Source organism: Lycorma delicatula, chromosome 6, assembly GCF_047948215.1.
Source record: "Lycorma delicatula isolate Av1 chromosome 6, ASM4794821v1, whole genome shotgun sequence".
NCBI classification, from domain to species: domain Eukaryota; kingdom Metazoa; phylum Arthropoda; class Insecta; order Hemiptera; family Fulgoridae; genus Lycorma; species Lycorma delicatula.
This window is the reverse complement of record NC_134460.1, coordinates 161791282-161863370: the sequence shown is the minus strand read 5'-3', so window position 1 is coordinate 161863370 and position 72089 is coordinate 161791282. Positions and strand designations below refer to the sequence as shown.

At 32.3% G+C, this 72089-nt stretch overlaps 3 protein-coding genes across 3 annotated transcripts; 1 reads left to right on the top strand and 2 right to left on the bottom strand.

Moving 5' to 3' along the window:
• Positions 1–13281: 13281 nt before the first annotated feature.
• Positions 13282–21109, bottom strand: LOC142327057 (serine protease inhibitor dipetalogastin-like). The gene is made up of 4 exons (XM_075369832.1): positions 20959–21109; positions 19082–19257; positions 17125–17163; positions 13282–13480 (listed from the first exon to the last, which is right to left on the bottom strand). Exons 1-3 carry the CDS (start codon positions 21051–21053, stop codon positions 17132–17134), a joined length of 303 nt encoding a protein of 100 aa, XP_075225947.1. The 5' UTR covers positions 21054–21109; the 3' UTR covers positions 13282–13480; positions 17125–17131.
• Positions 21110–34053: 12944 nt separating this feature from the next.
• On the top strand, positions 34054–43142 carry LOC142326430 (serine protease inhibitor Kazal-type 1-like). Its single transcript, XM_075368924.1, has 4 exons — positions 34054–34212; positions 36872–37062; positions 41041–41093; positions 42635–43142. The coding sequence occupies exons 2-4, from the start codon at positions 36879–36881 to the stop codon at positions 42644–42646; spliced, it is 249 nt and encodes an 82-aa protein (XP_075225039.1). The 5' UTR covers positions 34054–34212; positions 36872–36878; the 3' UTR covers positions 42647–43142.
• Positions 43143–50947: 7805 nt separating this feature from the next.
• LOC142326429 (turripeptide Pal9.2-like) lies at positions 50948–56314 on the bottom strand. Its single transcript, XM_075368922.1, has 4 exons — positions 56229–56314; positions 53628–53818; positions 52994–53046; positions 50948–51454 (listed from the first exon to the last, which is right to left on the bottom strand). The coding sequence occupies exons 1-3, from the start codon at positions 56297–56299 to the stop codon at positions 53006–53008; spliced, it is 303 nt and encodes a 100-aa protein (XP_075225037.1). The 5' UTR covers positions 56300–56314; the 3' UTR covers positions 50948–51454; positions 52994–53005.
• Positions 56315–72089: the final 15775 nt, after the last annotated feature.

The following is a 72089-nucleotide window of genomic DNA, read 5'->3' as shown; positions in this document are numbered from 1 at the left end:
GATTTGGTACATGATTTGTTCGAGCACCTGCCTCATTGCGGCAAAAAGAGCGGCAACGACTCTTGGTCGCAAGTCCTTGTTACGAGTCCTGCTCATGCTCAACTTTACCTTTAGTCCTGCTCATGCTCTCTTAGAGTGGGCAAAAAAAAAAAAAAATGTAACTGTGTGTTGATCTTTGATTTCACACATTTGATCCAGCAGTGACGAAGAGGTGCAAAGAATGACAGGAGAATACAGAAGGTCTCCAGCTGCCCATGGCTCACTGCGGGTAGTCGCCACGCTTATGGGCTTGAGCCCAATATCTAAATAGAAGGAATACAGTGAGTATTTTGTTCGTATACTGTTAAGGTCAGGGCATCTCTGACCATGACAGATGTTAGTGAGGTAGGTAAGAAGTTAGGCGGAGGAGGGAGCCGGAGCTTTATCCTTTGACCTCCTTGAACACTGTTCCTGACAATGATAGTTCAGAAGTAGATATAAGGGTGACCACCTGGGAGGGTATGAAACAACTTATTGAAGAGTCTTTGCAAGCCATGGGCAGGCCTGGCAACTCTGCTCCTTTGGCCCGCGATGTTTTGGCAAAATTGGGTGACTTGTCTTCCTATTTAGCAAATCCCAAGTGTACTATTGCTGCTACCAAGAAGAGATTATTGCCTCGACTCGAATTCTTCCAAGCGGCTTCCACAGCTCTCGTCGAGGGTTTCGAAAATGTTGCTTCACGTCCTAAAGAAATAATTGTATCTCAGAAACCGCCCCGGCCCCGATGCAACCGCGTAGGTATGCTGTCAGGGACATGGAACCAGCCAGTCTTCTAAGAAACCTGAGGTTGCGTTTGTTAATAGGGCGGAGGGCTCGACTGTGTCCAGCAGTTAGCTGAAGAAAGATCTCCAGGTTACCCTTCGGGGTGATCGGAAAGGTTTTAAAATAAGGAACATTAAAGTGACCGGCAAGGGATTAGTTGTGGTAGCGGATGATACGGAGACCATTCAGGTAATTAGAGATTCCATGGCGGTTAAGCGATTGAATGTGAAAATAGATCCGAAGAGAACGCGTAGGCCCCGTAATATAGTCTATGGTATTGACCATAACCTGAGTGATGAAGATGTCTTTTCCCTCATTAGGGAACAGAACACCGATTTGGTTGAAGCCGCCTTCAACTGCAGGTTGGTCTTTAAAATGGGTAGGCGTGATACCCAGAAATATCACGGAGTCTTTGGGGTGAGTTTTGGTCTCTCAAAAATTTACGTCTGCAGGCAGACTGTTTATAGATTTAGTGTCCTGCCGAGTATAAGAGTATGTTGATGTCCAAAGATGTTTCAAATGCTGCAGATATGGTCGCAGGGCTAAATTTTGTAAGTTTGCCTTGATGTGTGCCCATTATGGCGAGAAGGGCCACAGGCATGACGATTCTTCGCATAGGTTCGAGGCTCCGTCCTATGCTAACTGTAAGAGGTTGCAGAAGAAACATGAGCACCAGTTGTTAGGAGGGAGTGTGGCTGTTACGTAAGGGCCGTTGCGCTGTACTTTAATTCCTTAGATGGTTAGGTTCGGTGAACTAAATGCCCACGGTGCTTATGTAGTCCAGGTTGAGTTAGGTGAAGTTTTACAGAAACTGAGCTCGATGTTTTCCCTCTGCAGCACCCATATGTAATTAGGGGTGATCTGCCAGGCTTTCAGAGCTGGAAAATTTTTGTGTAGGGCATGTCTGCCTTTCTATGCAGGAAGTCGCTTGATAGTGTCTTAAACGGCAGGTTTCTGACACGCATCATGTTGTGGTCAGACTTGCCATTCGCGAACAGAACCTTACAGTTGTTAGTTCATATTTCCAATACAGGAATCCCACTGAGGAACACCTAGCGAGATGGGATAGGATCCTTCGTATTGTGGGTAATGGTCCAATCCTTATTGGTGCCGATATCAATGCGAAGTCGCTTTTTTGGCACAGTGGGATCACTGATCATGACGTTGGCTTAATTGACAGTTTCATCGCGCAGCACAATTTTGAGGTCTTTAATGTTGCAGACTAGTTGGCCACTTAGTCGGTACGGTTAACGGACGAAGGGCCTTTTCAGGTACAAATATTGACATCACTATTGGTAGGGTCGTTCCTGGTAGGGTCCTTGACTGGTCTATGGTCGACGACTGTTCTAGCGATCATCGGTTGATACTTTTTGAAATAGCGAATGAGTTGCGCGATAGTCGTGAAGGACACTTTCCTGTTTGCTGGGGGCGCTTCCTATGTAGGAGGGGCGGACTGGCCGAAATTCTCCTCTTTGTTGGAGTCCAGACTGGAGATTTTTTCTCGAGACCTTGACGGCCTGCCATTAGATGTTCTGGCAGAAAACTTTACTTCTGCGGTGGCAGCAGCTGAGGCCGCCATTCCTAGAGGCACTGGCCGGGAACGTATATCTGGTTGGTGTTCTCGGAATCTGACAGCTACGAAGCAGTCTATGAACCGACTCAGAAGGGCTGCGCAATGAGAGGGTGATCCCAATCGGCGTGGGGCCCTAACTGCAGAGTACCGCAGAGCTAGGGCTAGGTACTTTCATAGCATTAGGTCCTCCAAGTGTAATTCCGGGCGGTCCTTCGTTCAGGAGCAAGGGAATAGAGACTTTTGGGGCGTTGTGAACAGAGCCCTTGGACATAAGCGCAGGAAAAATGTCCTCTTGCCAAACTTGTAAACCCACGAGGATGTGGTAATTGATAAGGAACGTGTCCTTAATATTTTGCTGAATGATTTGTTCCCGGATGACACTATGGTGGGTGAGGTTTCATACCACCGGCGTGTCAGGCGGGAAGTCGCAATTTACGAGACCGACTTACAATCTTCTGAGATCACTGAGGCGGAGTTGCGCCAGGTAATCTATAGTATGGCACGGCACAAGGCCCCCGGATATGATTGTATCACAGTGGAGCTTCTCGTCTGTGAACCTCTAACTAGAATATATAATAGGTTGCTCTTCGCTGGCCACTTTCCGGCGTGTTGGAAGCGTGGAGACTTGGTGTTGTTATTCAAAGGTGGCGCTTTGAATAACAACACCAAAGATCCCACTTCTTACCGTCCACTAACGCTCTTCCCCCTGATTGGCAAGGTTTTTGAGAAGGTCCTATATATGCGTATTAATGTTAGACTGGCCACTGATCATTTGCTAATGGGCAACCAGTATGGTTTCCGTCCGGGCAAGAGCACTGAAGCTGCCATACCAATGCTGTGGATATAGCTTCCTCTAATCCATGTAAATGTGTATTAGGGATTTTTCTGGGCATATCCGGAGCATTTAACAACTTATTGTGGCCCTCTGCCCTGTTTCAGATGCAGAAGAGTAAGTGTACACGAAATGAATTAGAAGTGCTCTCAAGTTATTTCAGACATCGGACCGTTTCTCTGCGTGACGGCGGCTTGGAAGTTCGTAACATCTTAACTAAAGGATGCTCTCAGGGCAGTGATCTGAATCCCTTCTTTGGATCATAGAATTCGATTCGATGTTACGTTTAAGGTTGCCATGTGGTTGTCGTGTCGTCGCTTATGCTGACGACGCGCTACTACTGATTGAAGGGGATTTGCGTAGAGTTTCGAGCTGCTCATGCTTGTGAGGCACTCCGACTGTAAAGTCTCCAACTTAAGATGATTTTCAGCTCAGAGAAAACCACAATGATGTTGCTTAAGGGCCGATTGGCTGCTACCCGATGAATCCGGGTCCCGATTCCTGGTCTCCCCATTCGGTACGTCACGACTCAAAAATACCTGGGTGTTATCCTTGATGAGAATTTTCGGTTCAAGGAACAACTACAGTATGTAGCAAAAAAGGCCGCTGATGCTTTTTATGGAATCTATAGTCATTCATCTTGATTGGGGGTTGAATTATTGTACCATTCGAATCCTTTACAACGGTGTCAACAAAACAATTATGCTGTATGCTGCGCCTGTCTGGGCTTACCACATGGCTTTTAGGTATTGTGCGGACATTTTGCTGCGGGCCTAGCGACTCCTCTTGCTGGCTGTTATAGGCGGTTATAGAACAGTCTCGCGGGAGGCAGTCTGTGTTATAGCCGCAGTCAAAACAATAGATATCTTGGCTAATGAGCGTAAGGAACGCTACATTTCAAAGGTAAATAACCTATAGACGTCAGAACGAAAGCAGGAGATTGAAGAACGGGGCCTTGTGTCTTGGCAGGTCAGGTGGGACGAATCTCCCGCAGGTCGCATGGTATATTATCTATACTGTCTGATTTCGGTGCGATTGGATGGGTCTCCCCCAATCGGTATATCACACAGTTTCTCTCCGGGCATGGTGTCTTTCGGGCGAGTTTGGCTAGGTTTCGTTTGGTGGATTCGAGTCAATTCCCGGATTGTGGGACTGATGATACAGTGGACCACGTCCTCTACGTCTGTCCCCGATTCGTAGTCGAACGTTCACGAGCTGTTAGGGAACCTGAGAAAATAATTTCCTTTCAGGATCTCCGTACTAACTGGATGATCCGCGAGGAGTGGTCTATAGTGGCTAGTTTTCTTCGTGCCCTTGCGGTGTGTAGGTCTGCAGAGGGAGTTTAATCGAGGTACTCGATCGTGATTGGATCCCGGGTTGCTAGGATTCCGGCTTTGGCATTGGATTGGTTGGGGGGTAGGCGCATTGGCATTGTGCCACGGTTATATTTGTAATGTTTGTGATTCGCTTTGGGGCTCCCACTGGTGGGAGTGGCCGCGCCGCAGGGTTATGTTAATCCGTGCGACCGGGGGCGTGGCTTCCGTCCGCCGGTGGCGGTCGTTATCGTAACTTGGTGATTCCACTCGAGACATCGTGATGGGATCGGGTGGAGTGCGGGGTTTGTCCCCGGCTCCTGCACGGACCGGAATGCGTTTGTATTCCCCTTGTTAGGTGACCTAAATTGGTCGACTGATTTGGGTGTAGGTCTGAATTTCGATGTTGCGTAAAACATAATTTTGATTGGTATGAGTGTAGCACTGATTTAACTTTAAACTCGTTCGTTCTCTGAGCCATTCACAGTCACGAACGGTGTTGTCAAATCTTTACTAGGAGCGGGTTTCTGCTTCCGCGGTTTCGGTCAGTTAGTTTGAGGGAATCATGTTAGGTTGGATGTAAAGATGTCCGTTTGAGGCCTACGTGAAGGTGAAATTTGATTTGTATTTTACTGATGCAAATGTCTGCCGAGGCATTTACGTAGGTGGCATCCCGACCGAGGTCTGGCTGATGACTGTGAGATATAATTAGTTAGAGTGTCTACAGACGACCTCCGGTAAAGCCCCTCAGGGCTTGGAACAGAGGGGGTGGTGTGGCGATCGGTAACATCACAAGGTGGGTGTCTTCCCCCTACGGGATTGGGATGTCATTGTACAATCTTGTCTTTTTACCAATTGATTCACTGGATGTAGATGGCTCACTTCGTTTTTTCATAAATTTAACCGTTTTGCATAAGAATCTAATTGAAAAAAAAAACATACAGCATTTGACTGCACTCTAAAAAATCGAAACCTCAATTATTATTAGTTTCCATGAAATGAAACTACGCTTTAAAAATTTAAATGCATCAGACACATGCTTTGCATTTGATACTAAACTGATGTTCAGCAGTCCTTTTCGCCTATTTGAGACTACAAACATATTGTATGCATGTTCAAACATGACGGTCTTACAGTAAATATTATGCAGGCAGATCAAATTACAAAACCCACCGGGTTGGTCTAGTGGTTAACGCGTCTTCCCAAATCAGCTGATTTGGAAGTCGAGAGTTACAGCGTTCAAGTCCTCGTAAAGCCAGTTATTTTTACACGGATTTGAATACTAGATCGTGGATACCGGTGTTCTTTGGTGGTTGGGTTTCAATTAATCACACATCTCAGGAATGGTCGAACTGAGAATGTACAAGACTACACTTCATTTACACTCATACATATCATCCTCATTCATCCTCTGAAGAATTATCTAAACGGTAGTTACCGGAGGCTAAACAGGAAAAAGAAAAAAAAGATCAAATTACAAGGAGCACATATTCAAGTTAGAACCTGTAAATTGCTCATGTTTGTATACTTCATTCATGCATTTTCAGATCCGTTGCTAATAACGCAGCTGAATAGTTTTAATTAGGTTTCGTTGGGTTGAGGTTGGGAGTTGCAAAATATTCATTATATATATTTTTTTACTTTTTGAGAGTTGTGGAGCTAAAAAGATTGAGAATCACTGGTTTATTTGAGCACTCATTTATTCGGCGACACTGCATACATATATACAGATGTAAAAAAATATGGCAACACTCTTATAACTTTTCAACTTTAAATTTAGAAAAATGAGATTTAGTAAATGTTACTATCTTGAAACAATTTATTTTTTTTTGGTGTAAGACCACCACATCTCAAGCACCCAGAGAACCCCCATGAGGGGCAACTCAAATTTTTTAAATGGAAATGACGTGGTTGTGACATTTTAAAAGGCATTGAAAAACAAAACTTTTGACAGAAAAAACATTAGGCTACAACAACCCTAACCAAAATTACCATCGTTGAATATTTTTCATAGCTAATTTCAAACATGATTGTTTCTCTTAAACAGTTCGACATTGAAATCTCCAAACGATTTACGAGAGACTAACTTCCGATTCGTTATTAAAAAATACAGTGATAAAAACAGTTTATTATATGCGTCTTATAGCTACAGCTTTTAGCTACTTTTCTACATAACTACCATCCAGATTACTTGACATATCTGTAAACAAGTTTTTGATTACCCTCGTCATAAACCACAGTCATTGGATTATTGAGACCTTGCCTAATATCCAGCAGGTCTTGATGGCCGGTGGTCAAGTGTTCCTGGGTTGGACCTCATGTAGGGTGGTCGACTATGTGGAAGTCTTCCGATGCTTTAAATTACAGGGGTTTGGACATTCCTCCCTCCGCTGCAGAGCGCAGTTGGAGATGTGTGGCCACTGCGCCCTTGTTCGGCATAGGGCAACTAACTGCCCCAACAAAACTGCGCCTGCAGTTCGTAGAAGCTAGAAACCTCGACTTGATTAACGAATCAGAACAACTGTCGACTTTCTTTTCCGAACTGGGGGAAAGTTACGTCGACGTCACCTTGGTGATGGGCGATTTGCTTAGAAGTACAAGTAGTTGGACTGTCTGGCCCGAGGTCAGTGTGTTATAACCTATGAAATTGCTTACGGAGGCTGTCTAAGAGCTACAGATTCGGGTCGCTATAACCTAAGGGGCCTGGATCAGGCTGCGGCACGAGTGCGCAGCTGGACTGCAGGGGTTGGAATGGCGCATGGAGCGCAGTGAGGAGGTGGAATTGCTGGCTGAACGATTTGGCTGCGCCATCAAGACTGGTTGCGACAGAGTCCTACGGCGGCCTAGCCCAATGGATGGAGCCCTATGCGGTAGCCAGTCCGCTGATCTAAGCGTTTCCGGAGACGTCACGACCTCTACTTTTGAGGGACCGTCTGTTAACCGTAGCGAAAACTTGGGAAAAAGTGGTGATCCTCTGACCTTAGCTGCGTACAAGGGTACATGTGCTAGGAAACGGTACCAGCGCTGTAGTAACATTGGTGATGTGGATGGAATATCTCCAGATGTACCGATGCGTTTGTGGAAAATACGTTCATGTCATCAAGGAAGCCAAATTCAAACGTTGGCAGGACATGATGCGCGGGATACAAGGCAGCCCCTGGCAGCTCGAAAAATCATGTTATTGGCCAAAGCCATTGCACGTCCTGATCAGTGTTCGATGCGAGGCGATCCTGGACACTTTTGTTTCCAGATACTTCGGAGGGTGAAGCAGAAGTCGGCGTTCCGGTGGTGTAATACTCTTCCGTGGCGTGTGGGCTGTGGATCCCGTTGATACTGAAAGGCACCGAGGATTGACCAGCTAGACCAGCATATTTTTCACCATCTGTTGCCTGTCATAAGAGAGTCACTTGGCAGGCTTTTCTCGGGGTACCTTAGCTGGGGCTGCTTTTCGACTTGTTAGAAGGAAGGTAGCTTTGGGGAGGGTGCTCTTAAAACCTGGAAGGGATCTGAGTGAGGTCAGCAGTTGTTGACTCGGTTCTCGGTTCTGTCAGTAAGTTTATTGACATAAAGGCAGCATTTCCTTCCTTGTATTGGAGTTCTGTCCGCTATGAGTTAGAACGCCACAATGCTCCCGAAGCCCTACAGGCTGTGGTGGAGACTATTTGTCTAACCGTACGGCTCTGTTCAAAGACGCGCGCCTGGTTGTGAAAAAGTCCGTAACCAGGGGAAGCCCGCAAAGTTCCGTTCTCGGTCTTCTGCTGTGGAACCTGGTTTTTGACAGATTTCTGGAATTGACATTCTCAAAGGGGATCACGGCCAGGCTTTCGCCGATGACTGTCTCCTTTTAGTATGTGGTAATTCACGACCACAGCTGGAAGAAAGAGCACAGGCAGCCTTGACAGCTTCATAAGGCTTGATGGACAATCAGAAATTAAGGATTTCTGTGCCCAAGACAAAGTATATGCTTCTGAAGGGCGCAGCCAAATTATAGTATAGCCGATACCCCCACAATAAATATAAAGGCTGAGCAATCAGCCGAGTTAGAGTTCAGAAGTACCTAGGCATTTTGTTTGATGAGAAGTTGTTGTTTAGCAACCATATTAAAACAAGTAGCGGCACAGACGCCGTCTCTGTGATGCACAAGCTTAGGAAGATTGCTCGGAAGGACTATGGGCTGTAGGGCCGTCAGTTGTACATGGTGTACCGAGGTGTCTTTGAAAGTATGAGAAGTTACGCGGCGCCCGTGTGGGCGCATAGGTTAGATGGAAATCTTTATTTCTATTCTTATTCTAAATCTAAGGAGTGCCCAGCGCAGAGCCTTGATTGTATGCACTAGTGTTTTTAAAACAACCTCCTATCCACTGTACTGGAAAAGGCCCACTGGAAAAGGTTACCACTGTATTGGGAAAGGCTCTCCCAATCGAATTAGTGGTGAAAGTTTGGGCAGCCATATGGAGTTTGCGAGAGGTATGGAGGTACTGAAGAGGTTTGGGATGAGGTTTCGGGCCGGTCCAGAAATGGAGCGGAATGGTGATCACAATGCACTGGTTCTAAATTTCAAACAGTTGCCCATCTCCCGCCTGCGGAGGAGGCTTCAGATCTTCGCGATGGAAGCATGACAGCAAGAATGAAACACCACAACCAAGGGATGATCCTTGTATAAATTTATACAGGACTTGCGGGTATGGTATGCCTCAAGTTCATTTTGAAGGGCAACAGGGTCCAGGTGCTCACCAACCATGTCAATTTGAAACATTATCTGTTTAGGTTCCACCTGGAAACTGATGAGCTGTGTCTGCAGGGAGGTCCAGTCGAATGAACACATGATGTTCAACTGCCACGCTCCTGAGGGGGCCAGTACTTGGGCCACCCTGGAACTTAGAGGTCAAGGGAAAAACTGGCCATTCACAAGCGGCCAATCAGTGTGGTGTGAGCCACACTGTTGGACCGTGTGGGAGTTTCTTGATGCAGTTATGTTGTTCAACTGGCATCAGTAGTTTACCTAAGGAAATGACTCTTACTGCATTGCTGTGGGCAACTAACATTGAAATATGGTTGACCAATAGCTCCAAGCAGCTATAAATGGTGGACAGGCACTTGCTGGCTTTCAGCGACCTAGGCATGGCAGCAAATTGCTGTCTTTAGAATTAAGTTGACAAAATATATTCTATTCTAGTAGATGGGGTGCACCTACCCAATTTAATTTAATATAAGACAAATGAACATCTGGACACAAAGCAAATGATGTATTGTACAATGCTTATACCGTTCACACTATTAGGTTAGCTCCAGAAGCTAGTTAGGAGACTGGTCGCATAAACTGTTGCAAGGCATAGTAGCTCTTTGTGGCATAGACATTCAATGTTATGCTTTAGGGCAACCAAAAGATGTGGGGAGTAATGCCAATAAATTAATACTATTTACCCTTGCCATAAAACTTTGTGAATTACACCAGGTAGTAACACTGTCTTTCAACTTCAATTTCAAAATGCTGTCATTTTTCAAACCGTTTCTTCATTTTAGGGAAAGGATGATAATCACTGGGCTATGGCCCAAACATGGCCAAATAAGGGCTGTATGGACAGTTAAACAACTTCCATTTTTCTTCAGACAATGCTCATCTACATTTGACAACGTTTGAGTGTTGTCTGAAGAAAACGTACCTGAACTCAGCATGCTGGGTCATTTGTTTTGTATGGCACTTCTTAATCTTTTCAACATCTTGCAGTAAATTTCAGCATTATTTCAGTTCAGGGCTATTTAGAGATTAACTTCTGGTCTTCAGTATTGCGAGGAGTTGAAAAACTGTATTACTATCTGGCTTAATTCACAGGTGGCAGAGTTTTGTGACGAGGGTATTCAAAAACTTGTTTTCAGGTATGACAAGTATCTTAATTTGAATGGCAGTATGTAGAAAAGTAGTTCTAAGATTTGTGTAATTAACTTTTTTTTTTTATCAGAAATTACTTTCTGAATAGCCCTTATATTTTTTGGTATAATACCACTACTTGGGATGTACTGTATGCCACTTTAAAACTAGTCGTGAAAAATATTAAATGGCTGCTACTTGGAATAAAGTTGTCATAGTCTGAAGTTTTTTTTATATGAAAATTGTTGATTTTCAATGCCTTTAAAATTAAATTACAATCCCACACTTTCCATTTAAAATTTTTGAGTGGCCCTCCACAGGAACTTGGAGGTATGGTGGTCTAATATTAAAAAATAGGTATTTTTGAGGTAGGACCATTTTCTAAATTCTAGTTTATTTATTTTTATGGTTGAGCAGTTATTTAAGAGGTACTGATGGCAAATATTTTAAAGTAGCTTTGAAAATCATTTAATGGTTATCATTTTGGTTGACAAAATCATCCTAGCCTGATAGTTTTTATATCAAATTTTTTTTGTTTAATGCCCTTTAAAATGGTGTGTTACAATTCTACCCTTTTCATTAAATGTTTAGAGTTTTCTTTCCATAGGAGCTTGTTGTGGTGGGGTCTCGTACCTAAAAAAACAACCATTTCATGGTACAAACATTTGCTAAATTCCATTATTCTTGGTTTAATTGAAAATTTATTTAAGGTTCATGTATTTTAATAACACTGTATGCTGTTTCATATATAATTTCAGTTTACAGATCTTGCTTTTATTAAAAGCTTGCTTCCAAAAATTAGTGAAATATTTTTATGTCTTTAAAATTCCAATCTATTTTTCTTTCCCAAAAGTTGCAAATGAGTATGTATCTATGAAATCTTAAAGATATTTTTCAAACAACTCTATAAATTAATCTTTTTTTTTTATTACTTTTTGGAATAGTTAAAATACATTATATGTATTTTAACAACTCAAATACATTATACAGAGTGTTTCTATGGGCTGACTATACTTTTTCAGATGCTACTTGTAAAACTAAACAAAAAATATCCTTTGGAAAAATGGCAATTTCTCCTTCATTCTCCCCCTAACTACCATTTTGTTATTTTTATATAAAAATGTATATCTCAAGTTCGGGTAGAGGAATAACATTAATATTTTGTAAGCGTCTTGGTAATAAATTTTCAAAATTAGCAAAAAATCAGGACTTAAATACCTTTGCAAATTACAAAATGGTGGCCATGTTTATTTTTCAATCCATTATATCTCCATAAATATAAGTTTTATCAAAATTTATGTTATTGCTAAAACATTATACCTTTTATTTTCAACAAAATGACTATTTCTTTTTTAAAATCGGTCAACAAATAGCTGACTTATAGCAGAAAATTGATGTAATTTTATGTCTGGTATTATTCGTCAGGTATTTCACCCAACAACTTTGTTGTGAAAATGAGTGGTTTAATCGTGAAAAGGAAATAATTAGATTTTTTAGTGGTAGTTAGACATCATGTATTTGATAAACTATACTTAAGTATAATTTTTGTGTCATTTACACCTTGGAAGTCATGTACACATGACTTCCTTGTATGCTATTAAATTACATATTCACATTTTTTTCTGCACTTCTTTTAAACTTATTTCATTTGAAAGTGAGATATGATCATCCAATTCTTTAATAAAGTGGACAGTTACACAATGTATTGTAGTGAACACTACATGGCAAACATTTTTTGTGGAGTCCGTATCATCATTTTATGTTAGTTTATACATTCATTTTGTATGACGTCACTCAAGTAGTTATGTGGTGTGAGAACGTATCGAATTCATAACCATGCACACAAACAAAATTGCAAAAATTTTTGAATTATAATGAAAAAGTACATAACATTTTACTTTTAATAACTTCTCATTTTTTTCATTTTTTTTTTTTTTTTATTGTTATTATTGAATTATTATTTATTGTTAAACATTTTTTACACTCAGGGGTTAATAATTATTAATAAATTAATATATTTAAATTTAAAAAAAAGTTAAAGAAAGAATATATGTATATGAAATCGGATTCGAATCGATGTGCCTTCCCCTTTTAAGATTAAAATATTTCATTAACTAAACTTTTATTTCCCTATAACTCTGGAACCGATGAAAATAAGTACTACTTATGATATATGGTTGAAAAGCTCTCAACAAGGGCTTATTACTGCAGTTAAGAAAAAGTCCAAAATCAAAATTTATTTAATTAAAAACTGAGATTTTTCGCGATTACAGTACTTCCTTTACTTTGTATAAGGAAGTAAAAAGGCAAAGTTTTTTCCCTGATATGTTGAATATGCTATAACTATATTATTATATATTTTTTCTTGAAAGCTGTTTTAATAAAAATACTTCCAAACATGATTAAATATGTGCTTTAATTGCTCTCATTTAAAATGTAAGTTACAACTTAGAAGTAGGATATGTCACATTTAAAAAAACAATTGAATTTGCTGTTTTTAAAAGTGCATCTTAAAAACAGCAATTGAAATTATTATTTTTAACAGATTGTAAATTCACAAATTTTGGGGGGTGCTAGAAAACGTTTGATTCTTAATGTGGGTGGTGGGCGAAAAAGTTTGAGAATCAAAAATTTACACTGATGTTGTAGTCTGAGAAAAGTCCTGTATGAAAAAGACAGTACATATTGATGATATAGTGAAAAATATGTTGTGTTATCCATTATTTACATTTTATTTTACATGTTCCGTGTGTCATTTTCTATATACTAATCTGAAGCTTTTATTCAACTTACCGTAAGGTATAAAAATTTCAAAAAACTCCATTAAATTTAGTAATTAGATCGTTAATGATTTTTATTTAAGTATGCCATTGAAAAAAAAGAATTAAAAAGAAGTCTATAGAAATAAAACTTAAATTATTCGTTATTTTTTAAATTAATTTTATTTTAAAAATAAATTACCATTCTTTTGAATATCCTGTATTCATTTTTTTTTTAATTAAAAGGTATTTAAGGTGACAGTAATTTTCTGTTGCATTTACAAACAAAAGAATTATAAACAGAAATGGTCAGTTGCAGAACTATTCCCGAACCTATAAGCAAACAGAAAAAATTCAATTAATTGCTTCACTAATTAAAAAAATAAATAAAATAAAATGCTCATATTTGAAAATCATAAATATCTCTTTCTCAAAAAATTAACAATTTATGCAATATTCATAATTTTTTAGTGGATCCACATTTTGCAAAACAAATTAAAAAAAATCAGTTATTAAAAAAAATGAACGTTTATGATTTAAATTATCTTTAATACAATGTTTAAAACTTACATTTCAAGCAGATTAGATCACCACAAAAAGATAAAAATGTTGAAAATCAAATCTATTCACAAATCAATTAACACACATTTATTTATTTTATTTCTTTTCAAAATGAAAAAATTTAAGAGTTAGGTTGGAAGATATACTGGCTGTATTATTTAGGCCTTGATATCCTATGAATGGAGTATCAAGCAGTGTCATATTTACACTAGAAGTGATAACTGGCAGGAGTGCGGTTGGACTGTCCAGCGGTGTAGATCAAGCGTATGTTTAGGTCCAGACATATCTAAACAATTTTTATTAATAACACAAGCCTGCGATGGTTGTGTTTTTTAGTTTTTGAGCTGTGTCTTTTAGCTTTTAGTTGTTATATTTAGTGCTGAATCTAAATATAACTTTCATTCTTTTCCACCATGTCAGGAGTTTTCGCAAATTTCAAGATATGTAAAAGTTGAAAAATTGCAAAAAGTGCTACAATAAAATAAATATAAAACTTTGTTTGTATTAAAATAATATAATATATTCTCTTTTTGGACTATGGATTCTTATACCTACACAGTTGAGTCATCTGAAGAGGAGGGTGGGAGGTCATTGATCCCTTAATTACTAGTGAAAATTGCCACAAAATAAGCCTAATTTCTATTATATTGTATTTTTAAATTAATTTATTTTTATGAGGTATGTTATGCTTTGGAAACCACTCTCTCTCTTCACCCACCTTTAATGACAAAATATGTAAAATACTTAGTTTTATTCCATGTGTCGAAGTTTCTCTGGATTGCTTATACTCTGCTTCATGTATTTTCTTCTATGTTCTTTATAGGGTTCATCTCGGTGTAACATCCAGCAATAGTCTGCCACCATCATAGTAGTTCTTTTTCCTTGATACCTCCTTTCCATTTCTTTCATGATCTGATGAAATCTCTCACCAATATCTTCACTAACAGCACCCAGATTTTCATGAAAATATTCCACATGTGAATGTAGGAAGTGATCCTTCAAGCTCATGGAACAGCCTAAATTCTGTTCTCAATGATTGATTTAAAGTTTGGATCCTTCTTACAGCCCAGAAACTTGGTAACTACGTCTTTAAAGGTTCTCCAACAGGATTCTTTTTCTGCAACTTCCATCTGTTTCTCAAAATTACCATCTTTGAGAAGTTTTCTAATGTCAGGACCAGTAAGATACTCTCTTTTAGTTTGGCGGTTCATAAGACTAGAGATTTTTCACAGATGTATTTAAAACATTTACCTTGTTTTTTGTAAGGCTTTGACAAACTACTTCATCAAGATTAACTTGATATGCAGAGACAGAAGAACTTTATTTGGATCTATGAGAGCTTTTCGGAGCACATTCTTGGTTCCAGGTTCAAATGAAGCTCTTTTTGGCCAATTTTTCTTTATCCAATGATTTTCTCTGTCTCTGCTACTCCTTTCACACAAAACACAATGAAACTTTGTGTATCCTCCTTGGTGTCCTAGAAGCATCGATATTATTTTGAGATTGCTGCATGTAATCCACTTATGATAAAAGGTATTTAATTTTATCGAGAATGAATTCCAAATTATTGTAATCCTCTTTTAAACGGACAGAATGTTCAATGGGTATTGATGGGTATGTAATCCCATTCTGAAAAAGAACAACTTTGAGGCTTCTTTTGGACGAAGCTATGAACTGTATCCAATAGGTACTTTCCAACGGAATGTTAAATCAGGTCAAAAGTTCATGTAAATCAGAGCAGAAGACTAATTCTTCTTCTGAAAAATATGGATGAAAATTCTTTTCTCTGTACCTGAACCAGGAAAATGAGGTGCCAGCTGCTAGCAGATTCTTCTCTTTAAGCCTCAAACCAAGAAATTCTGAATTTTCTTTGGTCAGATATAAGTTTCTAACCAAATCGTTTGATCATGGAGGACAAAAAAACTCGACCTATGCACGCTGATGGTTGAAACAGCACTGGTAAAAGTTGCATGGTGCATGAGTGGTGCGGATAGTTGCCAATAACAATGTTACATCTTGTTAAGTCTTGTCACCACAATTTGTTGGCCAAGCTCTCCCACCGTCACCATCATCGTCAACCCAAACACCCTACTCAACAACCTCTTCAGACCACTCAACTGTTTAGCTATATGAATGCATAGTGCAAACTAAAAAAGTAAATATAATATATTAATTTATTGTAAAAAAAAAAACATTTTATGTCTATTTTATAGTATCACATTTTCACAGTTTTTTACTTCTTACAAATTTTGAAATTTATGATTTGTAAAAAATCTTTAAGTGATGAAAAAATGAAGATTATTTTTGGACTCAGGGCTACAAAATATATAGGAATTAGTTATCAAAAGTTAAAAAACATTCCACAAATCAAATTTTGCAGGCTTGTGTAATGATAATATTAAATCACTTTATTGCATTAGTATTAGAAGAAAATATAAAACTAAGAATAGTGTGTACTTTTTCAAGAAAGTACATATTAATCTATGTAAATGCAATAAAAACACATTAATTTGTAGTAAATGAGGTAAACTCCTGCCAGATTAATGAAATAATATGTATTCTACTTTTTTTGTATGAAGAAATAAAAGATATGAAAATATAGAGCATAAATATTTAGACTATCTCTATTTTATCTTTTTGAATTTTTGCCTTTAAATTCTTTTTCTTAATACATCCACTGTTACAAAATCAGAAAAACATTTCCTTCAAAAGGGGATTAGTATATTCACAATCACTACTGGGGAGAAATTAAAGCAGCCTGATTACTAAGGCTAAATTAAGAATTGTAACTGCTATGAAGTTGTCCAGTTAACCAGTGATGTTCTTAACTTGAAAAAAGGAAATATATTTGTAAGAAACAGAAAGATAATTATAAAATTTTCAAGTTACTTATTCAAATAAGAAAAATGATATAAAAGTATAGTTATAAGACCGTAGAATACAACAGTACTTTCAAAGTCCTTTTAAATTAACTTCACACTTTCCTTTGTAGCTTTACGCTACCTTTTCCAATTTTTCTTATATTTATTAAACAAATGATGTACAGAAGGTACATCAAATCCTGTGATGAACAGTCAAGTTATTAATATTAGGGCTGAATCCTATAATTTCTAATGGGTTGCATGCTTGAGGAGTATTGATCTCGATGTTTGATTATAGTTAAAAGGTAAAACCACACCATCCACCCTTTCACTGACAAGCTTGGTATGTGAAATTTATTACTTTTGTCAATAAAAAAATAGCAGTTTTTGGGAGTATTTCTGTCTTGTTTGGTCACCAGAACATTTTTATGTTATGGCACATAATGGACTGTTCTGTTACATTAATTATTGTTTCAGTAACTAAATCATTCATTTTTTATCACTTATTTCTCATTACCACTTAATAGTATATGGTATTAAAAACATGTCACTTACATCATTATTAGCAGCTTCCTTCGTATTTTATTCGCAAACCTGTAAAACAAAAAATTAATGAACAAAAGTAACATAGTTTTTTTTTTTTGTATTAATAAACCCCTAAAATATAATGAGTAATATATAAAGAGTTATTCTTAAGTCTATGACAAATGTACAGTAACTGTATTAAAGAAATGGGATTATCAATTTTATCTCACTTAAATTAATATAAAATATCTCTTTTTTATACATATCTCAGTGATTTCAATGAAGGTAATATCTCTTCATTCTACTCAATCAAAGGATGATTTGGTTATTAAGTCTTGGCAATATGGTTTTGAAGTTCCTTGAAATCAGCAGCAAATGAGATAAAAAAAAACTATAAATTCTGGAGTCCCGATGAGGAAACATTGCAAGGGGCTAAGTACGATTAACTACTCGTAATTGTGATCTGGTAACCTACATCATCAGCATCTTTATACAGAAAAGTAGATGCACATCTTTATCATCAAAATTCCAAATGTGCAATATCACATTTGGAATTTTTGTTTGTCGGGTTTAATCTGATTCTCTTCCAAAAAATTAGCATGCTGTTAGTTATGAGGTGCTGAGTTGTAAGCTTATAATAACAATAGTCTGAAACTATAACTGATAACTGAGTACTAGATGTGCAGGCATGTCTAACGCAATTTAGTATCGTCCAAAGCATGTCAGCATTGTGCACGATTTGCTAAACATTAATTTTAAGTGTTTACCTTCATTCTAAATATAAATACCATAACCATCTTTATTTCGCCTCAAAAATTTGAAAGAATTCATATTGCAAAAATAGGAAACATCGGTGTTTTAGACAGCTTACATTATAATATTACAAGTAATTAATTATGGTAACAATAACGTCATGACAAGCCACAAACGTAATAATTAATAATCATAATTAATTAAATATAATTAATATAATTATAATTTTAATATAATTATACATAATTTAATATAATTAATTAATAATTAATTCTAATTTACAAGAAAAATAAAGAGAAAAATTCTTTTCAAGTTTGTAGTTGTTTAAAGCAAGAGCTTCTGAATTCCAATTAGATTACTAGTATCAACTAATATCCACGGTGAAATACTTCTATCTCAGAAATTGTTTACAGAAAACAAATGAAATTGTGCAGTTGTAAATCATAGTGTGTGTAAAAAGTATCATTTTTATAGTGTTGTTAATTGAATGCAAAAATTGATGCATACTAGTAGTAGTACCATTTAATTCTAATTAATTGTAGTTTTAACTGGATTTTAAATTGATTTCTAAACATCACAGACTATCTGGTTGTGCTATAAAAACTGAGATTATTAAAGATCCTCTGAACGCATATTAAATATATAATCATTATATTTCCAAACAAAATTTGACTATCCTCTTTTGTACATTGGCATGAGATTCAACTTTTATGCATCATGGTGTTTTTTCATTAGAAATGAAAGAGAGAGCTCATTTCTATTTGAATTGTCAAACATGAACCAAGAAAGAATCGGTCCAAAAAGAAAATGTTGGTACTAAGCACATTAATTTTGTTACTTGCTCTCAACTACATTCAAGACTGTTTATCCCACAGTGAAACCTCTTAACTTCCCAGTCTACACTTAGTTGATTTATTACAAAATATTTAAAAGATGCATTATACAGAAGGTACATCACATCTTCACAAGCAATGCAATATGCATTATTATAGTTAAAAACTGAGTTCTGCAACACTGAATTGGATTTACCATGATGAATGATGGCAATAATTCTGTGTTCAACTTATTTCAAGTAGATAGATATCCTTTATTTTGAATGGTAAATTTATTTTGTTTTCTTTCTTCTCAGTGTTATGAAATGAAAAAAAGGGATGTAAACTGATTTTAATTCTGCATAATATAAATTAATTAGTACATTATTTTATATATTAATTTTATAATGAAGAGGTATGACCTTTTTTATTATTCTTTTCACAGTTTAAGAAGCACTCGTTCGAATATGTCTTACCATCTGTACCACAGACTGGAGAGTAATTCAATGGACAGATGCATTGTTCTGAAGTGGTTTGAGTTATGATCAAAGCAGAGATAAAAAAGCATACTAACAGACTTTGTTTGTACATTTTTAATCTGAAAACAAAATTAAATTACATTTCATACAAAAAATGATTATTGATTTATGATTAAGTCTTTTAAGTTGTTACCTAAGTAAAGTCTTTTAAATTGTTAGTTGTAAATAAATTGATGCATAGAATAAAAATTAATTTAAAAAAATTAATAATGAAAATTCTGATTTTTGTTGTGTTACTATAAAACTGAAACAGAAAATAATAATATTCAGCATCAGAACTTTGGTTTACTAATCATCAAAACTGCTAACTTAGCTGTTGGAGTTGTCAAGTAAAAGAAAGTTAATTAAATGGCCTTTCCCAGATCAAATTTATTTTTATTAAAGGTGTGCATGGTTTCTCTTGTTTGTTTTTAAGTAGGAAACCAATTTTTGGACTGTTTACAAAATAATAATAATAAGTAACTATTAAGTTAATATTAGTTTATTCTACTTATTTCTAGTTAACTAACAATTCATAATAGAATGACAATTCTAATCACAACAATTGACATATGTGCTATTTTATATATATATATAATTTTTTATATGTTAAATAAGAAATCAAAAAATTCAAATTTTTTAGATAGTTACATTTAAAAATTCAACACAGTAATACAATTTCTCTAAGAGAAAATCTCTAAATTTAAAGTAAATAGATTGATTTTAATGTCTAGATAATAATTAATAGATATTATCTTTTATATAATATTTTTATTTTATTTTAATATTTTTTTTTTAAGATAGATAGTAATATCTTTTATTTTGATAGTTATATAATAATATATCGTATAGATGTCAGGAATGAATAGGTGTTCTACCTCATGATTAACAAAGGAACTGTCCTGAGCAAACGCCTAAATGGACTGATCAAAGGAAACCATGATAAATTATTTGATTAGAGCAGCATCACAAAATATACAAATAATTATGAAATAAAAAGTCAGCCAGTAGATCCATAAGTGGTTTTTTACAGATTATTTTACTATCCTGTTTTGAAAAACAGTTCAGTGGTCTGGTTTTGATAGACGTGGATATTATTGATAATTTTTTTATTGACTTCAATAAAATAAACAGAGGAAAAAATAGTTCATTGAATGTATTTGCATACATAAATGCTTTAAGAGATTAGAAAAACTTATGGAACTAAAGAATCACAAGAGTAATATTTAAAGGTATTGAATAAGATTAAAGAGGCAGTTTGTTTTGTAAATATCGCTTAAATTATTAAAAATAATGTATAGTGGCTTTTTAAAAAATATAAAATTACCTGCTGTTTAAAGTATATTAAGTTAAATTCTTATGGTAATATGCCAGACCTGTGTACAAATGAGAATTTTATCTTACAGGACCTAAAAATATATCAATTTTTGTATCAAGTTTAAGATTATATATAATTTTCTTCATTTATGTTTAACAAAAAAAAATTTGAAAATTAAAACTAAGTAAGCTTCTAGCTTATCTAATACGATGAATTAAAAATATCTCCTCCATTGTTAAGTGCAGGTTGAAATAGAGAAATGAACTAACATAAAAAATATTATATTTATAAATATTTTATATTTTAAATATAAATAAAATATAAATTTTATATTTTAAATATTTTTATATTTTAAATATTATATTTATTTAAAACTAAAATTCTGTTAATCTTAATAGAATGAAATGTCCTTTTCTGAAAAATAAAAGCACTGTTTGTTAATTTATTATTAAAATTTACTTACAATAGAGAGAATTCAATTGCTGTTTGAAGAACAGTACACAAAGTAAAATATACAAAAAAAAATCTGAAACAGCTTTGCTTAAATACTTGTATCATAAATGATTTTAAAAGAAAGATTTATCTTAAAACTAAAATTATGAATGTATTGTACACAAATGTGCAGATGTCAAATTTGAATAATGACTGAACCCTTTTGTTTGGAAGGATTTTAGTGCTTAGTTGTTATATTTTTCAGTTCATAAGTAAATTTATTTGTTCACAATATTTACTGTTAATATGTTTTTATTTACTGATGTCAATTTAAAAAAAAAAAATCTTAAAATGCAAAACCAGTAAATTTTATTTTATAAAAAGATATATTGCAATAATAAAATAAAATTTATCATCTTTACAAGAAAAATTATTTGTTAGGTATACTAACCATTATTCAACTGATGACATACTACAGAAGAAATACATAAAATAACAGATGTTGGAAAAATTTTAGATTTATGGTTGCTCTAAAAGGTCAAACATCAACATAGCAGTTAAATGTATTTAAATTTTTTAAGTACTTATTTTAAGTTAATTCAGCCCTGCAGTAACATTAGGTTATCTAATCTAAGAAGTAGTTAGTGGATTAAATAGAATCCACTAGAAGTAATCAATAGAATGATGATGAACTTTTCACTATTAACCTTTCTTGTGAAAAATAAATTTGCAATAATTTTTGTTTAAAATCTATTTACTATCACAACATGTACTGAAAAACATTCCTTAAACCTCTTGGTCAAAACTTACTTTTAATATCAAATAAGTAAATCTTTTATTTTGATAATTATATAACACATTATATAGATCTTGTCAGAAATGAATAGGTATTCTACTTCATGATTAACAAAGGAACTGTCCCGAGCAAACGCCTAAATGGATTGTTCAAGAGAAACCGTGATAAATTATTTGATCAGAGCAGCATTACAAAATACACAAATAATTATGAAATAAAACATAGGTATAATTTAAAGCCCATTTTAATTATTTAAAATTCAAACACATGACTTAATGTTAAGTTAAATACACAAAATAAAAGTTCAAATCAACGGGCATGACAAATTGGAGACAAGCAAAAATAACAGATTATTAAGGATTGTTAAGTGCTCAGTCACTAACATTCATATGTCATTAAAACTGCCCAAATGATACTCTAGCCTGTCTACACAGACTGGCTGTTCCCATTACACAGCTTTATGTTTTACTGAAACCAAGTCTTAAAATATGAGTATTAGCTTCACATAAATATCGAGGTTAGCTAATGACTAGTATTATAATTATTATATTTTTTTGTTGGTGCTCCAAATTCTAAATAAGAAATTAATTCATGAGACTTATGTACTCAAAATTCAGAATAGAAATAGATTCTAGAGCTATAATTAAATGAAATAAAACAAAAAATTACTTTCAATAAATATTTTGTATGGAATTTTCAGTATCTAAATTTTTGTGATAAATTAAAAAAAAAAATTAAAGCAAATGAAGAAACTATTTTTGTGAGAAAGTTTTGATAATAATTAATCTTCCCTTTAAGTAAGAGATAAATTAATGATAACCTTTGCAACAGTGCAGTTTAAATTAATTATAAATTATTTATTTTAGTCATTATATTTTAAATACCATGATCATCAATCTTTCTGTTTTGTCATGAAGAATAGTATCTTTTTAATGACTTTTAATAAAATTTACTGGCAAATCATATTTAAAACAAATTTAATAATGTTTATCTCCAAATAAAATCATACAATATTATCAGTAATAATATAAGCAAAAATAATTTACTTACAAACTGAAAAATCTAACATGTGCTGACTCTTCCAGTCAAAAGGCCAATATTTTAACTAATATTTGACTGCTGTATACAATATAACAAACTGTCACATATTTTGTTATTTAGATAAATCTTTTGGTTTAAATTTGTTTATCTATAACTGTTTAAGTTGAGCTGTTGAAACATACCTCAGACTACAATTTTTTTTAGATATTATTGCTGTAGGTTTTACTTGTGTAGTGTTCTTCAATCAGCAATTTTTATCTTCCTCGGTACAAGTAATAAACTACCAAATAATAAACTACATAAAATTATTAATATTTTTCACCCAGAAATAATTCATTTTATTAAAACTAGCAGAATTTTATTATTAAAATAAGTATTTTTTATATTATCCTATTATTTTAAATTTAAAAAAGTGATATTTTTAAATTTTATTTTAAACCAAACTTCATAAATATACAGAATTATACTTGATATATACTTAAACTAAATACTGAAATTAATAATTCATATGGAATTTGCATAGGATGGCTAAGTGTAACATTGAAATTAAAATTGGTAATAAACAATAAAACATTAAGTTTGTTCCTTTTTGAAAGGTAGAGTGAGAATAATTACAATAATATAATTCTAAGGTATCAAACAAGTCTCTTTCTAATGGATTTTTTATTTAATGATAAAATGTTAAAATCATTGTGAATCCTATTGATATCTAATACATATATATATATAGATTTACTGACTTTTGACATGATTAATTCTTTATTGCTAGTTCTGCTATTAGATTCTACAAATAAGAATTTATACTAAGTGTAGTAATAACAGAGAGAGTTTACTACTACAAATGAATCAATCATTTTTAAAGATGGTGAACCAGCCTTGTAAAGGAATTTAAATAATCTATTTTGTGTGCACTTTTATTAAAAATTTAATTTAAATATTAAGTTAGAAACTAAAGCAAAAACTTGAACTTCTGCTAGATAAATTTTTGATAATTTTTTTTTATTTCTGATTCAATGCGGTAATTGCAGTTCAGGTGTAATGTTTTTGATTATTTATTTCCTCTTAAATTTACAATTGATGAGTTGCTAGCAATTCATCAAAGAATATTTGTGACTGCAGGTTCGTGGATGTTTTATATTTGTTTCCTTCCTGTCTGTTCATGATAACTGTAAATCTGGTGTACTAGAACAACAAACATAATCTCAGACTTAGAATACAAGTTTTGCAGTAATTAAACTTTGTATTTTCTTTAATTTTTTTCTGTATATTTTAAAATTTTTACTCACAATTTGTCAAAATTTTAAGTTTGCACTAAGTTTTGGAAGAAGAGTAGGGAAATAAGTTGAGGAAGAATTTGAGGAGGAGGAAGGAACAAGTTTCAGGCAGCCTTTTTAATAGGGATCGATAGTCACACAATCATATTTTTACATTTAGACAAACAGCAGGCAAGTGTCTCAGTATAAGAAAAGAACTTTATGCTAAATTTTTAGATTTGACGGCAGCTTTTAACATGGTTCCTAGGCAAAATTTGTAATGAGCACTTAGAGAATTAGGGACATCTTTGATGCTCATTAGAAAAATTAAGGTATCCCAGAATGTAATAACATGAATAAGAATACTGCAAAAAGCTGCTTTAAGAAGATAAAGTTATCAAAATATTAAAACAAAGGAACAATCTAAATTCATTGTTATTCATTATACTTATGAACCAGATAGTTAAAATCTGCAAAAGAAAATTGAAGAGAACTGTAATACATAATTTCTACCATTGTACAGCCAGTCTTTGGTGTATGTAACAGATAAGCAGCAAGTAACAAACAGAAAATTCTGTAACAGAATGGTTGAGTGCTCTATAAGAAGGGGGAATAATGGTCAATCCAGACAAGAGCAAAATTATATTAATAATTAATCAAGCTGTATATCAGAGCCTTCTTCTTTTTCCTGTTTAGCCTCCGGTAACTACCGTTTTAGATAATTCTTCAGAGGATGAAGGAGGATGATATGTATGAGTGTAAATGAAGTGTAGTCTTGTACATTCTCAGTTCGACCATTCCTGAGATGTGTGGTTAATATCAGAGATGTGCATATCAGAGCCTGCAAATATCGAATGGAATGGTACACATTTGAACAAGCAGATACCTTTGAGTTCCTCGGTACCGTAATTTCAGCTGACGGAAATGAAAACAGTGAAGTTAATAACAAAGAAAAGCCTATTCAAGCCTACTTACAGCTAAGTAACACGACAATTGAGAAAAAAGTAACTCAAGAAATAAAATATTTACAACAGTTTTCAGTTCCATCCTAATGAATAGAATAGAGGGCTTGAACTTACTGAATAAGCATAAGTACAGACTAATATCAGCTGAGATGAGATACTTAAGACAATTAGATGGCAGAATGAGACGGGATAAATAGACATTAGAATTAATGTAATTAGAGTTAAGTTTCAAATTGGACTGCTGGTGACAGTAGGTGGAGTGAAGGGCTTTGAGTCAGTCATGTGACAAGAACGGACGATACTAGAAGGTATGGAGGCAAAACCAGAGGGGAAAATAGGGAAAGGAAGACCTCAGGTGCATTGGCAGGATTATATGAGTGACATAGGTAAATACAAAGAAGAACTCAAGAAACAAAAGAAAAGCAAAGAAGAAGTTAAGATTGCAGGACAAGAATGTATCAGGTACAATAATCGGTTGAAAGAACCTATCCCTAATAGCACGAAGGGAATGAAAAAGAAAGAGTTACGTTATTAGTGTATAAGAGAAGAATGTAATTACTTTGTCAGTAGTCTGATAACAACAGAAGGACCTACAGCAAAAGACTTTTTTTTTCATTTATAAAATTTGACAAAAATTTACTTAACTTTTTATGCCGCATAACTTATATAACTTTTTATGTTTTAATCTAAACTTAAAATTTTTTAATTATTATTCTTTTTTTTAAATAAGATATCAGGGGTAATTGGTTAGCTGGCATTTCTCCCACCACCACCCCATTCGGTCGCCCTAGAGCATAGACCCAATGTTCCGTGCCAAAAAACGGCTACTGTGCCTCTAAAAAACGGTATAGCGACCTCGATCCTATCTGCTCCTAATGAGGTACCTAACTTGCGTGAGCGAATTAAGCAGGGTGCCGTACAGCACCCGCTTAAGTGTCCCAGTCGCTCACTTGTCAACAATAAAACTAAATCGGGGAGGCGCACCCGTTGTTACAATTAAAACTATTGAAGTTCTTATATCTAAAAGGCAGCAATTTAGGCTGCCACGCCTCGGTCGCTGTATGCCAGCTAGTACCTGTCCACCATTTAACAGCGCTTGGAACTAGTTTGGCTGGTGGCCAGGCATTACCTCAAGGAAGGATTCCTACAACAGAGCTTAGGAGTCATTACATTAGACAACCCTTAAAATTAACGATGACGGTTGAACGTCGCAACCTCATCGAGGAACTCCCACACGGTCCGACAATGCGGCTCTCGCCACATTGACTCGCCGTTTGTGAGCGGCCAAGTTTCCCTCTACCTCTAAGTTCCACCCTGGAACCTCTAAGTTCCAGGGTGGCTCGATCTCTGCCCCCCCCCCCCCCAAGAGCAGGGCAGTCGAACATCATATGCACGTTCGACTGGACCTCCCCGCAGACACACAACTCATCAGCCACCAGGCGAAACCGAAACAGATATTGGTTCAGGTTTACATGGTTGGATCCCGGTCATCCGACGCCCTTAAAAACGAACTCGAGGCATACCATCCCCCCCAGATCCTGTATAAAACTATACAAGGATCTTCCCTCAGTCGTGGTGTGCCATTCAAGCTGCCATGTCTCCATCGCGAGGCTCCCCAGCCTCTTCCGCAGACGGGAAACTGTACGAAATTTTGTTCCGGTGCATTGTGATCACCGTTCCGCTCCGGTTCTGGCCCGGTTCGAAACCACATCCCAAATGCCTCGGCCTCCCGACCTCTTCGCAACTTCCACATGACTGCTCGAACTTTCACCACAAAATCGATTGGGAGGGCCTTTCCCAATACAGTAGTAGCCTCGTAGGAGGTTGTTTTAAATACACCAGTGCATACTATCATGGCTCTGCGCTGGGCACTCCTTAAATTTTGAAGCAGTGCTCTATTTCTTTCCAACCTATGCGCCCAAACTGGCGCCGCGTATGCGATCATACTTTCGAAAACGCCTCGGTACACCAAGTACATTTGACGGCCCGACAGCCAGTAATCCTTCCAAGCAATCCTCCTAAGCTTGTGCATCACAGAGACAGCGTCCGCCGCAACTTGCTTAATATGGTTACTAAAAAGCAACTTATCATCAAACAAAACACCTAGGTACTTATGAACCCTCACTCGGCTGATTACACAGCCTTTATATTTAATATGGGGGTTTCGACTGCATGATAATTTGTCTGCACCCTTCAGAAGCATAAACTTCGTCTTGGGCACAGAAATCTTTAAATTTTGAATGTCCATCCAGCCCTCGGCGGTTGACAAAGCCGCCTGCGCTCTACTTTCTAGCTGCGGTCGTGAATTGCCACGAACTAAAAGGAGACAGTCATCGGCGAAAGCCTGGGCCGTGACCCCTTCTGGGAATGTCAACCCCAGAAATCCGTCAAACACCAGGTTCCACAGCAGGGGGCCGAGAACGGAACCCTGCGGGCTTCCCTAGGTATCAGGGGTAAGTAGATTTCAATCTTTATATGAAGGGTTAAAGTTACTATTGAAGGGAAAGTGAAGTAACGTACTCTCTTCTCCACCACTGTCACCAGCAGTCCAATTTGAAACTTAACTCTAATTATATTAATGCTAATGTTTATTTATCCCGTCTCATTCTGCCATCTTAAGTATATCATTTGTATAAAATCAAAATAACTAACCATGATAAGGGATTAACCTTTTTGTCAGTGTTAGGTTGAAATTATTACCCTTTACCCTTATTCATTCATTTACCTGTACTAGTTATGCTATATTTTAAAAATATCATAAACTTTAATAAAAACATGTTAAATGAAATTTTGAGCTAACACAAAAAAAAATAGTTTTTAAAATTCATTTAGAAATTTACCTTTCATCAAAAATATTAAAAATTATTTTTCCCTTGATAAAAAAATTGATTTCCTACATTTGAAAACAATTTAATGTCTGTAGATTACAAAAATTAACACATTTTGTAAAAGTTTACAAAATTTATAAGACTTAATATTTGGAGAACGGATTATTACTCCTAATCCTCCAATAATATATGAAAATATTTCCTGTCTTCATAACAGCTTATTTAGAAAAGAGCGATAAAAAATTATGATCATTTTGAAAAAAATAATAAAACCTCTATTCTTACGGATTGTGGTGTATTATGTATACCCTGAAATCTCAAATAACAGGTAAAAAAAATCTATCCTAATTTTTAAAATACATCTTAAAGAAAAATAATCAAAAAAATTCCCATCAATATGATCAAATGTTGATAGAATTACAGATAAAAATTTGGAAGAATAATATGTTTTAGTTGGAAGTGCTTTTATTCACATATTTTCCAGAATTTATTACTATTAATACGATAGAATTTCATATATTTCATTTTTTCATGGTTCTTTTGTTTTAAATATGAAAAGTCAGATTTTCATGAAGCCCAATCCTCTAAGAAATGTAGTACCCGCTTAATCAATTTTTTCAAAAATTTAAGGCTGTTACCCGTACTACACAAGCTGCCTCATCAAATTTTATGATTGTAAATGAAACTGTTCCTGAAATACAAAGAAAAAGTAATAGGTAGTATCGAAAAATTTTTTTTATTTTTTTGAAGGAAAATTCTACAGCCGTTTTTCAAAACAATCTCCAAAAATTGGCAAGTTTTCAAAATCTCAGTAAGTTTTTTACGGTGGAAAGTTTTAAAAAAACTATATCTCTTATGAATTAATTTTCCTTCTGCGTTAAGATTTTCAGAATTCAGGTAATTTCCTCACTTAACTGTACTGAAACAGTTGCCGCTGTTTAATCTGCTATACAATGCCAAACTGTACAGTTTTCTAAGCCGACAAACTGCCGTCCAACATTGAACAACTACTCTTTGCACAACACTAAATCTTTTTCTCTTCTTTTCAGACGTGATCACAATTTTGAATGGGCCTTTTTTATAAACTCATACAAATAATAGTAGAACATGCCAAGTCTGTGCTGAAGAGGAAGGTATTGAATTAAAATTAAATTAGTTACACGAGTAATTTTAAAATATAGCTTTAGTAATGACTGCTGTTTGATGTGAGGTTATTTTACTGCAACACATCTTTTAATGTCATTCACATCCACATGTTTTAAACAAAAAGTGCTGAGCAGATATTAATTATCTGAATTTTGCAAAAAGACAATTGATAGGGATTTTCACGGATCCAATTCTGATGTGGATTTTCTATAGAAGACCGTGTGGTATCGGGGGTCCTCTGTCTTTTGTACTTCATGAGGAGCTTGGATCTATCAAAAGATAGATCCGGGGCACTAGATTTTATTCATCATATCGACGGTATGAATGCCATCGACAAAATGCCGACTCCAATTCTCGGTTTTGCAATGACGATTCAGAAAAACAACTGACATGTATGCCGTTATTGGCATGTTCGATATCTTCCCCAGCTCCGTTGTGTGAAGCGACAGTAAGGAGGAGAAAATGAATACTATGAGGAGACAAAATGGTAACGTGTCATTGTTCCTTTGTGGTTCTCACGCACCCTATGTATACGCGTCACGGGTTACATTAAATTCGGTTCTGGATGAATTCTTGTTAGAAACTCTGAAGAAATGCACGCTTTTTATAAAACACAGGAGGTACACTTTTTTTAATTTTGAACGGTTCTCCTCTTAAATTCTTCACATATTTCCCGAGACAGTATTCTGACTATCTCTAATGTAAAAATTAATACTAACAACATTCGCTAAAAAACAATAGATTCTCATAATATGAATACGCATACCATCAGCAGTCAAATTAGTCTTAATGCATCACATTTTAATTCCTCCTTCCATTAAAACATTTAACCAAGATTATAATTTCCTATTTAAGTATGCAATGCCTGAGAAATAAAATCGACCTTAATAAAAGAAATAAAATCGTGAACGAAATTAACTATGAATGCTGTGCAATTCAATTTCTACGTAAAATTGATATGGTGTACATAGATCTCCTTTTTGAATCTTTTAAATTTTTTCCTATATAAACAAACGGAAACTCTTCTAACAGATTTGTTGATTTTACTGTTAATTTCTTCCTCCCAAAATTTATTAAACAAACAACGGACGACACAATCACTACTTTTACTCTTAAAGAGTGTGATCGATAAAGATTCAAATTGTCAGAATCAAAATAGGAAAATAATATTAAAAACAGTTTTCAGGAAAGGTTTAATAATTTTCATAATGTTTTACAGATGACATTATTTCTAACTCGGTCTTTAATAAAAAAAGAAACTGTCTAAACGTAAAAATACACAGGATTACTAAAAAAATCAGGCTCCGTAAAATATAATTTCATAACTTCCAAAACGTTTTGAAAAATGTCAATCGAATTTATGCGAAAGTTATTCGTAGCTGTAAGTACGGTTATAACGTTACATTGTGCTTCCAGGAATATATGATTGCTATTCTCGAGGATAGTATTCCGATTAATGAAACCTAGGTATTATTTGCGGTTGCCCGTACAGCGAAATTTCTTGGTATTTTATTAGACGACATACTATTATGTGATGATCAGACTGATTTCGTTTGTAACGAAATTAAACAGTACTGTTTTACTTTCAAACACTAAACTCATTATTATTAAATTCTTATTACGCTTATGTATAGTCCCGTTTAAAGAAAAGGTCATCTCGTGAAACCGCCTCAAAAGGTCAAAACGAGTTTTTAAGATATTGTCATCCCAAGAGTAATAATTGTGTGGGTCGATAATTAGAAAATTAAAAATGTTTCTATTTCATTTATCGATGTGGAATCCTTGTGCAAGTAAAGAAAGTATTATGATCGCGAAAATTTTCGACGGAAATTTTGACCAACCCTGAATTCATTTTCACTAGTTTCGGCGTGACGTCTGTACGTACGTGTATATGTATGTACGTCCGTATCCCGAATAACTCAAAAACGATTAGCCGCAGGATGTTGAATTTAGGACTGTTTAGGACTTTTTCTTAACTGCAGTAATAACGATATATCATAAGTGGTAGTTATTTTCAATAGTTTCAAGGATATAGCCAAATAAAAGTTTAATTAATGAAACATTTGGATCTTACTACAGGAAGGCATATTGGTTCGAATCCGAATTCATCTCCTTTTTTAACTTTTTTTTATTTTTATTTAAATATATGGATTTATTAATGATTATTAACCCGTGATTGTAACAGTAAATAATTTTTCAATAATAACATTAAAAAAGAAAAGATATGAAAAAAATCGGAAGATATTAATGAAATAAAAATGACCTTTTAAAAATGTGTATATGTAATTTATTAGGCATTCCTACATATCTGTATGAATGAACATTGGTAAAATAGACGGAGCATACAGGAAAGTTAAGGAAAATTTTGGGGTACATAAATTAAAATCTAATAATGTGTTAAACAAAGATGGTACACCAATATATAATACGAAAGGTAAAGTCGATAGATGGGTGGAATATATTGAAGAGTTATACGGAGGAAATGAATTAGAAAATGGTGTTATAGAGGAAGAAGAGGAAGTTGAGGAGGATGAAATGGGAGAAACAATACTGACATCTGAATTTAAGAGAGCATTAAAAGATTTAAATGGCAGAAAGGCTCCTGGAATAGACGGAATACCTGTGGAATTACTGCGCAGTACAGGTGAGGAAGCGATTGATAGATTATACAGACTGATATTTATGAAAATGGGGAATTTCCATCAGACTTCAAAAAAAGTGTTATAGTCAAGATACCAAAGAAAGTAGGGGCAGATAAATGTGAAGAATACAGAACAATTAGTTCTTAATTGTCAACTAGTCATGCATCAAAAATCTTAACTAGAATTCTATACAGAAGAATTGAGAGGAGAGTGGAGGAAGTGTTAGGAGAAGACCAATTTGGTTATTGTTAACTATACTGTACTGTTATTGTCGAACAATATTCTCCCTATGTCGGATTTTGATGTCATTTCGTTTATTTGTATTTTGTCGCCAATCATTTAATCGCTCTTTGGTTTGATATAATTCTTCTGATCTTAATTTGTGTACAAGTTCTCTAGTTCTCAAATTTTCTCTCTCTTTATATTCATCATCCTCTCTTAATCTTTTTATTCTTTCCTTGTTCTTAACATTTTCTTCCTCTTCATATTCATCTTCATGACGTTTTTTTTTGAGATATATTTCTTCGTGTTATGTTTATTTTTCCTGAATAATTGTTTCATTTTCATTTTTGATTATTCACCAAATAATCGATAATGAAAACCGAATATTTTACACCGTAAGGTCGAAATTAACATTTGTAACCGGTAAACAACAGTTCACTAAATGGAATATTTTAATTATTATTAACTTTTATTTATACGACACATCAGAAAACTGAAACTTTTTTTAATCAGCAACTCACGAAGAATACGAATAATGTTGATGTAGTAATACGAGTAATAAAGGGACTCATTTCGTTTATTTGTATTTTGTCGCCAATCATTTAATCGCTCTTTGGTTTGATATAATTCTTCTGATCTTAATTTGTGTACAAGTTCTCTAGTTCTCAAATTTTCTCTCTCTTTATATTCATCATCCTCTCTTAATCTTTTTATTCTTTCCTTGTTCTTAACATTTTCTTCCTCTTCATATTCATCTTCATGACGTTTTTTTTTTGAGATATATTTCTTCGTGTTATGTTTATTTTTCCTGAATAATTGTTTCATTTTCATTTTTGATTATTCACCAAATAATCGATAATGAAAACCGAATATTTTACACCGTAAGGTCGAAATTAACATTTGTAACCGGTAAACAACAGTTCACTAAATGGAATATTTGAATTATTATTAACTTTTATTTATACGACACATCAGAAAACTGAAACTTTTTTTAATCAGCAATTCACGAAGAATACGAATAATGTTGATGTAGTAATACGAGTAATAAAGGGACTTTTGCTTTATCCTAATATTTCATGTAAAACTACTGAAATAATAGTTGTACAAATTTGATGTAAATAAAAACTAATGTTTCAGCAATCGTGTAACTGTCCACTTTATTAAAAAATAGGAGGATCGTATCTCACTTTTAAATGAAGTGCAGCAAAAAATGTGTATATGTAGTTTAATCGGCGTACAAGGAAGTCATGCGGTGTCCACAGATATTTTTCATCTCGTTCAACGTGTACAGAAATACGTGCTCAAATAATTTTCATCAAAACCGTTTCAGTTGTGAATTATTTTGTAGATATTTACTATTTCTACGTAAACATCTTGGTGTTATTTTACGCGTTTTAATTTTAAATAATTAATTTGGGCTTTTTAATTCATATTTATTTGTGTATTTTGTGCCGTTGACCAATCAAATAATTTATTACGATTTCCATTTAGGCGTATGCCGAGACAGTTCCTTTGTTTAATCATGAAGTAGCATATCTACTCATTCTTCACCGATGGATGATCTATATTATGCGCCATTATACAGCGATCAAAACAAAAAATAATATTTATTCGATATCAAAAGTATGTTTTGATATTAGATTTATCCAAAAAATATAAGAAATGTTTTTCAGTTCATGCAGGAAGAATAGATTTGTTTAAAAAAAAAAATATTGAATTTTTTTTTTTTTTTACTAGAAATGTTCATAGGTGAGATGTACATCATCATTCTATCGATTAGTACATTTAAACCACTAATTACTACCTAAATTATATTAAACTAATTACAACCTTAAATTTTATTATTTAGTTAAATATTTAAGTAAATTAATAAATAAATACTTAAAAAAGTTAAATAAATTAAATTTAATTAGTAAGTTTATATTTGTTATTTTATATACAACGTGTCATTAATTAAATAATGGTCGGTTTACGTATCGATTTTTTTTCTTGTAAAGATGATGAAATTTTATTTAATTATTACAATAATAATTTATATATTTTTATAAAATAAAATTTATTGGCGTTGCATTTTAGGATTTAAAAACAAAAATCATCAGTAAAAAGAAAATATTGTCAGCAAATAAATTTACTCATGAAATAAAAAAACTGCACATGCGCTAACTGTTTCAATCAAAAGGGATAAATTAATAATTGACAGCTATACATTTATTTGCAATCTATTGATAATTTTTAGATGATTATAATAATTCATAACTATACTAATTCATTGTTTTTAGATAGATTTTTCTGTTGAAACTGTTTATCTACAAGTATTTAAATGGAGCTGTTTCAAAATTTTTGTTATACATTTTACTTTGTGTAGTGTTCTTCAAAGGTCGAATTCTCTGTTGTAAGTAAACCCAAATAACAAATTACATATACTGAGCTATTATTTTTTCAGAAGAAATCTTCATTTTGTTAAAATTAACGGAATAGTTTTAGTATTAAAATATGTTATTTTAGTTCATTTTACTATTTCTTCCTGCACTTAACAATGGAAAAGTTGTTTTAAAGCTAGAATCTTACTGCGTTTTAATTGATAACTTTATCTGCTTTATTTTACCGGAATACATAAATATACAGCATTTTACATAATACTCGGATATGCTTAAACTACATACAAATATCGATTTATATTTACGCCCTGTACAGACGGATAAACTTTCATTTGTACCGTAAGTCTGGCCAATTACTATAAGAAAATTTCACTTAACGTACTTTAAAATAATTTTATATTTTTATCAAAAGCTGCTATAGATTATTTTTTATTACTTCCTTGTACGAATTAAAAGAAGTATTCTGATCGCGAAGTATTTCGATTTTCAGATTTCAACGGAAACATCCATTTTGACCATCCCTGAATCCATTTTTACTAGTCTCGGCGTGACGACTGTGCGTACGTACGTCTCTCGCATAACTTGAAAACGATTAGCCATAGGATGTTGAAATTTTGTATTTAGGACTGTTGTAACACCTAGTTGTGCACCTCGCCTTTTGATTACAATCGACTTAACAAAAAGTGTCAAAATACGCAAAATCCAAAACTTTTTTTGAGACTTTTTCTTAACTGCAGTAATAAGCCCTCGTTGAGAGCTTTTCATCGATACATCACAAGTGGTACTTATTTTCATTGAGTTCACAGTTTAGCCAAATAAAATTTTATTTAATGAAATATTTGGATCTTAGAAGAGGAGACAGTTCGAATCAGACTTAATCTCCTTTTTTTAATTTAAATATTTTGATTTATTAATAATTATTAACCACTGATTGTAAAATAATTTTTACGATAAATAATAATTCAGTAATAATAATAAAAAAATAAAAATTAAAAACATCAGAAGTTATTAATGAAATAAAATTTTATGTAATTTTCATTTTAAAAAAATGTGTAAATGTAATTTAATACGCGACAAGTAAGTCATGTGGTGTCCACATCAGATTTTTTTAATAATTTAAGAGACATTTATAAAACAAATTGCCCCATCAGTTTCTTTCATTTCGCTTAAATATTGTCTTGTGACTGTACAGCTCCTTAAATTTTCCTAATATTTTATAGCATTTATGTATACATATATCTTAAATAAATTCTCGTTTGACTGCGATTTTTTTTTAAAGCTATTGTAAGGCGCTAAAAGAAAGGTTACAATGGTTTTTTAGTAAATTAAAACTGTACTCTTTGTTATTTATAATTTTTTTATTTTCTGTTAATATCATCCTGGAGAAACAAATTTACTGCCGATTCTATTTTTGTAAACCGATAAAACTAAAGTAAAATTTATTATTATAACTCAGCTATATTTCACTATGTTTTCAAATAGAAGATTAACTTAATTAAACAGATATTTTGCTTAAAATTTTCTTTTATTTTACAAAATATTATTGAAATATTCACGTTTCTGAAAGGTAAACGAAAATAGTTTACGTTTTACACGCTTCACAAAGTTATGGTAGCGTTCGCGCACCGTTTCGCAGACTACCATCCAGAACACGTATCCACGACAAATAATGGACTACGAATTTTATTCACAAACGTATCAGTAGAGAGCGGATCGGGTGAAGTAGGTGGATTTGTAAATCGATTAATTTCCGAAATAATTTCCACTTTCCTTCTATATATAAAACGACTGTTGTTCGAACCGTACTTGTCTTATAAAGCATTGTAATCTCTGACATGAATTAGTTCGAATGTTAGACTCTATGCAGCCTCTATATTATGTAGAAAATAAGCCTTGAAAATTCATTACAAAAATTATGTAAGAATTGTACTGACAACGTCCTTTTTTAAATCGATTAGAGAAATAATAATCGATTAGAATATATATAAAGGAGAAGCCTCTTCCTGTTACTGAAGTCAATAAAAAATATCCATTCCTATCACAACCAGACCGGGGAAAGGTTTTTCCACAGCGCTATAGTAAATATGTCATAACAAATAATTATACTACGGAACCTCTGGCACTCTTTTGTAAATTGCCTATGTCCGTGAATTTATCAGTTGTTGAAATGATTGTTTTATGATGAATTGTTAGTTAAGATAACTAAAAAAAAAAAAAAAAAACAAGTTAATATTAAACTTAATAGTTATTTATTTTTATTTTGTAAACTCTCTAAAAATTGAACTTTTTTAAAAAAAATAAACAAGAGAAATGATACACACAACCACACATACACACACACTCTAATAAAAATAAATAATCTCAGATAGTTGATGAAATCAATTTCGTTTTACTTGGCAATATCTTGATGATTACTTAACCATAGTTTTGATGTTGAATGTTATATTTAATTTTATTTTAACGCATTATTTTCCTGTTTCAGTTTTTATTATTTTTATATTGTGTAATAATATTATTCGCCACTATTATATTGTAATATCGCATATTAATATTAAATAACGTTATTCTACTCCATGCCTCTTTTATTTAAAAGGCTTTTAACTTAAAGCCGTAATCTTAAATCAACATTTGTTTTTATGTATCTGATTTAATTTAATTATTTCGTTTTTTCAGGTTCAAAATGTACAAACAAACTTTGTTAGTATGCTTTTTCATTTCTGCTTTCATCATAACACAACGTGCTTCAGCACGCGTTACTCCTGTGTCGTGCATCTGCCCGTTGTATTATTATCCGGTCTGCGCTTCGGATGGTAAGACGTATCCGAACGAGTGCGTTTTTTACTGCAGAAAGAAAGAAGTACCAGGTGATAACTGTTCATTATAAAATTAATAAGTAAATAATGTTCTATTAAACTTATACATAATGGAAACCGGTTTACTTTCTTTCATTTCATTACACGGAGAAGAAAGAAAACAAAATAAGTTTACCGTTCAAATTAGAGGACATTTATCAACTTGAAATCAGTTAAACGCCGAATTATTGCCATCGTTTGTCAAACTAACTTCTATTCGCTTTTGAAGGGTTGAGTTTTTAATTGTAATAACGCATCTTGCGTCGTTTGCAAAGATGTGATATATCTTTTGTATCCTGTATCTTTTAAATATTCCCAAATAAATCAACTAAGCGTAGAAATATAAAGCAAACCGGGAAGTTAACGGGTTTCACTGTGAGATAAATATTTCTGATTGTGTTTTCGATCGAAACCGTAATGTTAGGCGCAGGCTGGTTGGTTAAAGTAACCCATCAGGTCGGTCTAGTGGTCTTCCCAAATCGTCTGATTTGGAAGTCGAGAGTTCCAGCGTTCAAGTCCTAATAAAGTCAGTTATTTTTACACGGATTTGAATACTAGATCGTGGTTACCGATGTTCTTCGGTGGTTGGGTTTCAATTAACCACACATCTCAGGAACGGTCGAACTGAGAATGTAGAAGACTACACTTCATTTACACTCATACATATCATCCTCATTCATCGTCTGAAGTATTATCTGAAAAATGCCATGCCTGACCGGGATTCGAATCCAGGACCTCCGGGTGAAAGGCCGAGACGCTACCACTCGCGCCACGGAGGCCGGAACTATGTTATTGGTTGAGAGCAAGTAACAAAACATAACACTGGGGAAAAAAAAAATTTTTTCTCAGGAAAAAAAAAGTGATTCTTTCTCCTTAATTCAAATATGATATCGGTTTTTTTCGCATACACGCAAGGTTTTCGAGAGACAGGCATTTATAATTTCAAACATTTTAATACCTTCTGCATTATTAACTGCACAATATTCAAACATCTGACTCGCCTAGAAAGTAGGGGAAATGACGATTTTTTGTTACATTTCGGCTATGGAACATTTCTCATGATGGTCCAACAATAACGGCTAGCATATTAGGATTCCATTTACCTTGATACCCCTGTTCCATTGCTGAAATCTCCTGATGAAAGTGTTCCCCGTGCTCATCGCGCCAAGATTTTCAGGGAAGAAATCTAGGTTCGAGTGCAGGAAGTATTCTTCTAAGGACATATTACAACCCAAATTTTTATATTTATTTTCTTTTAACCCATTTTTTTATTATTATTGGGTTGAAATACATATTACAACCCAAATTTTAGAGTATTAAAGATTTATGACATCGTTGACAATATCACGGTAATTTTCCGCCTTTCGATTTCCCGAAAAACTCTGAGTGACATTTTTGAATGCTTTCCAACCTACTTTTACTAGTGGATTATACAGTTACTCAAACTTTTCATCATGCATTAGAAATCGTATTTGTGGACCCATAAATATTCATTCTTTAATTTTTGGATCGCTAATTTTTCGAAACTTCTGTTTTAAGTACATGAAACCAGGAGTATTGTCCATGGCCTTGACGAAATTCTTCATTAATCCTAGTTTGATATGTAACGGAGGTAGATACACATTTTTAGGATTACACAATTGGGCATGTTTCACATTTTTCTGTTCAGGAATGAGTGATTCGCGTTTAGGCCATTCTTTTCTAATGAAATGGTTTTTTCTGTCCCTAATATTCCATTCAAAAAAAAAAAAAAAAAAAAAACAGTACCTTGTGTAACCAAGCTGCAAACCAAGAATAAATGGAATTATCTTCAAGTCACACAAATATTCCATTCGTACACTGCACATTGAAGCTTTTCCAATATAAATTTAAAGATTTCATGTGTTTCTTTCATACTAGCAGAGTGAGCCACAAGTACTGATTGGAATTTATGGCCATTACACAGAAGTACAACTTTTAAACTAAATTTAGAGGAATCAATGAGCAAGCGCCATTCTGTTGGGTTATGTTCACTACAAAGTATCTCCGTAAGAGAAGAAATGTCATTAAAAAACACTAAGCCATTTTCTTCAGAAAAATAGTCTTTAAATTCAGAATGACGATTACGGTAAGTACATATCTTTGTATTCTTTTGAAGAAGATTCCGTCCTTTTAGCCGGGAAGTAAACATTTCAGACTGTTTTTTGGATAATTTTAAATCTCGTATGAGATCGTTAAGATTTTCGTGAGTCAGTAAATGAAGCTCAGATGAACTGCTTTGTACAAAGGTTGTATCACCAGAATTTGTTTCTTTTTCTTCCATCAGACTCTGAGCTTTCTACATCTAATATCACATGTTCTGGAGGCTTTGGTATGGAACAGTTCTCATTGCAGATTGCAAGTCAGGGTACACCACTGTATATTTTGATTTTGACGTAATTCCTTTAATGTTTATTAAGCAGAAGTAACAGTCAGAAGAGTGACCTTTGGGTTCCCTCCAAATTATAGGAATAGCAAATGGGATGTGGCGTGAACCATTTTTCCATGCAGTGAGAAGCCTAGAACACGATAAACAGCAGATATGTGGGGACCAGGCTCTTGTTTGGTCACCGAATTTACACCTAAAATAAAGTTCTTAACACCTTTTTACTAATGGAGTAAGGTTTCGCCTTTGGGACTTGAGCGTCACTTCACTACATACATAACAAAATTTGTTAGGATGATTTAAACAAACTCTAGGCATTTGTAACTAACGACTAATTAAAAGAAATAAAGTTGTAAATATGTAATACACAATAATTCAGACACACAATGACGTGTTTACTGGTTCACTACTATCAAACAACTGGCTTCGTTCTGATCAATGTGTGCTACACTAGATCACGTTTGTACATGTCTACACATGTCTGAACCTGCACAACAGTAGCAACGCTATCCTTTGAGTAGCTTATTCGGTTCCATCATATTTACAATGCTCTAGGAGTGTTTACTTTACAACGGACAAATGGACAAAAAACATTTAAAAAAAAATTAAAATATCTGTGAGCGATGGGGAAATTTCGAATACATATTTGAAAACACGATAAAAAACTGCATTAAGTACACCTATTGGTACTTGTGAAACAAAAATCATGTTGACCAGGGTAATAGTTCAGTCTGTAACGTGGTCAGTACCAACATTTTCTTTGTTTGTAGCGAGTCTTTCACGGTACTTGTTTGATAGTTTAAATAGAAATAAACATAAACGCTGTATTTTATGTCTAATGAAAGAAAGAAAACTTTGATGTGTAAAGTTAATTCTCATTTTCCGATCTACAAAGGTGGCAAATGAGAATTAACAAATTTGACGGTCAAATTTTGTGATACATTTAATAAGTTTCCCGAGGATCTTGATTGAGCTCAAATATTATGGTGAACGTTCCCAGTTTTGATGCTAAAGAAGTGAGCCTACTTTTCTGTATAAAAATGCTGATGGGGATATAGGTTAACCATTTTATGGTCTTACTCATATTTAGCGACGAAACATTTTTTAATATTTGTAGATTGTGACTCGCCACATAAAAAGACCATAAATTGGTCATTACTATTAAGCATTTGAGACTTGGATAGGGATAAAAGTTTATTCTATTTCCGAGGTCAAGATTTACGGGTCATTTTTCTTTATAATCCATCGGTTCAGTCTCGCCCTAGATTGTAATCATTCTAGAAAATCAGATTTTACGCAGCTTAAAGAAAACAAGATAATAAACATCATCCTTTAGTCGTGTGGAACGCAGTGATATATCTGCATTGAACATTGTAAGATATTTAAAAAAAATATAGTTTACAGGAATTTAAAATTTAGAATTTAATTTTGTCTATTATTTTTTTTCTAATATTACAGCATTCTTTTCATAAAATTATGAATAACTCATTTGATATATAAAATATTATATTAATTATGTTTAAGGGCTTTATTATTTAAAAAAATTACATTACATTTGTTTATTAATTTTTTATTTGGTTTTATAGCTTTGGAAAAAAAATATGAAGGGGAATGTAATTCAGAAGAAACAAGAAATTATGTAAGTGACATATTTTTAATAATGTATATTATTAAGTGGTAATAGAACATATGTAATAAAAAATCAATGATTTAGTTACTGAATCAGTATATTAATGTAAGAGAAGAGTCCATTATGTGCTGTAACAAAAATATTTACTGGTGACCAAACAAGACAGAAACAACTCCCAAAAATCTTGTAGTTATCGTCAAAAATAATAAATATCATGTACAAAGATTGTCAGTAAAGCTGCTGACAGTGTTGCTTCACGTTTTTAACTATAATCCAATATCGAGGCCGCAGCACTCCTCAAGAGTGCAACCCATTAGAAATTATAAGATTCAGCCTTAACATTAATAACTTGACTGAGTTCATCGAAGGGTTTTACTTCTTATACATCATTGGTTTGACAGACATAAGAAAAACTGGAAAAGGTAGCATAAAGCTACAAAGGAACATGTAAAGTTAATTTGAAATTACTGTTGCAATCTATGGCCTTACAACTATACTTTTATATAATTTTTCTTATTTGAAGTAGTAACTTGAAAATTTTGTAATATACTTTGCGTTTCTTGCAAATATGTTGTTTTTTTTCATGTTAAGAACATCACTGGTTAACAGGTCAGCTTCATAGCAGTTACAATTCTTAATTTAGCTTTAGTAATCAGGCTGCTTTATTTTTCTTTCCTGTAATGGTTATGAATAGACCGATTTCCTTTTGAAGGAAATGTATTTGTGACTTTGTTTCATGGGTGCACTAAGGAAAAGAATTTAAAGGTAAAAATTCATAATATATAGTAGAGGTAGTATAAATGTGTATGGTCCATATTTTCATAATATTATTGTATTTCTTCATACAAAAACAAAAGTAGAATGTTTATCTGACATACTTTATCTCATTTACAAAAATTAATGAGCTTTTACTGCATTTACATGGATTAATAAGCACTTTCCTGAAAGAGTACACGCTGTTCTTGGTTTTATATTTTCTTCTAATACTAATGCAACAAACTGATTTGGTGTTATCAATATTAAATAACAAATTGTTTAGATATGTCCAGGCCTAAATGTGAGCCCTATCTACACCACCAGATAGATCAAGCTCACTGTTGCAAATTTGTCAGTTCTACTGGTGTAAATCTGATACTGACGTTCATAGGACACCAGCACCTAAATCATACAGTCAGTATATCTTCCAACCTAACTCTTTTAAATTCTTGCCATTTTGAAAAGAAATAAACGAGTATGTTAATTGATTTGTTAATATATTTGGTTTTCATAATTTTAACGTTCTTGTGATGATCTAATTTACTTGAAGTATAATTTTTTTAAATTATATTAAAAATAATTTTAAACACGAATTTTAATTTTTTGTATAAGTGATTCTGTAAATTCCTTTTCGAAAATGTGGATACATAAAAAACTATTACTACTGAATTAATTGATAATTTACTGACATAAGAGGTATTTATGATTTTCAAATACAATGATTTTAATTTTTTTATTTATTAATTTTTTTTTACTACTGACACATTTAATTGATTTTTTCTTTTTGTTTACAGCTTCCATATTAGTTCTGCAACTGGCCATGTCTGTTCATAACATTTTTGTTTATGAATGCATCAAAATATTACTGTGAATTTTAATACCATTTAATGTAAAAAAAAAATGAATACAAGATATCCTAAAAAATGAATATTTATTTTAAAAATAAAATCAATTAAAAAAGTAATAAATAATTAATTTAAGTTTTATTTGTAGAGATTTCTTATTAATTCTTTCTCTCTTTTCTTTACTTGAGTTTTTTTGGAAATTTATATACGCTACAATAAGTTGAATAAAAGCATCAAATGAGGACATGGAAAATGACCTATGAAAAATGTAGAAGTAAAATAAAATGTGCGCATTAGATAACACAAAATATACGTGTTGTTAACTATTTCACCGTGAATCTGTACCGGCTTCTTCAGACAGGACTCTATGCTCAGATTTTAACGTCAGTGTAAATTAAACAAAAATTATATTGCAGTGTAATTTATCAAATATATGATGTCTACCTACCGCTAACAAGTCTAATTATTTCCATTTACAAATTGAAACCACCTATTTTTGTGCTCCTTAATAAATTTCTTGGTTGAAATACCTTCATTTGTACAAAAATTCTACGTAGAATGTAGTGAATATTGCACAGAATCACCAAATGTTCATATTTTATTACCTATTCACCCAGTATCATACGTCAACAATTGTGTGGGGCTGCAGATGAAAAAGGCACTCAAAAGATTTAAATGCAAGGGACATTTGGTTCTTTTTTTAACATTTATTTTTCAAAATAAGTATTTTTTAAAATTAATAAAAACAAAAACGAAAAAAATAAAAAAACTTTAATTTATTAGCAAATAAATCTCTATACTAGAAATTCAACATCGGGATTTATTGACAGTCACCTGATATTAAAAATATGACGAAAATACTCTGACATTGATGATATTCAACATCAGATAATCTTAAAAGATAAAACAAAGAATGAATTTCAATTTATTTTACTGTGTGAATTTCATTCACTGGATGAATTAAGAAAAATAACTTACAGATAAAGTTGAAGATATATTATAGTCTAAGTGGGTGTGGTTTTACAGTATTTGTTTATTTCTTCATTTAAATAAGTAGAATACATTTTATTTCACTATAATAAATAACTAATTGCTTAGATACACCGTGGGGTCCAATGGGACAGATCCTGTGGATGACTCAAACTCTCTCACTACCCACCTTTCTTCATTTCCTGATTCTTCCTGGTCAATTATCACATGCATTGGTGTAAATCTGATCCCGCTAGATCCCCCGCATACAGGAGCCACGACCTTATTAACAGAACCTGGTGTTATTTGGTAGAGGACAGTATTTGGTCAATTTGAGTGATTAAAGCTGCACTTGCTAATTCTGAAAGAAATGAATCCTGCAACTCTTTTAACTCTTTTTAATTGAAAAAATAAAAATCTTAACATAAAATAATTTCTTCATTAACATTTAAAGCAAATAAATTGTATTTTTCTGTTAGGGAATAGTTTACAAGTGGGCATTACTTTTCATAGTTTCCTTTTTTATGAATAAGAGAAAATACTGTAGGTAATAACGTTTACATGTCAAAAGCAATGACTACAGATTACTGTAAAAAGAGGTTGTTATATAAAATTAATCCAAAAAAGATAATGTAAACTTTATTTCCACAAAATCTTTTTTCTTATTTTTTTCATTTTAATGGTAATCTAAGTAGTTATTACCAAAGATAGTTTTTTTTTTTTATCTGTTATCCATTATAAACACTACTTATCCATTATAAATACTTCATCAAAAATTATCTAACAAAAGTATACAGAAATAAAATAAAAGCTTTTGTTTAGAAATTTTTATCGGTTATTTTGTTATAGTAAAATTAGTACTATGCTTTCCATATTATCCTTGGGTAAATAAAATCCCTTTCATTACAAATGTAACATAATTTGATGATAAGAAAGCTTCAGTATACTGTTACAGAAATGTGATGTAAGTAATAGATCGGATATCAGTTGGGGATGTGTGTTACTAACAATAAGATGCATGATCAAAATGTATTCGACCTTACACCGACATTAACTGGAACCACTAATGCACTTATTAACATTAGGATTTGATATACACACATATATTACAGTAGGTGATTTTAGAGTAATTAACTCAGCGTCAAATAATGGGCAGGCAGGAGTAGGTTTCGTGATGAACAAGAAGATAGGGAGGAGAGTGGAGTATTTCAAGACGCATAGCAATAGAATCATTGTAATAAGGATAAAATCAAAACCTATACCGACAACAATTGTTAACGTCTATATGCCTACAAGCGCTCATAATGATGATGAGGTAGAGTGTGTATACGAAGAGATTGATGAAGCAATTAAACACGTAAAAGGAGATGAAAATTTAATAATAGTTTGAGATTGGAATGCAAGCATTGGAAAAGGCAAGGAAGGAAATATAGTGGGTGAATACGGGCTGGGCAAAAGGAATGAAAGAGGGGACAGACTTATAGAGTTTTGCACGAAGTATAATTTAGTAATTGCCAACACCCAATTTAAAAATCATAATAGAAGAATATACACTTGGAAAAAGCCAGGCGATACTGCAAGGTATCAGATAGATTATATCATGGTTAAGCAAAGATTTAGAAATCAACTCATTGACTGCAAAACTTACCCTGGAGCAGACATTGATAGCGACTATAATTTGGTGATAATGAAATGTAGATTGGGGTTTAAAAACCTGAAGAAAAGGTGGCAGATGAATCGGTGGAATTTAGAGAAGCTTGAGGAAGAGGAGATAAAGAAGATTTTTGAGGAGGACATCGCAAGAGGTCTGAGTAAAAAAGATAAGGTAGAAAATGTAGAAGAAGTATGGGAGAATGTTAAAAAGGAAATTCTTAAATCAGCAGAAGCAAACTTAGGCGGAATAAAGAGAACTGGTAGAAAACCTTGGGTTTCAGACGATATATTGCAGCTGATGGATGAACGTAGAAAATATAAGAATGCTAGTGATGAAGAAAGTAAAAGGAACTATCGGCAATTAAGAAATGCTATAATCAGGAAGTGGAAACTGGCGAAAGAAGAGTGGATTAAAGAAAAGTGTTCAGAAGTGGAAAGAGAAATGAACATTGGTAAAAGAGACGGAGCATACAGGAAAGTTAAGGAAAATTTTGGGGTACATAAATTAAAATCTAATAATGTGTTAAACAAAGATGGTACACCAATATATAATACGAAAGGTAAAGTCGATAGATGGGTGGAATATATTGAAGAGTTATACGGAGGAAATGAATTAGAAAATGGTGTTATAGAAAAAGAAGAGGAAGTTGAGGAGGATGAAATGGGAGAAACAATGCTGAGATCTGAATTTAAGAGAGCATTAAAAGATTTAAATGGCAGAAAGGCTCCTGGAATAGACGGAATACCTGTGGAATTACTGCGCAGTACAGGTGAGGAAGCGATTGATAGATTATACAAACTGGTGTGTAATATTTATGACTACTGGTGTCATTTCATTCTGTGTTTTGCCAAGAAGTTCTGTATAATTTGTGATGCATGGCTTGAGCATTATTGTGATGAATTTTCGATCACCATTTTCCCAAAGCTGTGGTCAATTGTTTCAAACAGCATCTTTTAGCCAACAAAGAACACTTACGTAGTACTTTTTATTGACAGTTGTTTTTGAGGAGCATATTCATCATGAGCCATGCCTTGATAATAAAATATGACTGTCAGCATGGCCTAAATATTGTTTTGTGATTGCTTGGTTTTCTTTTACCATAGTGAACTGGAGTTTTCCAGTGAGATGATTGTGACTTTGTCTCAATCATCAGGGTCAACAGATGACTTTTTCTCGAACAGGGTCATAGCCATAGATTCTGTTGTCTCCATTTATTATTATTTTTTTAAAATCAGAATCATTATTATCACTCTTCAGCATGTCTCATACAACTTGCAGTCAGTTTTTCTTCTGTTCATTAGTGAGAGATGTTGGGACAAACTTTGGTGCTATGCGCCGTATAGTATAAAGATCTTCCATTAAAATCAATTCGATTGAACCAAACAAAATTTCTACTTCACTTTCAAACTCTCTAATTGTTATTTGACGATTATTCATCACCATTAGTTGAACTTACCTGATTTTTTGGTGGTGGAAGGTCTGACAGAGTATTTATTACTTTCGACATATATTTGGCCATCTTGGTAGGAGAGATACCATCCTTTAATCTGTGCAACATCCACTACTACTTACAGCTTCGTTATTGTCTGTACTTGTATGTCAACAAGTTTCTGACAAAATTTAATGCACATTATTGCTTAATTCACTTCTTATCATTATTAACTTATATTATCTTCTTATATATACTTAACTTATATATATCATTATCGCTTATCAACATAGGATAAGTACCTATTATCATTATGTTGGCTAAGCAGCAACTGTCTGCAGTTACAGCAAAACAGTGAATCAAGCAACCACTATGAGTAAAAGTCGCATTCCACGATGGTCCCTCTCCAACACTACAACTGGTTAATGCAATAAAAAATAAGGTCGAATATATTTTGATCACGCCTCTTATTGTTGGCAACACACATACAACTGATATCTGATGTATTACATTCATCAGTCATCACATTTCTGTAACAGTATACTGCAGCTTACTTATCATCAAATTATGTTACATTTGTAATGAAAGGGATATTACTTACGCAAGGATAATACAGAAAGCATAGTACTCAATTTACTATGACAAAATAACCAATCAAAAAACTTTTATTTTCTTTCTATATAACTTTGTTAGATAATTTTTGATGTAGTTACCCTAGACATAGTAGTATTTATAGTGGATAAAAGATAAAAAAAAATATTATCTTGGGTAATAATTACCTAAGAGTACCATAAAAATGAAAAAAATAAGAAAAAAGAAATTTGTGGAAATAAAGTTTACATTATATTTTTTGGATTAATTTTATATAACAATCTACCTCGTTTTACAGTAATCTGTACTCATTGCTTTTGACATGTAAACGTTATTACCTACAGTATTTTCTCTTATTCATAAGAAAGGAAACTATGAAGAGTAATGCCTACTTGTAAACTATTCCCTAACAGAAAAATAAAATTTATTTGCTTTAAATGTTAATTAAGAAATTATTTTATGTTAAGATTTTTATTTTTTCAATTAAAAGGAGTTAAAAGAGTTGCAGGATTCATTTCTTTCAGAATTAGCAAGTGTAGCTTTAATCACTCAAATTGACCAAATACTGTCCTCTACCAAATAACACCAGGTTCTGTTAATAAGGTCGTGGCTCCTGTACATGGAGAATCTAACAGGATCAGATTTACACCAATGCATGTGATAATTGGCCAGGAAGATTCAGGAAATGAAGAAAGGTGGGTGGATTACCCACCGTTTGTTGCATTGCCAGTAGAAGAATCAAAAATTTCCTCCGTATAACTCTTCAATATATTCCACCCATCTATCGACTTTACCTTTCGTATTATATGTTGGTGTACCATCTTTGTTTAACACATTATTAGATTTTAATTTATGTACCCCAAAATTTTCCTTAACTTTCCTGTATGCTCCGTCTCTTTTGCCAATGTTCATTTCTCTTTCCACTTCTGAACACTTTTCTTTAATCCACTCTTCTTTCGCCAGTTTCCACTTCCTGATTATAGCATTTCTTAATTGCCGATAGTTCCTTTTACTTTCTTCATCACTAGCATTCTTATATTTTCTACGTTCATCCATCAGCTGCAATATATTGTCTGAAACCCAAGGTTTTCTACCAGTTCTCTTTATTCCGCCTAAGTTTGCTTCTGCTGATTTAAGAATTTCCTTTTTAACATTCTCCTATACTTCTTCTACATTTTCTACCTTATCTTTTTTACTCAGACCTCTTGCGATGTCCTCCTCAAAATTTTTCTTTATCTCCTCTTCCTCAAGCTTCTCTAACTTCCACCGATTCATCTGCCACCTTTTCTTCAGGTTTTTAAACCCCTATCTACATTTCATTATCACCAAATTATGGTCGCTATCAATGTCTGCTCCAGGGTAAGTTTTGCAGTCAACGAGTTGATTTCTAAATCTTTGCTTAACCATGATATAATCTATCTGATACCTTGCAGTATCGCCTGGCTTTTTCCAAGTGTATATTCTTCTATTATGATTTTTAAATTGGGTGTTGGCAATTACTAAATTATACTTCGTGCAAAACTCTATAAGTCGGTCCCCTCTTTCATTCCTTTTGCCCAGCCCGTATTCACCCACTATATTTCCTTCCTTGCCTTTTCCAATGCTTGCATTCCAATCTCAAACTATTATTAAATTTTCATCTCCTTTTACGTGTTTAATTGCTTCATCAATCTCTTCGTATACACACTCTACCTCATCATCATCATGGGCGCTTGTAGGCATATAGACGTTAACAATTGTTGTCGGTATAGGTTTTGATTTTATCCTTATTACAATGATTCTATTGCTATGCGTCTTGAAATACTCCACTCTCCTCCCTATCTTCTTGTTCATCACGAAACCTACTCCTGCCTGCCCATTATTTGATGCTGAGTTAATTACAATAAAATCTCCTACTGTAATATATGTGTGTATATCAAATCCTAATGTTAATAAGTGCATTGGTGGTTCCAGTTAATGTCGGTGTAAGGTCGAATACATTTTGATCATGCATCTTATTGTTAGTAACACACATCCCCAACTGATATCCGATCTATTACTTACATCAGTCATCACATTTCTGTAACAGTATACTGAAGCTTTCTTATCATCAAATTATGTTACATTTGTAATGAAAGGGATTTTATTTACGCAAGGATAATATGGAAAGCATAGTACTCATTTTACTATAACAAAATAACCGATAAAAATTTCTAAACAAAAGCTTTTATTTTATTTCTGTATACTTTTGTTAGATAATTTTTGATGAAGTTACCCTAGACATTGTAGTATTTATAATGGATAACAGATAAAAAAAAAAACTATCTTTGGTAATAACTACTTAGATTACCATTAAAATGAAAAAATAAGAAAATAGAAACTTGTGGAAATAAAGTTTACATTATATTTTTTGGATTTTTTGTTATTACCTACAGTATTTTCTCTTATTCATAAAAAAGGAAACTATGAAAAGTAATGCCCACTTGTAAACTATTCCCTAACAGAAAAATACAATTTATTTGCTTTAAATGTTAATTAAGAAATTATTTTATGTTAAGATTTTTATTTTTTCAATTAAAAAGAGTTAAAAGAGTTGCAGGATTCATTTCTTTCAGAATTAGCAAGTGTAGCTTTAATCACTCAAATTGACCAAATACTGTCCTCTACCAAATAACACCAGGTTCTGTTAATAAGGTCGTGGCTCCTGTACGCGGGGGATCTAGCGGGATCAGATTTACACCAATGCATGTGATAATTGGCCAGGAAGAATCAGGAAATGAAGAAAGGTGGGTGGTGAGAGAGTTTGAGTCATCCACAGGATCTGTCCCATTGGACCCCACGGTGTATCTAAGCAATTAGTTATTTATTAATGATAATATTGTATCCATTTGTTGCATTACCACTAGGAGAATCAAAAATGAATCCAAGAGTAGTAGACAGCCCTTAAAGAGAAACCATTTTAATTTATGCGACTTCAATAACAACATATTAATTTATAGTAAATGAGGTAAAGTGCTACCTAAGTGAAATAATATGTATTCTACTTATTTAAATGAAGAAATAAACAAATAATGTAAAACCACACCCACTTAGACTATAATATATCTTCAACTTTATCTGTAAGTTATTTTTCTTAATTCATCCAGTGAATGAAATTCACACAGTAAAATAAATTGAAATTCATTCTTTGTTTTATCTTTTAAGATTATCTGATGTTGAATATCATCAATGTCAGAGTATTTTCGTCATATTTTTAATATCAGGTGACTGTCAATAAATCCCGATGTTGAATTTCTAGTATAGAGATTTATTTGCTAATAAATTAAAGTTTTTTTATTTTTTTCGTTTTTGTTTTTATTAATTTTAAAAAATACTTATTTTGAAAAATAAATGTTAAAAAAAGAACCAAATGTCCCTTGCATTTAAATCTTTTGAGTGCCTTTTTCATCTGCAGCCCCACACAATTGTTGACGTATGATACTGGGTGAATAGGTAATAAAATATGAACATTTGGTGATTCTGTGCAATATTCACTACATTCTACGTAGAATTTTTGTACAAATGAAGGTATTTCAACCAAGAAATTTATTAAGGAGCACAAAAATAGGTGGTTTCAATTTGTAAATGGAAATAATTAGACTTGTTAGCGGTAGGTAGACATCATATATTTGATAAATTACACTGCAATATAATTTTTGTTTAATTTACACTGACGTTAAAATCTGAGCATAGAGTCCTGTCTGAAGAAGCCGGTACAGATTCACGGTGAAATAGTTAACAACACGTATATTTTGTGTTATCTAATGCGCACATTTTATTTTACTTCTACATTTTTCATAGGTCATTTTCCATGTCCTCATTTGATGCTTTTATTCAACTTATTGTAGCGTATATAAATTTCCAAAAAACTCAAGTAAAGAAAAGAGAGAAAGAATTAATAAGAAATCTCTACAAATAAAACTTAAATTAATTATTTATTACTTTTTTAATTGATTTTATTTTTAAAATAAATATTCATTTTTTAGGATATCTTGTATTCATTTTTTTTTTACATTAAATGGTATTAAAATTCACAGTAATATTTTGATGCATTCATAAACAAAAATGTTATGAACAGACATGGCCAGTTGCAGAACTAATATGGAAGCTGTAAACAAAAAGAAAAAATCAATTAAATGTGTCAGTAGTAAAAAAAAATTAATAAATAAAAAAATTAAAATCATTGTATTTGAAAATCATAAATACCTCTTATGTCAGTAAATTATCAATTAATTCAGTAGTAATAGTTTTTTATGTATCCACATTTTCGAAAAGGAATTTACAGAATCACTTATACAAAAAATTAAAATTCGTGTCTAAAATTATTTTTAATATAATTAAAAAAAATTATACTCCAAGTAAATTAGATCATCACAAGAACGTTAAAATTATGAAAACCAAATATATTAACAAATCAATTAACATACTCGTTTATTTCTTTTCAAAATGGCAAGAATTTAAAAGAGTTAGGTTGGAAGATATACTGACTGTATGATTTAGGTGCTGGTGTCCTATGAACGTCAGTATCAGATTTACACCAGTAGAATTGACAAATTGGCAAGAGTGAGCTTGATCTATCTGGGGGTGTAGATAGAGCTCACATTTAGGCCTGCACATATCTAAACAATTTGTTATTTAATATTGATAACACCAAATCAGTTTGTTGCATTAGTATTAGAAGAAAATATAAAACCAAGAACAGCGTGTACTCTTTCAGGAAAGTGCTTATTAATCCATGTAAATGCAGTAAAAGCTCATTAATTTTTGTAAATGAGATAAAGTATGTCAGATAAACATTCTACTTTTGTTTTTGTATGAAGAAATACAATAATATTATGAAAATATGGACCATACACATTTATACTACCTCTACTATATATTATGAATTTTTACCTTTAAATTCTTTTCCTTAGTGCATCCATGCAACAAAGTCACAAATACATTTCCTTCAAAAGGGAATCGGTCTATTCATAACCATTACAGGAAAGAAAAATAAAGCAGCCTGATTACTAAAGCTAAATTAAGAATTGTAACTGCTATGAAGCTGACCTGTTAACCAGTGATGTTCTTAACATGAAAAAAAACAACATATTTGCAAGAAACACAAAGTATATTACAAAATTTTCAAGTTACTACTTCAAATAAGAAAAATGATAAAAAAGTATAGTTGTAAGGCCCTAGATTGCTACAGTAATTTCAAATTAACTTTACATGTTCCTTTGTAGCTTTATGCTACCTTTTCCAGTTTTTCTTATGTCTGTCAAACCAATGATGTATAAGAAGTAAAACCCTGCGATGAACTCAGTCAAGTTATTAATGTTAAGGCTGAATCTTATAATTTCTAATGGGTTGCACTCTTGAGGAGTGCTGCGGCCTCGATGTTGGATTATAGTTAAAAACGTGAAGCAACACTGTCCGCAGGTTTACTGATAATCTTTGTACATGATATTTATTATTTTTGACGATAACTACAAGATTTTTGGGAGTTGTCTGTCTTGTTTGGTCACCAGTAAATATTTTTGTTACAGCACATAATGGACTCTTCTCTTACATTAATATACTGATTCAGTAACTAAATCATTAATTTTTTATCGAATATGTTCCATTACCACTTAATAATATACATTATTAAAAATATGTCACTTACAAAGTTTTTCGATTATTCTGATCGACATATCCCGTCATATTTTTTTTCCAAACCTGTAAAACCAAATAAAAAATTAATAAACAAAAGTAATGTAATTTTTTAAAATAATAAAGCCCTAAAACATAATTAATATAATATTATATATCAAATGAAATATTCATAATTTTATGAAATTATATATGCCTGTCCCTCGGAAACCTTGTGTGATGGGAAAAACAGATATCATATTTGATTCAGGAGAAAGAATACTATCAGAATCACATTTTTTGTTTCCCAACTTTATGTTTTGTTACTTGCTCTCAACCAGCCTTCGTCTAACATTCAGAACTACTTATCTCACAGTGAAATCCGTTAACTTTCCGGTTTGCTTTATCTTTCAACGCTTACTTCATTTATTTGGAAATATTTAAAAGATGCAGTATACAAAAAATATCTCACGTCTTTACAAACGATGCCAATAATTAGGCATTCAACTTATTTCAAGTTGATATATGTTCCTTAATTTTAACGGTAGATTTGTTATCTTTCTTCTCCGTGTTATGAAATGAAAGAAAATATACCGATTTCCATTCTGCATAATATAGATTAAATAGAACATTATTAATATATTAATTTTATAATGAACAGTTATCACCTTCTATTTCTCTCTTTTTGCAGTTCAAAATGCACTCGTTGGGATACGTCTCACCATCTGAACCGCAGACCGGATTATAAATCATCGGGCAGATGCACGGCAAAGGAGTATCGTCTGCTGAAGCGCGTTGAGTTATGATGAAAGCAGAAATGAAAAAGCATACTAACAAAGTTTGTTTGTACATTTTGAACCTGAAAAAACGAAATAATTAAATTAATTCAGATACATAAAAACAAATGTTGATTTAAGATTACGGCTTTAAGTTAAAAGCCTTTTAAATAAAAGAGGCATGGAGTAGAATAACGTTATTTAATATTAATATGCGATATTACAATATAATAGTGGCGAATAATATTATTACACAATATAAAAATAATAAAAACTGAAACAGGAAATAATGCGTTAAAATAAAATTAAATATAACATTCAACATCAAAACTATGGTTAAGTAATCATCAAGATATTGCCAAGTAAAACGAAATTGATTTCATCAACTATCTGAGATTATTTATTTTTATTAAAGAGTGTGTGTGTATGTGTGGTTGTGTGTATCATTTCTCTTGTTTATTTTTTTTAAAAAAAGTTCAATTTTTAGAGAGTTTAAAAAATAAAAATAAATAACTATTAAGTTTAATATTAACTTGTTTTTTTTTTGTTTTTGTTTAGTTATCTTAACTAACAATTCATCATAAAACAATCATTTCAACAACTGATAAATTCACGGACATAGGCAATTTACAAAAGAGTGCCAGAGGTTCCGTAGTATAATTATTTTTTATGACATATTTACTATAGCGCTGTGGAAAAACCTTTCCCCGGTCTGGTTGTGATAGGAATGGATATTTTTTATTGACTTCAGTAACAGGAAGAGGCTTCTCCTTTATATATATTCGTATTTTACGCAATTTCAAGGATTAAGCTCAAAAAATGGACTAATTTTGTGGATTGGATAAATGTAATTCACGGACTGATTTGACCGAATTATTTCTCTAATCGACTTAAAAAAGGACGTTGTCAGTTCAATTCTTACATATTTTTTGTAACGAATTTTTAAGGCTTATTTTCTACATAGAGGCTTAATTAAGGCTACATAGAGGCTTCATGTCAGAGATTACAATGCTTTATAAGACAAGTACGGTTCGAACAACAGTCGTTTTATATTTAGAAGGAAAGTGGAAATTATTTCGGAAATTAATCGATTTACAAATCCACCTACTTCACCCGATCCGCTCTGTACTGATGCGTTTGTGAATAAAATTCGTAGTCCATTATTTGTCGTGGATACGTGTTCTGGATGGTAGTCTGCGAAACGGTGCGCGAACGCTACCACAACTTTGTGAAGCGTGTAAAACGTAAACTATTTTCGTTTACCTTTCAGAAACGTGAATATTTCAATAATATTTTGTAAAATAAAAGAAAATTTTAAGCAAAATATCTATTTAATTAAGTTAATCTTCTATTTGAAAACATAGTGAAATATAGCTGAGTTATAATAATAAATTTTACTTTAGTTTTATCGGTTTACAAAAATAGAATCGGCAGTAAATTTGTTTCTCCAGGATTATGTTAACAGAAAATAAAAAAATTATAAATAACAAAGAGTACAGTCTTAATTTACTAAAAAACCATTGTAACCTTTCTTTTAGCACCTTACAATAGCTTTAAAAAAAAATCGCAATCAAACGAGAATTTATTTAAGATATATGTATACATAAACGCTATAAAATATTAGGAAAATTTAAGGAGCTGTACAGTCACAAGACAATATTTAAGCGAAATGAAAGAAACTGATGGGGCAATTTGTTTTATAAATGTCTCTTAAATTATTAAAAAACATCTGATGTGGACACCGCATGACTTACTTGTCGCGTATTAAATTACATTTACACATTTTTTTAAAATGAAAATTACATAAAATTTTATTTCATTAATAACTTCTGATGTTTTTAATTTTTATTTTTTTATTATTATTATTGAATTATTATTTACCGTAAAAATTATTTTACAATCAGAGGTTAATAATTATTAATAAATCAAAATATTTAAATTAAAAAAAGGAGATTAAGTCTGATTCGAACTGTCTTCCTCTTCTAAGATCCAAATATTTCATTAATTAAAATTTTATTTGGCTAAACTGTGAACTCAATGAAAATAAGTACCACTTGTGATGTATCGATGAAAAGCTCTCAACGAGGGCTTATTACTGCAGTTAAGAAAAAGTCTCAAAAAAAGTTTTGGATTTTGCATATTTTGACACTTTTTGTTAAGTCGATTGTAATCAAAAGGCGAGGTGCACAGCTAGGTGTTACAACAGTCCTAAATACAAAATTTCAACATCCTATGGCTAATCGTTTTCAAGTTATGCGAGAGACGTACGTACGCACAGTCGTCACGCCGAGACTAGTAAAAATGGATTCAGGGATGGTCAAAATGGATGTTTCCGTTGAAATCTGAAAATCGAAATACTTCGCGATCAGAATACTTCTTTTAATTCGTACAAGGAAGAAATAAAAAATAATCTATAGCAGCTTTTGATAAAAATATAAAATTACTTTAAAGTACGTTAAGTGAAATTTTCTTATAGTAATTGGCCAGACTTACGGTACAAATGAAAGTTTATCCGTCTGTACAGGGCGTAAATATAAATCGATATTTGTATGTAGTTTAAGCATATCCGAGTATTATGTAAAATGCTGTATATTTATGTATTCCGGTAAAATAAAGCAGATAAAGTTATAAATTAAAAGCAGTAAGATTCTAGCTTTAAAACAACTTTTCCATTGTTAAGTGCAGGAAGAAATAGTAAAATTAACTAAAATAACATATTTTAATACTAAAACTATTCTGTTAATTTTAACAAAATGAAGATTTCTTCTGAAAAAATAATAGCTCAGTTTATGTAATTTGTTATTTGGGTTTACTTACAACAGAGAATTCGACCTTTGAAGAACACTACACAAAGTAAAATGTATAACAAAAATTTTGAAACAGCTCCACTTAAATACTTGTAGATAAACAGTTTCAACAGAAAAATGTATCTAAAAACAATGAATTAGTTTAGTTATGAATTATTATAATCATCTAAAAATTATCAATAGATTGCAAATAAATGTATAGCTGTCAATTATTAATTTATCCCTTTTGATTGAAACAGTTAGCGCATGTGCAGTTTTTTTATTTCATGAGTAAATTTATTTGCTGACAATATTTTCTTTTTACTGATGATTTTTGTTTTTAAATCCTAAAATGCAACGCCAATAAATTTTATTTTATAAAAATATATAAATTATTATTGTAATAATTAAATAAAATTTCATCATCTTTACAAGAAAAAAAATCGATACGTAAACCGACCATTATTTAATTAATGACACGTTGTATATAAAATAACAAATATAAACTTACTAATTAAATTTAATTTATTTAACTTTTATAAGTATTTATTTATTAATTTACTTAAATATTTAACTTTGCCCAGGAATAACATTAAGTAATAAAATTTAAGGTAGTAATTAGTGGTTTAAATGTACTAATCGATAGAATGATGATGTACATCTCACCTATTAACATTTCTGGTCAAAAAAAAAAAAATTCAATATTTTTTTTTAAACAAATCTATTCTTCCTGCATGAACTAAAAACATTTCTTATATTTTTTGGATAAATCTAATATCAAAACATACTTTTGATATCGAATAAATATTATTTTTTGTTTTGATCGCTGTATAATGGCGCATAATATAGATCATCCATCGTGTGAGGAATGAGTAGATATGCTACTTCATGATTAAACAAAGAACTGTCTCGCCATACGCCTAAATGGAAATCGTAATAAATTATTTGATTGGTCAACGGCACAAAATACACAAAGAAATATGAATTAAAAAGCCCAAATTAATTATTTAAAATTAAAACACGTAAAATAACACCAAGATGTTTACGTAGAAATAGTAAATATAGTAAATATCTACAAAATACATCACAACTGAAACGGGGTTGATGAAAATTATTTGAGCACATGTTTCTGTACACGAGATGAAAAAATCTGATGTGGATACCAAATTTTCCTTGTACGCCTATTAAATTACATATGCACATTTTTTCTGCACTTCATTTAAAAGTGAGATACGATTCTCCTATTCTTTGATAAAGTGGACAGTTACACGATTGCTGAAACATTAGTTTTTATTTACATCAAATTTGTACAACTATTACTTCAGTAGTTTTACATGAAATATTAGGATAAAGCAAAAGTCCCTTTATTACTCGTAATACTACATCAGCATTATTCGTATTCTTCGTGAGTTGCTGATTAAAAAAAGTTTCAGTTTTCTGATGTGTCGTATAAATAAAAGTTAATAATAATTAAAATATTCCATTTAGTGAACTGTTGTTTACCGGTTACAAATGTTAATTTCGACCTTACGGTGTAAAATATTCGGTTTTTATTATTGAATTATTTGGTGAATAATCAAAAATGAAAAAGAAACAATTATTCAGGAAAAATAAACATAACACGAAGAAATATATCTCAAAAAAAAAACGTCATGAAGATGAATATGAAGAGGAAGAAAATGTTAAGAACAAGGAAAGAATAAAAAGATTAAGAGAGGATGATGAATATAAAGAGAGAGAAAATTTGAGAACTAGAGAACTTGTACACAAATTAAGATCAGAAGAATTATATCAAACCAAAGAGCGATTAAATGATTGGCGACAAAATACAAATAAACGAAATGACATCAAAATCCGACATAGGGAGAATATTGTTCGACAATAACAGTACAGTATAGTTAACAATAACCAAATTAGTCTTCTCCTAATACTTCTTCCACTCTCCTCTCAATTCTTCTGTATAGAATTCTAGTTAAGATTTTTGATGCATGACTAGTTGACAATTAAGAACTAATTGTTCTGTATTCTTCACATTTATCTGCCCCTACTTTCTTTGGTATCTTGACTATAACACTTTTTTTGAAGTCTGATGGAAATTCCCCATTTTCATAAATATCAGTCTGTATAATCTATCAATCGCTTCCTCACCTGTACTGCGCAGTAATTCCACAGGTATTCCGTCTATTCCAGGAGCCTTTCTGCCATTTAAATCTTTTAATGCTCTCTTAAATTCAGATGTCAGTATTGTTTCTCCCATTTCATCCTCCTCAACTTCCTCTTCTTCCTCTATAACACCATTTTCTAATTCATTTCCTCCGTATAACTCTTCAATATATTCCACCCATCTATCGACTTTACCTTTCGTATTATATATTGGTGTACCATCTTTGTTTAACACATTATTAGATTTTAATTTATGTACCCCAAAATTTTCCTTAACTTTCCTGTATGCTCCGTCTATTTTACCAATGTTCATTCATACAGATATGTAGGAATGCCTAATAAATTACATATACACATTTTTAAAAGGTCATTTTTATTTCATTAATATCTTCCGATTTTTTTCATATCTTTTCTTTTTTAATGTTATTATTGAAAAATTATTTACTGTTACAATCACGGGTTAATAATCATTAATAAATCCATATATTTAAATAAAAATAAAAAAAAGTTAAAAAAGGAGATGAATTCGGATTCGAACCAATATGCCTTCCTGTAGTAAGATCCAAATGTTTCATTAATTAAACTTTTATTTGGCTATATCCTTGAAACTATTGAAAATAACTACCACTTATGATATATCGTTATTACTGCAGTTAAGAAAAAGTCCTAAACAGTCCTAAATTCAACATCCTGCGGCTAATCGTTTTTGAGTTATTCGGGATACGGACGTACATACATATACACGTACGTACAGACGTCACGCCGAAACTAGTGAAAATGAATTCAGGGTTGGTCAAAATTTCCGTCGAAAATTTTCGCGATCATAATACTTTCTTTACTTGCACAAGGATTCCACATCGATAAATGAAATAGAAACATTTTTAATTTTCTAATTATCGACCCACACAATTATTACTCTTGGGATGACAATATCTTAAAAACTCGTTTTGACCTTTTGAGGCGGTTTCACGAGATGACCTTTTCTTTAAACGGGACTATACATAAGCGTAATAAGAATTTAATAATAATGAGTTTAGTGTTTGAAAGTAAAACAGTACTGTTTAATTTCGTTACAAACGAAATCAGTCTGATCATCACATAATAGTATGTCGTCTAATAAAATACCAAGAAATTTCGCTGTACGGGCAACCGCAAATAATACCTAGGTTTCATTAATCGGAATACTATCCTCGAGAATAGCAATCATATATTCCTGGAAGCACAATGTAACGTTATAACCGTACTTACAGCTACGAATAACTTTCGCATAAATTCGATTGACATTTTTCAAAACGTTTTGGAAGTTATGAAATTATATTTTACGGAGCCTGATTTTTTTAGTAATCCTGTGTATTTTTACGTTTAGACAGTTTCTTTTTTTATTAAAGACCGAGTTAGAAATAATGTCATCTGTAAAACATTATGAAAATTATTAAACCTTTCCTGAAAACTGTTTTTAATATTATTTTCCTATTTTGATTCTGACAATTTGAATCTTTATCGATCACACTCTTTAAGAGTAAAAGTAGTGATTGTGTCGTCCGTTGTTTGTTTAATAAATTTTGGGAGGAAGAAATTAACAGTAAAATCAACAAATCTGTTAGAAGAGTTTCCGTTTGTTTATATAGGAAAAAATTTAAAAGATTCAAAAAGGAGATCTATGTACACCATATCAATTTTACGTAGAAATTGAATTGCACAGCATTCATAGTTAATTTCGTTCACGATTTTATTTCTTTTATTAAGGTCGATTTTATTTCTCAGGCATTGCATACTTAAATAGGAAATTATAATCTTGGTTAAATGTTTTTATGGGAGTTGGATTTAAAATGTGGTACCTTAAGACTAACATCGATTTAGTACAGACTTAGCATTTTCTGCTATTATTTGTATGAGCTGATGGCCCATTCAAAATCGTGATCGTGTGTGAATGGAAGAGAAATAAATATAAAGTGTTAAGCAAGAGTAATTGTCGAATGGTGGATGGCAGTCGGTTAGCTTAGAAAACTGTGCAGTTTGTCATTGTATGGCAAATTAAACGGTGGAAACTATATCAGTATAGTTAAGTGACAAAATTACCTGAATTTTGAAAATCTTAACGTAGAAGGAAAATTAATTCATAAGAGATAAAGATTTTTAAAACTTTCCTCTCTAAAAAACTTACTGACATTTTGAAAATTTGCCAATTTTTGAAGATTGTTTTGAAAAGCGGCTGTAGAATTTTCCTACAATAAAATAAAAAAATTGTTCGATACTACCTATTACTTTTTCTTTGTATTTCAGGAACGGTTTATGAAGGAACATTTCAGGAACAATCATAAAATTTGATGAGGCAGCTTGTGTAGTACGAGTAACAACAGCCTTAAACTTTTGAAAACATTGATTAAGCGGGTACTACATTTCTTAGAGGTTGGGCTTCATGAAAATCTGAATTTCATATTAAAAAAAAAGAACCGTGCAAAAATGAAATATATGAAATTCTATCGTATTAATAGTAATAAATTCTGGAAAATATGTGAATAAAAGCACTTCCAACTAAAACAAAATTCTTCCAAATTTTTACCTGCAATTCTATCAACATTTCATCATATTAGTGGGAATTGTTTTTATAATTTTTATTTAAGATGCATTTTAAAAACTGGGAAAAATTTTTTTTACCTGTTATTTGATGTTTTAGGGTATACATAATATACCACAATCCGTAAGAATAGACGTTTTATTATTTTTTAATTAAATTTATGTTAAATAAAATAATATTACATAAATTGAAAAAATTTCTGTTTAACAAAAATGGGCTTCCGTTGGGGACTGTGTGTGAGGCTAGCGCGGTGAGGTATGTGAACACCTTGTTGGAGGCTAGACCAATCATCACCATCTATGGTAACAAACAGGGTGTTCCAGGGGCGTTGTTTTGGGAGGTCCGATATTCAGAATTCAAATGCGGTCATTTTTTAGTAGGTTGAATGCTAAATTTTGTATGCATCAGGAACACTATTAATTTAACAGATCGCAGTTATTCGGAAACGAATAAATATATAAAGCTTGTCTCTTTTTTTGTTATCACGCTACATGAGGACCAACCGACCGATTACTTTCAAATTTGCAGGACACATTTGTGTTATCGCAGGGAAGGTTTTAAGCCGCTGACCAAGGCTCTAGCTCCCTTGAAGGATAAAATATTAAAAATATTGGTTATATATTCGCCCCCAAGGAGGGTGAGTTGTGAATTAAAGATATTCATTAGCGAAAAAGATTAATTCTTTTACTTCATTATTTCTGCCACAACGGCGAAGAAATAAGTTATGAATTTTTTGTCATCAAAGTTACGTGTACTTTAGTTACCGTAGTTACAATTATTCTTTCTTTTGTAATTTAGTTTCTTTTTCGGGTTTCTATAAAGCCTGAGTACTATAATTATTATTTATCAGTGTTATTTTCACAACCATCAGGATAATGTACAGTACGGAGGTCCAGGGGATGGAGCCCACCGGGTAGATGGGAATGACGACCAAAGCAACCTCTGTGTGTGAACAGGGCACTGTTCCCCCTGACAAATTGGGAATGGCGAGTGAATCGAGCCGTGGGGTAGGCTCCTTAGCCTCAGGAGGCTCCAAGGAGCCCCTGAGTTGGCTCTGGGATTCACCTGGGCTGACCTCAGCCTCGAGGTACCAGATAGGCCAGCTAGTTTTTATATATTTCTTCTATAGCGTGTCATTAATTGAATATTGGCCGGTATACTTATCAAATTACTTTTCTTGTAAAGACGATAAACCTTACTTAAATATAATAATAATAATTTACGATATTCTTTTATAAAATAAAATTTACTTGTATCGCATTTTGAAATATTTTTTTTTTTTTTAAATCAACATTAGTAAATAAAAGCAATAATATTAAAAGGAGATATTGTCGGCAAATAAATTTACTTATGAAATAAAAAATCTGAACACGTGCTAATTTTTTCGGTCAAAAGCGCAAAGTCATAATTAATATTTGACAGCTACACATTTATTTACAATCCATTCATAATTTTTAGATAATTCGTAACTAAACTAATTTGTAGTTTTTAGATAGATTTTTCTATTGAAACTGTTTATCTACAAATATGTAAGCGGAGCTGTTTCAAAAATTCTATTATACATTTAAGACATAAACGAGCGATTGCGTTTTAAACTGTAAAAATAAAGGAACAGAAGATCGTAAGTCTTCATTGTAAAAATAATATATAGAATAATGTTCTATTAAATTTATATCATGCAGCATTGAAATCGATTTACTTTCTTTCATTTCATAACGTTGAGAAGAAGAAAACAAAATAAAATTACCGTTCAAATTAAAAGACATCTATCAACTTGAAATAAGTTGAACAGAAAATTATTACCGTCGTTTGTCAGAGTAAATTCAATTACCTGTTGCAGCGCTGAGTTTTTAATTGTAATAACGCATCTTGCATTGTTTGCAAAGATGTGAGATACCTTCTGTATACTGCATCTTTTAAATATTCCCAAATAAATCAACTAAGTATAGAAAAGGAAAGCAAACCGGGAAGTTTAAGGGTTTTACTGTGGGATAAATAAACTTGAATGTGGTTGAGAGCTAGTAACGGAATGAACAGTTCATTCTGTAATGTGCTTAGAACCAACATGTTCTTTGTACCGAGTCTTTCTTGGTACGAATTCGACAATTCAAATAGAAATGAACTCTATCTTTCATGTCTGATGGAAAAAAACACATCGATTCATAAAAGTTAAATCTCATGCCGATGTATAAAGGAGCTTAGTCAAATTTTGTACGGAAATATAATGATTACATATTTAATGTGTGTCCCAAGAATCTTTAATAATCTCAAATATTATAGCACAATCAGATGGTCAGTGATATTTAGAAATCCGTTTAAAATCTAGTTAAAATTAGAATTAAATGCTATCAATTTTTGGTGTTCAGTTGGTGCAATAACACTATACAAAAATGACCCTTTTTATATACACTAGCAATTTAGAACTGCAAATTTCATGTCTTTCCTGTAAACAATTTCTGAAATATTTCACTCTGGTAAATTACTGCTAACTAGTCATCTAACTGGAATTCGGAAATTTGTAATAGCTTTAAACAATTACAAACTTGGAAAGATTGTTTCTCTTTATTGTTCCTGTAAATTAGAATTATATTAGTGATTATTACTTTGTGGTTCCTCATTACTTATTATTGTTAAAATAATTAATTACCGTATTTATTCGAGGACTCCCCGCCACCGAATAAGCCCCGCACATCGATTTTCCGAACCAAAAATCTATAAAAGAAATCGAGTATATACCGGTATTTTAAAGTGCAACAGATATGATAAAAAAATACGTAAATACGAAAATATTCAGGAAGTAAAGCGTTTAATTCGTTCATTTAAATTACATTATTGATATTACATTAATGGTTAATTACCGTAAGTACTAGTTTAGTTCAGAATCAGCAGGCCAGTAAAACGAAAAGAAAGTATCATGTTGAAAAGGATTATTTCAATATACTTTTTAAGATGGGATTTTATTTTTAATTAATCACTGTCACTGTCAACGTCTGTAGAAGAGTTACCGGTAGTCCCACGTCGCTCTGACAAAGGTGGTTTTCACTAGCATCAAGTTCATTAGATATTCCGCATTTTTTAAAACATTTCCTTACTAATTCCGTGGAAATACCTTCCCAAGCATCTTTTATCCAAACACAAATATGGTTAAAATCCTGGCGTTTGATTCTTCCTGTAGGCGTGAGAAAGAAATTTTCTCACTGGATCAGCCATCCATTTATTGTACAGTTGTTTTAATGCAGATTTGAACGGTTTATTAATGCAGACATCTAGTAGTTGCGATAGAGATGTCAATCCGCCTGGAATTATTACTTGGTCTGTCATACTTTTTTAAAATGTCTTTCACTTTACCAGTCGTATGCCCCCGATAACTATCCGTTACTAGCACACTGGTATTTTTTTTTATTTCGTCCGGTGTTTTTTTTAAGGTTTCGTCCATCCAACCTGATTCCTGTGCTCTGATAATAACTCCATTTACCTGTACGGTAGGAAGAGTTGTTCTTTTAAAAACAATGTACGGAGGCAATTTTGATCCGTCAGAAGTAATGCAAAGCATAACACTACACCTTTGTTTTTCATTACCACCGGTGCGAATCGTAACACTTTTTTCACTTTTTGTTTATGGAATTTCAAAATATACGGGGGTTTGATCAGGGTTTCCTATTTGAGAAGGCAAATAGCCTTTATCTTTTCTAAGATTTATTATGTATTTGCGAAAATGTAATATTTTTTGTTCATAAGCGTCTGGAAGTCGTTGAGAAATAGTCGTCTTTCGTCTTATTGACAAATCATTTCGTGCAGAAAATCGTGTTATCCATCCACGGCTTGCTTTAAAATCAACTTTATTCAACGATTTAGCGATTTCATGAGCATATGATCGACACATTTCTGTCGTGACAGCATAACCGCATTTCCTTTTCTCCATAACAAAGTCGTACAATTTTTTTTCTATGTCTGTGTATTTTGGTTTTAAGCCACGAAAAGCCCTTTTATTACCAGCGGCTTTCACCAGAAGTTGTTTCTTCTTACGCCAGTTTCGAATGCAGGTTTCATCTACGTCAAATTTTCTTCCTGCCGTCCGATTTCCAATTTTTTCAGCCTCTTCTATAACTCTCAGTTTTTCATTTACTGTAAAAGATCGTAGACGCTGTCCTTCTGTACTCATTTTAATCCCGTAATTAAAATAAATCACCGTATTAAACTTTACAAGATAAACTAAACAGATAAAATGCACATAACCGTCCACATATACAAACAGTATAATGACTATGGCGAATAGACAAGACGACGATGGGTAACTGATACTATAACTGTAGTATAACATTAGAACCGGTTGCAGCCTATACAGAATTAATCAATTTTATAAAAATACCGTAACTTCGTTCCTATCGATAATATGATTAGGATGTTAATAATTAAGAATGTATTCTGTATATGCGGCATCCGGTGTTGATAAACGAAAGCCTAATGTATATTTATGTGATTGAATTTAGGTACTTGTAAGAAAACGTTTACTTTACATCAATCATCCTGGCTAAAGGCTATGTTTAGTAAGCCCCGCACCCTTATTTCTTCTCTCAAATGCCAAGAAAAAAAGTGCGGAGGGCACTCGAATAAATACGGTACTTGCTACATTACTCATATTTGCAAATTGTCTAGGACACCGATGTTTCTAATTTTTGTAGTATGAATTCTTTAAAATTTTTGAGGCGAAATAAAGGTGCTTTTTGATTTTACATTAGAATGAAGGTAAACAAAATAAATGTTTAACAAACCGCACACAATGTTAATACGCTTTGGGCGAAACTAAATCACGATAGCCATGCCTGTATGTTTACCACTCGATTATCAGTTATAGTCACAGGCTATTATTATATGCTTATGATTTTGCATCTCACAACTAACAGCTTGCTAATTCTTCGTAAGAGAACCAGATTAAACCCAACAAGCCTCAGCCGCTGAACGTTCGCAATTTTGATGATAAAGATGTGCGTCTACTTTTCTGAATAAAAATGTTGAAGAGAATAGATAAACGATTTTATAGTCTTACTCATATTTACCGATGAAGCATTTCTGTACGTTTGTAGAATGTGAATCTTCATATATAAATACCATAAACTCCACATGGCTATTAAGCATTTGTGAGACTCGCCAAAGGCAACAAGCTTTGTTCTATTTCCAAGTTCAAGATTTACGGGCCATTTTTCTTTACAGTCTGACGTTTCAGTTTCACCCTAGATTGTAATCATTCTAGAAAATCGGATAATCCACAGCTTAATGAAGGCAAATATCATAAATAATTACGTCATTAAGGAGACGGGTATTCCGTTACCATTACAAAATGCGACTGTGTCCCGATGAAAATGAATAACGTTGAATACGACGCACAGATCCCCTTTACGAATAGTTATTCGAATTTAGTTCCTTTCGATGTTTTCTTATGGGGATTCAAGAAATTGTTTTTTTTTTTACCTCACTCTGCTGATCTCACAGAACCTGAAAATCTTATCGCCGATTGTCGACCAAATCATTCTTTGATCGTGTGGAATGAGTGATATACCTCCAGTGAACATCAGTAAGATATGTAAAAAAATATATATATATATTTAAAAAAAAATTCTTGTGAGGAATTAATTGTCCGCATGACAATTAATTCCTCACAACTCTCACGACGTATCATGAAGTCCTCACGGTTGAGGACTTCATGATAGTCCTGCAGTACTAAAAAAACAAAAAAAACAATAAAAGCAGTGCAGAAAGGTGCTAAGAAATATGTTGAAAATGGCGGGCTCATGTTTAGAACATTTATTATACGTAGAACATTTATAACTGGTACGTATAATGCATTTCTAATTACTTAGTACTATTTCTAATTAAAATTCGAAGTTTTCTACCTTGCTTTGTTTTATTTAACTTTTCTTACTCCATTCTGTTCAGAATTAAATTCTTTACAAGTTTTGTTTAAAGTATTGTGGGTTTATTACCCGTTTAACAAAATTATTGTATGTCAAACATAAAAAACAGAGTTTTTTAGCCGAATTTATTGGTTTTTACCCCAAATATCTCAAAAACTGTTATAGATACGGTTCTGGGAAATACTTTATTAGATTTTTCAGGTCAAATCCATAACAAATTTCTAATTCTGCCTCTTATTAACGTCCTAAAAATTTCAGTACCACCTCATTTAACCTGGGTAGCTGAAATCCGAGCGAAATCTTTCATTAGCCGTAACTCGCAAACGAAGCATTTTAGGATATATATTTAAATAAACTTTTTCTATTATTTTCATGATTAGAATAGGTTGTGAAAGTCCCGAGAGAACTTCGTAATAAATTCTGAAAACAGAATTTATTACGAAGTTATATTTATGAAGTTTATTTATGAAAATCGTTTCAAGAATGGAGGGATGGTCCCCATCGAAATAAGAAAAAAAACTTTACATCAACATATATCCGGAAACGCTTAATTTATTGGCTATCCGCCATTTTGTATTATTAATACAAAGAACTGAAAACTAGTTTTTTAATGTAGAGTGACTCACTTCAACAATATTTTTCATAACTGTAATTTATGAACGTATTTAAATAAACGTCATTTTCTTTGTCATAAAACGCTTAACATTTTTTGTAATAACATAATATTTAAAGAAACCAGCAATTACAAAAATATTAATTGATAAAAAGTTTACTTGACCGCCATTTTTAAATGGATAGAGAGATCAGATTCATCAATTTTATACAAGTAAATACTAGGTACCCAAACAGTGTACGAAATTTCAGCTCGATACGATTAACCATTCCTGAGAAATAAATTTTGATGTTAAAGATACAAAATGGCGTATAGCCGGTAAACGAATAGTTCCGGGATATATGTTGATATAATGTTTTTCCATTATTTCGACGTGGTGGACCATCCCCCCAATTCTTGAAACGGTTTTATAAACACCCTGTATATATAATTTTATTACTTATTGTTTTGAGCTTTATTAATAAAAAAAAACCTACATTACCTTCTTTAATTTATTACTTCCTTGTACGAAGTAAAGGAAATATTGTGATCGCGAAAAATTTCAGATTTCAACGGCAATATCCATTTTGACCATCCCTGAATCCATTTTGACTAGTTTCGGCGTAACGTCTGTACCTTATTCATTATTTTCCTTTCATTATTCAGGACTAAGCCGCTGGATCATTTATATCTTTAAATATAGTCTTTGAAAGTCTGATCAACATATTTTATTTATATTTAATTTATAACACATTTAGATATCATTTATTTATTATGTCATTAGTAAATTATCTCACGTTGTTAAGTTTAAAATCGTGAACATGTAGAATATTAATGTTGAAAAGGAGTATTATATAATTAATGTTTTTCTATTTAGTTTAATATTAAGCTACATCCTTTAGCGATTGATTTAGACAAACTATACAATTAGAAAGAAAAAATGTATCATAAAAAACAGCTGTTGAACTCGTCAACTTGAATAAAAAATATATATTCTTTACATAAGTAAGTAGAAAGAGTTAATTAGAAAAAAATTAATTATACATATCGCTTGTAGTGAAATTATTGAATCGATAGTTTCAAATTATGTTCACATAGGTTTGTACATAGTACAATAATAAATAGAAATGAATAATAATTATAGAGCTCGGATATATAATAAGTTGTTTTATCAGCAATATTTTCCTTGTAATAAGTAAGTGCATATATAAATAATCATCTTTACTAGCAAATCGGGTAATCTATATCGCTTATTGTACATAAATCTTATAGATTAGGATTTCTTTGAAAGTGTTGTTTGTGAGTCCTTATGATGTTTAGGTGTATTCATTGGCAAGCATCTCATTCCAATGAAGATTTAATGTTAATAATGTATATAATAAATAAACAATGGGGAATCTATTCCGCTATAATAAATAAACTATACATAAATATCCGGAAATCTATTCCGATTTGGATCGTCAATCTGCTACAAACATGAATATAAGTATATGTTGTATGTATGCACATGTTTGTATATATATGTAATATAATAGCTAGTCTGTACATCGTTTAAAAGTGTAGAGCAATATGAACATGATGTAATAATTACATTAATATGCATTTAGCTTGTAACAACAATACATTAATCAAGAAATTAAATCATAACATGAAATTATAATAATAACATAGTGTATAAATATTAAATCAAATTTTATATTTTGAAAATATAATTTAAATGATCTAATTATTTATTTAAATAATAAAATTTATGTTAATCTTTAAATGTTGCTAAAAAACATAATTTATGTATAGGTCTCTTTAGTGAGCCGTGTGTGTACATCTATAACTATAACTAAATTGTCAGAACCCGGATAAACCTGGGTTACAACTCCATGCTTCCTATGCACAGGTGAAGTATTTTCATCGGTGATCAGAACTAGATCTCTAACTTAAAGGTTACGTGTGGGGAAAACACCTTTTGTTGCGTTGTTGAAGATAGTGCAGATACTCTTTTGACCGTCATCTCCAAATGGATTGTATAAATTTTTGGAGTAGTTGCCATCGACCTAATCATGTAATTTCAACCCTTTGATAATTTTTTCCTGTTCAGCCTCTGGGAATTACCATTCAGCTATTACTTCAGAGGATGATATGTATGAGTGTAAATGAAGTTTAGTCTTGTACAGTCTCAATTCGACCACTCCTGAGATAGGTTGTTAATTGAAACCCAACCATCAAAGAAAACCGGTATCCATGATCTAGTATTCAAATCCGAATAAAAGTAGTTGCCTTTACTAAGACTTGACCGCTGGAACTCTTGACTTCCAAATCAGCTGATTTGGGAAAACACATTCACCACTAGCCCAACCCAGTGGGTTAACCCTTTAATAATTGGGTTCAGGTGAAGATGTGAGAGGACATCCAATAAGAAAATGTCCTGGTGAAAGTGGTACTGGGTGTCTATGGCCTGTGGAAATAGCAAAAATAGGGTGAGAGTTAGAGTGAAAAAATGAAAAGGAAATTAAAATTGTATAAAATTCTTCAAAGTTGAGGATTGTTTTTCCTATTACACGACGTATATGTTATTTGACATTTTTGATTGCACCTTCCCATAAACCACCAAAATGAGGAGATGAAGGAGGAATAAATAACCAAGTAATCCCTTGTGATGTTGAAGAAACTTGAATATTTGTTTTAAATTTGTCTGAATTTAAAAGTTGGACAAATTGTACAAAATATTTTTAGCAGAATGAAAGTTAACACCATTATCAAAAAATATTTGGGCAGGTACACCTCTGTGTGAAATGAATTGAAGGCGGAAATAAACAATTGTGAAGTCAAATCAGAAACTAACTCTAAATGAATAGCCTTAGTGGCTAAACATATAAGAAGCACTATATAAGCTTTACTCAGTGTTTTAGATCTCCGCCTGCCATGACAAATTATAATTGGGCAACTATAACCTATTGTGCAAGAAGAGAATGTTCGGAGAATCACTCTAACAGATTGTAACTGACCAAGTTGTTAGATGGAGTTTTTGCATTAAACCTAAAGCAAGTTAAACACTTATGAATGACGAAATGATTCTTTTTGCATTAATATCCAGTATCTCTGTTGCAACGAATAATGTGTGATTTGTTCACCAGAGTGTAAGAGTCTTAATTGTTCAGAGTTGATAATTAATTTCATAATGTTCGTACTAGGGTGTAAAATGATAGGTTGTTTAATGTGATATTGTAGGAGAGAATGTTGAAGTCTGCCTCCTACACGGATTAGACCTAAATAATCTAAGATTGGATCTAGAGAACTGAGCTTACTTTGTTCATCAATAACCTGATTATTTTTAAGATTCTCTATCTCATTATTGAAATATATGACTGTGATTGACATATAAAACAGTAAAGAGTATAATTTAATTCGTTAGTGGTTAGAGCACCAAAGTTACGTTCAGATGGTTTTGATTTAATATTGTGAATGAATCTGAAACAGAATCTAAATGTTCATAATAAAGCATGCAACGATGAAAACCTTTGTGTGTAATCACATACAACATTAGATACATATGAAATTAACATAGTTTTACACCTTTCTAATAAGCATTCAGAATTCAAATTATCATCATTAAACATAATATTATGATCCTTTAGCCAGTTGGAAGAAGATTGTAATATCCAAGAAGGATCATGCCACCACAGTGAAATATCACTAATTTGCTTGGTGAGCAACCTCTAGACAATACATCTGCTGGATTATCAGAGGATTTGATGTAATGCCAATCGGTAATTGAAGTGTTTTGCTGAATTTCAGAAACTCTATTACCTATAAATACTTTTCAACTCGAAGAATGTCCATGAATCCAGCAAAGTGCTATTGTGGAATCTGTGTGTAAGTGTATCTCGTCAAATTGTATCTTTAACGCATTAGATACCTTCATGAATAAACGTGTAAGTAATAAACAATCACAGAGTTCAAGTCTGGGTAATTAATGAGGACATGAAACTGAACAGTATACATGAACAGTAAACTGAACAGTACACATGTATCTTGCATTATTCAACAATGATTGGTAGTAGGATGTTGAAATTTTGGATTTAGGACTGTTGTAATACCTAGTTGTATACCTTCCCTTTTAGTTGCAACTGACTTATTCAAAAGTGTTCAAAAAAACCCAAAATTCAAAAACTTTGGATTTTCAACTTTAACTTTAGTAATAAGCCTTCACTGAGAGCTTTTCAATGATATATCATACTTATGATATATGGATTTATTTTCATTGGTTCCAGAGTTACAGCCAAATCAAATTTTAATTAATGAAATATCTGGATCTTACAAGGGGAAAGC

Bases quoted from the DNA above. Each gene is read 5' to 3' on its own strand.
- LOC142327057 (XM_075369832.1), bottom strand. From the start codon at position 21,053: ATGATACAAGTATTTAAGCAAAGCTGTTTCAGATTTTTTTTTGTATAT. The intron at 19,258-20,958 runs GTAAGTAAATTT...TTTTGTTTTCAG, and splicing joins GCAATTGAATTCTCTCTATT to ATTAAAAATGTACAAACAAA. The intron at 17,164-19,081 runs GTCATACCTCTT...TTTGTTTTACAG, and splicing joins TGAAAAGAATAATAAAAAAG to GTTTGCGAATAAAATACGAA.
- LOC142326430 (XM_075368924.1), top strand. From the start codon at position 36,879: ATGTACAAACAAACTTTGTTAGTATGCTTTTTCATTTCTGCTTTCATC. The intron at 37,063-41,040 runs GTGATAACTGTT...TTGGTTTTATAG, and splicing joins CAGAAAGAAAGAAGTACCAG to CTTTGGAAAAAAAATATGAA.
- LOC142326429 (XM_075368922.1), bottom strand. From the start codon at position 56,299: ATGCTTAAACTACATACAAATATCGATTTATATTTACGCCCTGTACAG. The intron at 53,819-56,228 runs GTAAGTCTGGCC...TCGTTTTTTCAG, and splicing joins GATAAACTTTCATTTGTACC to GTTCAAAATGTACAAACAAA. The intron at 53,047-53,627 runs GTGATAACTGTT...TTGGTTTTACAG, and splicing joins CAAAAAGAGAGAAATAGAAG to GTTTGGAAAAAAAATATGAC.